Raw genomic sequence first — 72089 nt, forward strand, 5'->3', positions numbered from 1 at the left:
CCTACAGTTCAATGATTATTATCTTTATAGATGCATTTAAACACCTTAACAACAATTACTTGCTTGATTGCATTATAGTAAAAACAACACTTTTATCTGCATGTACATTCTAATTATTTGCCTATTACACTATACAAACATGAGCGATCCCAATATTTTTCACAGCATTTGAAAGGTAACTATAACCTATGTTCACACTAAACACAATGCACATTATACACATGCTATAAAGTATAGGATGAACAAATTTTAATGATCCAGTGTGCCTCTGTAGCTGAATTGATAGAGCGTCGTGCTAGTAATACGAAGGTCGCCAGTTCGAATCCGGCCAGATGCACTGTTTTTTGTTCAACGTTTATGCATTAGAGAATGAATTTGGAGAAAACCTTCTGATAATTCTCGCTATTCGCAATAAGGGCGCCGCCAGCGGTTTGCGATGTAATCGTGATGTATCATGGGAAAAGGTCGACATCAAGTCCGCGCAATACGAATATTACCATGCTATTACATAGGAACACGTGACAATATTTTTTAGTTTGTCAAAATAAAGGTGTTACACGCGAATCGATACTCAAAATACTTAATAATGTGATTTGAAATGTGCACAATTAATTTTTTCTCTATCGATTTGCGTGTAATACCGTTATATTGACAAACTAAAAATATTGTCACGTGTTTATGTAATAGCATGGTAATATTCGTATTGCGCGGACTTGATGTCGACCTTTTCCCATGATACATCACGATTTTCCCATGATACATCACGATTAGATCGCAAACCGCTGGCGGCGCCCTTATTGCGAATAGCGAGAATTAAAAACACTCGCTGAGCAGCAAGACCTTCCCTCTAAGCTTTTAATCCGATAAGCTGATTATCTATTTGTTTTCATGAATTGGAAGACATTCTTTGATGTATTACTGAGCTCAATCATCTGAAATTACTGGAGTGTGAGCCACCCAGGCTGGTGGCTCAGCATAGTATTTTATTAACAGAAGGTTTTCACCAAATTCGTTTCCTAATGGTGCGCTGGCTGCTCTGGGTAAAGATTAAAATCTGTTCATCCTATCAACCCAGAGAACTAAGTATATAATTTTCATCCCTATGTGACTTTGTATATTTCTTAAAAAATATGAAGTTCTGATGCCTTCCGTTAGGAATGTGACGAACACCATTCAAACCTAATACCTATCGATTAAAAATATTCCGCTCTTCTCCAGTGTGCCTATGTGACTCAATCGGCAGAGCGTCGTGCTAGTAATAATAAATTATTTTAACGGTTGATTTTTTACAAGCCGACGACGAATGTCGGCTTGTTCTGTCTCTTCTCAATTCTTTCTTTCTTTGCACAGCCGCCATCGGCGCTGTGCATTGTTTTTACCGCGTTCTTCTTAAGTGAGGCGTGCAGCCTAACTTATTTTTTTCTTGCTGTTTGTTTGTTTCTTTCTTTCTTTCTTTCTTTCTCACAATTGACTACTAGTGCTACATCCGTGATCGGATGTGGACCAAACGCATAGCCAAGCCGTATTGGGTAAGTGGCTACAAAAGTCTTAAAATGTTTTAATATCGGAGGTCATCCAGGGGGTCACAGGGTCAAAAATGGTCATTTTGCCTCATATGTGCCGCACCCCCATTATAATTAGGGGCAAAACATGGAGACATCTAGTCTAGTGTGTTGATAAACAAGAGATAACCACAGGCAATGGTTCTGCTGTCTGTGCTTCAAAACGTGTAAAATTTCGTCTGGATTCGTCTATTGCCAGGTGGTGAGTGCCGTGCATTCTCTAAATTCAGTAAATTTCCATCGTCAACCGTGTGGAAAATATCATACGGCCGGGCGGTTTCACAAGTTGCCGGCTCTATCATACCAGTCGCTGCCTGGCTATTGCAGCTGCAATCCATACATCAAAACGTGTAAATTTTGGCTATTCCAACTGCAATCCATACACCCTTCATGCAAGACATGACTGGAATCGTCACACAGGGAGTGAATATTACAAACGGAGTCACCCATTGAGGTAGGCCCATTCGAAATTCACACGCCCTGTGTGGGAGATTAAGATAATGTCTTCCGGAGAGGTTGTATGAATTTCAACGGGAACAGCCCAGTTGGGGTGTATGAAACCCCAAGTGGGCGATTCACACGAAACAAACTGAGGTATGTTCAGATGCCAATTTTGTTACATATCTTGAGTGTAACTTGTGATGTGATGCCTGTATGCTAGATATAAACAGCTACATCATTTCCACTGATGGCTATAGGGTGTGTGGGTGGGGGGGTGTGTGTGTGTGGGGGGGTGATATCTTGGCTAAAACTGCATCACGCCTTCCCATGATGCATTTATGAAAATCAATAATCCCACTATATAGTTTATACAGATGACGCAATAATGGTGAATAAGGGGGTGAGGGGTAAGTAAAATGTTGAAATATGACCGCATTAAACCACAAAGGTCATGTGAGGTCAAAGGTCAGGTCAAATTTGAAGTTGCTCCAATTAGGCTGTAAGTCGGGGAAAATGATCCCTGACACTTGGGGAGTATAAAACCACAAAGGTCATGTGAGGTCAAAGGTCAGGTCAAATTTAAAGTTGCTCCAATTGGGCTGTATGTCGGGGGAAATGATCCCTGACACTTTGGGAGTATAAAACCTCAAAGGTCAAGTGAGGTCAAAGGTCAGGTCAATTTTGAAGTTGCTCCAATTAGGCTGTAAGTCGGGGAAAATGATCCCTGGGAAGTATTAAACCGCAAAGGTCATTCGAGGTCAAAGGTCAGGTCAAATTTAAAGTTGCTCTGATTGGGCTGCAATTCGGGGAAAATGATCCCTGACACTTGGGGAGTATGAAACCGCAAAGGTCATGTGAGGTCAAAGGTCAGGTCACATTTGAAGTTGATCCAATTGGGCTGTAAGTCGGGGGAAATGATCCCTGACACTTGGGAAGCATTGAACCGCAAAGGTCATCCGAGGTCAAAGGTCAGGTCAAATTTAAAGTTGCTCTGATTGGGCTGCAATTCGGGGAAAATAATCCCTGACACTTGAGAAGTATGAAACTGGAAAGGTCATCCAAGTTCAAAGGTCAGGTCAAATTTAAAGTTGCTCAGATCAGGCTGCAACTTGCGGCAAATGATCCCTAACACTTGGGGAGTGTAAAACCGAAAAGGTCATCCGAGGTCAAATTTAACGTTGCTCAGAATATGAAACCAAAAAGGTCAACCGAAGACAAAGGTCGGGTCAAATTTAACGTTGCACAGTATTGCTGCGTGATGATGTCATCACAGTCTTACGCCTAACTTACCTCGTGCCCTTGCAAAGGGCACAGTTGCTCTAGTTACACAGCCGTGACGTTAGTCACGGCTGTGTCTTTTTTCTTACAGGTTCTTTCTTCTTTCTTTCTTCTTTCTTCTTTCTTTCTGCCGACCACTACATTTGCTCTAGCACTTACATGCTTGCACCGATTTTGACCTAACTTGGTCACAACCATCATTGACCATGCCCCTACATGTCACATGAAACTCGTGGGGTCAAAGGTCAAACAGGGGTCATAGGCGTCAAAAACGTGATTTCAACTCAAAATGCTTCTTCTCTCACAGATTACGTAGGAGAGTGACACCACTTGCACACATGCATTGTTATTAGCCAGTGTCTATGGGGTCCTCACAAATTTGGGGTCAAAGGTCATTAAGGGTCACTTCCGGTATAAAACGAAAAACCTTCAAAAATTTTTATTTGCTAAGAAAAACATAGGACAGTAACGGTATGTTCACAAATAAATTGTAGTTACTCTGTGCATTTGTGATATTTTTTCATTTAGGGTCAAAGGTCATTAAGGGCTACTTCCGGTATAAAACGAAATTCCTTTAAAATGCTTCTTCTTCCACAAATTACGTATGACAGTGACGCCACTTGCACACATGCATTGTTATTACCCAGTGTCTATGGGGTCCTCACAAATTTGTAATCAAAGGTCATTAAGGGGTCACTTCCGGTATAAAACGAAAAACCTTCAAAATTTTTTATTTGCTAAGAAAAACATTGGAGTGTGATGGTATATTCACACGTGAATTGTGTTTACCTATTGTACATGTGGTATTTTTTCATTTGGGGTCAAAGGTCATTAAGGGGTCACTTCCGGTCTGAGACGAAAAACCTTCAAAATGCCCCTTTCTGCCACAAATAACATAGCAAAGTGGTGCCACTTGCACCCATACATTGACATTAGCCAATGTCTATGGGCGTTTTATATATTTTGAGGTCAAAGGTCATTAAGGCGTCAAAACACGGCTGTGTTCGTGGTCTTAGACCACAGCTAAGTCTAGTTGCACAGCCGCCATCGGCGCTGTGCTTTCTTTTTACCGCGTTCTTCTTTCTTTCTTTCTTTCTTTCTTTCTTTCTTCTTCTGTCAACATCATAATCAGCCATCGTAGCCACATGCTTTCAGGCATGTTGACCATACTTGGTCAGTAGAACCGTTTGGTGGTGCCACAGATGTCACATGATCAACTTCCGGTCAAATGTCATCCACTTCCGGTCAATGGCCAAAACTTGGATTTTCACTAAAATGCTACTCCTCCCACATATTACATAGCACCGTGACGTCACTTACACACATGCATCATCTATAGCCAGTGTCTAAAAGTTCCTCACAGAATTGGGATCAAAGGTCATTAAGGGGTCACTTCCGGTAAAGTCTGAAAAATTTGTAAAAATATTCAAAAATCACTGTCTTTACAAATTACATAGCAGAGAGTCGCCATTAGCACACATGGATCGCTAATAGCTAGGGTCTTTAGGATGCCTACAGTTTTGGGGTCAAAGGTCATTAAGGGGTTACTTCCGGTCAAAAATCAAAATTATCAAAAAAGTTTAAAATTTTTTTATCTCAAAATGTAAACAGACCAGAGTAATATAATCATCATACCTGAATCAGTGTTACCTGATGTATGCATGGTATTTTTATTTTGGGGGTCAAAGGTCATTAAGGGGTCACTTCCTGTTTTTAGCTAAATAACTTCAATAATTTTTATCTCAACAACTAAATATAGGAGAATTTTTTAATTAAAATTGGAACAATGCATTTTGTCAGTGTACATAAGGTTTTTTTTTCATTGAGGTCAAAGGTCATTAAGGGGGTCAAAAGGGCGATCATAAATTTTTTTAAAAATCAAAATTCATGTATAAGTTCCGATTAAGATGAAATTCACCAGGAATATTCCTTATGACATCCTAAGCACTATGTAATATTTTTGCGGGGTCAAAAGTAATTAAGGGATCACTTCCGGTTCTCACAGATTCGGGGTCATAACTCATTTGTCACTGCTGGCTGTGCATACTCGCGGTCGCAGGCGAACGCAATCAGATCTCGTTTCTTCTTCTTTCTTCTTCTTCTTCTGTCAACATCATAATCAGCCATCGTAGCCACATGCTTTCAGGCATGATGACCATACTTGGTCAGTAGAACCGTTTGGTGGTGCCACAGATGTCACATGATCAACTTCCGGTCAAATGTCATCCACTTCCGGTCAATGGCCAAAACTTTGATTTTCACTAAAAATGCTACTCCTCCCACATATTACATAGCACCGTGACGTCACTTACACACATGCATCATCTATAACCAGTGTCTAAAAGTTGTTAACAGAATTGGGATCAAAGGTCATTAAGAGGTCACTTCCGGTAAAAGTCTGAAAAATTTGTAAAAAATATTCAAAAAATCACTGTCTTTACAAATTACATAGCAGAGAGTCGCCATTAGCACACATGCATCGCTACTATCTAGGGTCTTTAGGATGCCTACAGTTTTGGGGTCAAAGGTCATTAAGTGGTTACTTCCGGTCAAAAACCAAAATTATCAAAAATGTTTAAAAATTTTTATCTCAAAATGTAAACAGACCAGAGTAATATAATCATCATACATGAATCAGTGTTACCTGATGTATGCATGGTATTTTTATTTTTGGGGTCAAAGGTCATTAAGGGGTCACTTCCTGTTTTTAGCTAAATAACTTCAAGAATTTTTATCTTGACAACTAAACATGGTAGAATTTTTTAATTAAAATTGGAACAATGCATTTTGTCGGTGTACATAAGGTTTTTTTTTCATTGAGGTCAAAGGTCATTAAGAGTGTCAAAAATCAAAAATATAAAAAAATCAAAATCCATGTATAAGTTCCGATTAAGCTGAAATTCACCAGGAATATTCCTTATGACATCCTAAGCACTATGTAATATTTTTGCGGGGTCAAAGGTAATTAAGGGATCACTTCCGGTTCTCACAGATTCATTTGTCACTGCTGGCTGTGCATCCTCGCGGTCGCAGGCGAACGCAATCAGATCTCGTCTTCTTACAAGCCGACGACGGATGTCGGCTTGTTCTGTCTCTTCTCAATTCTTCTTTCTTTCTTTCTTTCTTCTTTCTTCTGGCAACCGCAATCAACTGCATGTAGCTCCGCCAGGGATTGACAGATTTCAACCAAAGTTGACCCAAATGACCATTGCGCTAGGCCAAACCTTCCATTTGACTTTGACCTCGCTGTGACCTTTGACCTAGCTATAATGGTCAAAATGTGATTTCACAAAAATGCTACTCCTTCCACAAATTTCATGCAATGATCATGTGACTCATGCATATGAATCAACATGTGGCAGTGCTTAAAACTTCCTAAAAAGAATTGAGGTCAAAGGTCATTAAGGGGTCATTTCCGGTCTGAAAGCTAAAAATATTCAAAAAATCACTGTCTTTACAAAATATATAGCAGAGAGTCGCCATTAGCACACATGCATTGCTACTAGCCAGGGTCTTTAGGATGTCTACAGGTTTGGGGTCAAAGGTCATTAAGGGGTTACTTCCGGTCAAAAACCAAAAATGTTCAAAAAATTTTTATCTCAAAATGTAAACAGACCAGAATAATATAACCAACATATATGAATTAGTGTTCCCTGATGTATGCATGGTATTTTTATTTTGGGGGTCAAAGGTCATTAAGGGGTCACTTCCTGTTTTTAGCTGAATAACTTCAAGAATTTTTATCTCAAGAACTGAACATGTTAGAATTTTTTAATTAAAATTGGAACAATGCATTTTGTCGGTGTACATAAGGTTTTTTTACATTGAGGTCAAAGGTCATTAAAGGGGTCAAAAGGTCAATCAAAAATTTTCAAAAAATCAAAATCCATGTATAAGTTCCGATTAAGCTGAAATTCACCAGGAATATTTCTTATGACATCCTAAGCACAGTGCAAGAGCAGTTGACCCCATCCGTAACCCAGGGGTCAAGTTATAGGGGTCAAATTGCGGCTTGTATTCAGCGTCTGTTGACTCTAGTTCCTTTCTTCTGGCAACCAATCAACTGCATCTAGCTTCGCAAAGGATTGACAGATTTCAACCAAAGTTGACCCAAATGACCACTGGGCTAGGCCAAACCTTCCATTTGACTTTGACCTCGCTGTGACCTTTGACCTAGCTATAATGGTCAAAATGTGATTTCACAAAAATGCTACTCCTTCCACAAATTTCATGCAATGATCATGTGACTCATGCATATGAATCAACATGTGATAGTGCTTAAAACTTCCTAAAAAGAATTGAGGTCAAAGGTCATTAAGGGGGTCATTTCCGGTCTGAAAGCTAAAAATATTCAAAAAATCACTGTCTTTACAAAATATATAGCAGAGAGTCGCCATTAGCACACATGCATTGCTACTAGCCAGGGTCTTTAGGATGCCTACAGGTTTGGGGTCAAAGGTCATTAAGGGGTTACTTCCGGTCAAAAACCAAAAATGTTCAAAAAATTTTATCTCAAAATGTAAACAGACCAGAATAATATAACCAACATACATGAATTAGTGTTCCCTGATGTATGCATGGTATTTTTATTTTGGGGGTCAAAGGTCATTAAGGGGTCACTTCCTGTTTTTAGCTGAATAACTTCAAGAATTTTTATCTCAAGAACTGAACATGTTAGAATTTTTTAATTAAAATTGGAACAATGCATTTTGTCGGTGTACATAAGGGTTTTTTTCATTGAGGTCAAAGGTCATTAAGGGGGTCAAAAGGTCAATCAAAAATTAAAAAAAATCAAAATCCATGTATAAGTTCCGATGAAGCTGAAATTCACCAGGAATATTTCTTATGACATCCTAAGCACAGTGCAAGAGCAGTTGACCCCATCCGTAACCCAGGGGTCAAGTTATAGGGGTCAAATTGCGGCTTGTATTCAGCGTCTGTTGACTCTAGTTTTAATATGCCCTTTTCTTAATGAAACATGTATAACATAATAATCACAAGAACAAAACACATCATTTCTTACAAGAAATTAAACAACATATTTTTAGACATCTTTATATTAGCTCAACATAAATAAATGTAATAATGGTGTGAATCGTCCTTTCCTCCATTTTCTTGATTCTTAATTACATTGTAATAATTATTAACTTTCAGAGCCATTTTATAGGGCATGGTCTATACATTTGATTTTAATCACGCCATCTTTTTTAAACATATGGAAACTTATTTTCACCCATTTGTGTATAACAATTCGGGCATTTTACTTTTTATAATATATTTTATAGCAAGGTCCATCATTTTGTTCCAGTATCATTATGAGTGGTTAAACCAGGACCTAGCAAACAGAAAATGGTTAATTGTATTGGGTTATATACCGGGTGTCCCAGAAAAAATTACCGGGCAAATAAATTTGGACGTAAGTCGAGAAATAGACATCATGATCCAAAAATCTAAACATCAGCGTGTAGCCCATCTTATTCTGCATCTTATACGCTAATTTTGCTGGAATCGGTTGTTTGATCCCGAAGAAATGAGCGATTACATAACGCATGTGTCAAATCACTTCATTCCAAGTTTGAAAGAAAGATCATTCAACACAATGCGCACTAGTGGTTAAACTGTCAATGGGCTTCATATTTTGTTCTATGAAATCCTTTTCATTTCTTTTTAAACAACATGTTTCTTGAAAAACATTTAATTAGGTTTTGTTCAAATTTGAAAAAACAAATGAAGGCTTGCATGTAAGATGATGCTCGGTATTTGTAAATATCTTTTTTCGTTAATGTTGATATAAATGTTGCATAAAGAATAACTACATAAAGAATTCCAACTGGCTTAAAAATTTCTCACACACATTAATGTTTTCGGAATATTTCCAAGAAATTGTAATGCAAATTTTAAATCTGTTAAAACTTCAACATTAATGTTGCATGGTATCAAAATCACACGTAAAGCTGTAATTACTTGATCATTGTCATTCTTGGCTCAAATGTTCTTTGTAAAGTTAAAATATAATATATCTGCACAACCTAAAGCTGGAGAGCTTCCAATTCCAGAAATCAAAGTTTTCTCAGACAAGCTGTTTTTCATCTTCATTGGAAGCATGAATGACATCCCAGCAAACACAAAAACGTTTTAAAAACGTTTTATATAAGTTATATTTTGGCTTTTGGTTTAGGTAAAAACGTTTTAATAACATTAAAATGTCGGGTTATATAAAGGTCATGATAACGTTTTAAAACGTTTTGTATGAAAACACACTACAATAATATTTTTAAATGTTTTCAAAAAATGTTATTGTAAACTATTTTTGCAAACTTTTTTGCCAAATATTGTGTCAATACTTAAATAACATTATGTTAAAATGTTTGAACCCAGCTAACACAGAAATGTTCTTAAAATGTGTTTTTCAAAACCTTTTAATAACATTTAAATGTCGGGTTATATAAAGGTCATGAAAACGTTTTTAAAACGTTATTGAAAATATTTTGGGCAAACATTTTTCGCAAAATATTTTTTCAACTCCCAAAATAACATTCTGTTTAGAATGTTTTGTATCAAGTTTTCAAGAATGTTTTTGGAATGTTATTAAAACGTTTTTATACCCTTTATATAACCCGACATTTAAACGTTTTCTGTAAAACATTTTGTTTGCTGAGCAGTAGATTATCAAAAAATGTTTTTTAAGGTTATGAAAACGATTTATACTCTTAATATACCCTTTATATAACCCGACATTTAAACGTTTTCTGACAACCTTTTATAACCTTTTACGAATGATGTCGAAAACGTTTTGTGTTTGCTGGGATAACACCGTCGGATTTTAATAGATAATGTGGACTAAATTAATGAGATACACAAACTTTAGGAAGCAGTGAGCGCGTATGAAAAAAGGCGCCTGTTAATCAAACTTGGACTGAACTGCATTGATGCACGCATTATACAATCGTTCATATCTTCAGAACCAGTCAACCGAATCAAATCAAATTTTCGTATGTGATGCACAATAAAAAAGGCTATGCGCTACATTTTAAACCTTTTGATTCGGATGTCTTATTTTATGACTTACGTTCAATTTTATCCACTCGGTATTTTTTTCTGGGACACCCTGTAGAGTGTATGAAACGTTTTAATAACATTCAGAAAACAATCTTGAAAACTTGATGCAAAAAATTCGAATATATTCGAATATAATATTATTAAGTGTTGACAAACTATTCTGCAAAATAGTTTGCTATAATTACAACAAAATATTTTGCATTACTATGTTTTGATGAATCCAATGTGTGAAAATATTGGATCCAAAACATAATGATAAAAATGGATGTTTCAAAATATTTTTAAAACTCATAGCTCGACCAATAAATATGGGCTCAATCGATCCAATTTTATATCAATAACATGTTGACAGCATTTTTATATTGTTGCAGTGCTTTTTTCATATAAAGTGTATTAAAAATGTTTTCATGACCTGTATTATAACCCGACATTTAAATGTTATTAAAATGTTAAAACGTTTTGACCAAAACCAAAACCCGTTTATAGTACGTTTATAACGTTATTAAAACATATTTGTGTTTGTTTGGGAATATTTGATCAAAGCTAATTTGTACACACTTCGGTGAATCCATGCAATCAATGTTGGATCAACGTAAGGCAAACATTAAGAATTTGATGTTGGACCAAAATTGGGCTACCGGCAAGAATGACGTTTGGCCAACGGGATATAACAACGTTGGTCCAATGTATGAAGGTCAGTTGGCCCAACGTTGAGTCAACGTAGTGTTGCTATCTGGGGAAGCTATAATATCAGTGAGTTTTATTGGCACATACACAAGTTCGGTAAGGGGTACATTAAGCTGATCTTTGGTTTTTGATCCCGATTTCAGCCCTTCGTCTGTCTACTGAATTTCACCCCATACCTGCAATAGTTCACAAAATGTTCACAGTTATTAGTAATGACGTTGTAAGTTGGCCATGTGTCCATGAAGTACTGGATTCGCTTTTTTACGTCGTCTTTACTTACTGGCTTCAGGTGCGTCTCGTCTTCTGAGTTGTTGATTCTTGCTTTTGACCAGAAGATTTTTTTGTACATTTCACTTGTTGCTATATGCGCTTTAGCCGGAGCACTTGACTGAAATACACTCGTATAAACTTTCCCACCGAGGCTGTCAGCATCTGTGAAATTTGTGACAATGTCATTTCCAGTATACAACGCCCAGTGCTGGTAGGCGCCTAGCAAACGATTCATTTCAATGCGATCTCCATACTCTGGGTAAAGAAGGTTGCCGCTTATGTTTGGGTATACCCATTCTGTTACTACACCTAATTTAGAAAAGAAAGAAAGCAAAAATGATAAGGAAGAGTGATAGAGAAGGGAAGGGAGAGAAGTGGAGAGTGAGGGAGAGGGAGAGGGAGACAGAGGGTGGAGGGAGAGAAGGGGCGATATGGAGAGAGGGGGAGGGAGGGGGAGAGAGAGGGGAGGGAGGGAAAGAGAGATGGAGGGGAGAGAGAGAAGAGGGGAGGGGAGGTGTAGAAGGGCAGAGATAACAGAGAAAGATATGGGAGACTGGGGCTAAAAGTTACAGTGGTAGGTAGGGCCCATACGTCATGATATGTGGGCCTCATTATGGATCATGGGGCCCAGTAGTTTTTGCGATAGCGTTGTAAATGTGTTGGGTTTGAGGAAGAATAATAAATAGTAACAAGTGGGCCTTGTATTTCCACATAAGTGCGACTATACCCCACCCGCATGTTTATCCGTGCACAAACTTATAATCCTGAAGTTGCTTTATTTGTTGAGAACGGCCGACCATTTGTTTTAACATTTGAAGCCCTGGGCCCATAATATTTGACATAATTTATCATCGGGTTCAGCACATAGTGACAAATGTGACATTATCGTGATTTGCACGGGCCGGCCCTTTTTTAGCGTTTGGGCTACTAGGGCCCATAATATGTGACATAGGGGACTCATCAACTTGATTAGAACACTCCCATAGACATGCAGGATTTGGTTACACATTATTGTATGCCGCTCATTTTTATGAGCATTTAAGTGCCTAAAATGGTGAAAATGCGGGTATAGCACCCTTTCCAGCCTTCTCTAATCTTCATCTCCATAGCCTTTACATGTAAAATGAAAAGGTCCATAAAAAGAAAGATCCCATTCAAGTTGTGAATACAATTTGCACAAAATGCTAATTGAGCAGTTTTCATTTTATGTATGCATTTAAACAAATGTTCATCTGAAACATGTGGCCAGGGCCGGATTTACCATTGGCCAGATGGGCCCCGGGCCAAAGCATTGTGTTAATGGTTCAGATAATCTGTACACGTAGATGCGATCTTAGTCTCCTACTTTGTCTTCTCCTGATTTGCCAAAGTACATCTTGTGGGTCATGGGCACTGAGGACTTCAAATTGTACACATGCAGTGTACGGTAGAACGAAATACCTTCAAAGTGCTACTTCTCGTACAAATTACGTAGGACAGTGACGCAACTTGTACGCATGCATTGCTATAACCCAGTGTCTATGAATCATACACAGGTTTGAGGTCAAAGGTCATTAAGGAGTCACTTCCAAATACCTTTAAAACATTTTATAAGCTAAGAAAAACATAGGGAGTGACGGTATGTTCGCACATGAATTGTGTTTACCCAATATATATGTGATATTTTTTATTTGGGGTCAAAGGTCATTAAGGGGTCAATTCCGGTATAAAACGAAATACATTCATAATGCTATTTCTCGTGGAGTCAAAGGTCACGTAGGGGTCACGTGTGTCAAAAACGTGATTTCAACTCAGAATGCTACTTCTCCCACAAATTACGTAGGACAGTAACGTCACTTGCACACATTATTAGAGGTCAAAGGTCATTAAGGGGTCATTTCCGGTGTAAAACAGAATACCTTCAACATTAATTGTGATTAGCCAATGTATATGTGGGTTTTTTTAAGAGTGCACACCAGTAAATACAAGTCTCCAACACCCTGGGAGGAAAAAATCAGTGTTTCAAACGAGGAAACGTCCCAGCAAACACAAAAACGGTTTTAAAACGTTTTAAATAAGTTATATTTTGGGTTTTGGTTCAGGTAAAAACGTTTTAATAACATTAAAATGTCGGGTTATATAAAGGTCATGAAATCGTTTTAAAACATTTTGTATGAAAACACACTACAACAATATTTTAAAAATGTTTTCCAAATGTCATTGTAAACTATTTTTGCAAACATTTCTGGCCAAATATTTTGTCAACACTTAAACAACATTATGTTAAAATATTTGCACCCAGCAAACACAGAAATGTTCTTAAATTTTTTTACAAAACGTTTTAATAACATTTAAATGTCGGGTTATATAAAGGTCGTGAAAACATTTTAGAAGCGTTATTGTAAATATTTTGGGCAAACATTTTTTGCAAAATATTTGTTCAACCCCAAAATAACATTCTGTTTAGAATGATTTGTACCAAGTTTTCCAAAATGTTTTTGGAATGTTATTAAAACGTTTTTATACCCTTTATATAACCGGACATTTAAATGTTTTCTATAAAACATTTGTGTTTGCTGTGCAGTAAATTACCAACAAATGTTATTTAATGTTATGAAAACGTTTTATACCATTAATGCACCCTTTATATAACCCGACATTTAAACGTTTTCTGACAACCTTTTATAATCTTTTGCGAATGATGTCGAAAACGTCTTGTGTTTGCTGGGGTGCAACACGACTTATTTTTTTAATTAAGGCTTAAAACCCAAGTATTAGGCCCTCGTTCATATTTAATCCTCATTTAGGCCTGGGAAATAGATTGTCTGTGAAAAATGAGCAGGATCTGACTTTTTATGACAATTTGGCTAAACTTTCCAAATGTGTTACATTTCAGAAACATTCGTTAGGTGGTGTAAGCGGTGTGGACTATAGGGTGATCTAGTCAGCATTTTTCTGCGAAAAAATGCTGGACTCCGTATATAATTTCTACAATGGATGTCTTCATCTGACCTTCGACTTGCAGAAAGGGTAAGTTTTGAAGAACTGAGTCGCTCTGGAGTCAAGAAAATGACGTTTTCCCAGACCCTGTTTGTACACAAAGTCAATGGGGGCTAAGGGGTCACTTCCTGTATAAAACGAAATACCTTCAAAATGCTACTTCTCCCACAGATTATGTAGGACAGTGACCCAAATTTCACTCATGCATTGCTATAACCCAGTGTATTTGAATCATACACAGATTTGAGGTCAAATGTCATTAAGGGGTCACTTCCAGTATAAACCAAATACCTTCACACATGAATTGTGTTTACCCAATGTATATGTGATATTTTTTTATTTGGGATCAAAGATCATTAAGGGGTCACTTTCAGTATAAAATAAAATGCATTCAAAATGCTACTTCTCCCACAAATTACGTAGGACAGTGACGCAACTTGCATACATGCATTGCCATAACCCGGTTTCTATTAATCATACAGAGACTTGGGGTCAAATGTCATTATGTGACCACATCCGGTATAAAACGAAATACATTTAAATAGCATGGCAAAGTGATGCCAAGTGCACGCATGCATTGGCATTTGCCAATGTCTATTGGGTCAAAGGTCATTAAGGGGTCCCAACACGGCTGTGTTCGTGGTCTTAGACCACAGCTATGTCTAGTTATATTTGTACTTGTTCAAGTAGCATTTGATGCAAATGTTGTTACACAATTGTATGCGGCTCATTTTTATGAGCATTTAAGTGCCTAAAATGGTTAAAAATGCTCGTCTCTCTCTAAATTTTAGACAGAGATTTTATAGTAATGTGAAAAAGGTGAATCCGGCCCTGCATGTGGCACCCATAATATTTGACCTCTGGGGTCCATGTGCCTAATTAAAGATATAATGCTCAAGTGCTATCAGTGTACCAACACAGAGCCCTTAAGGTGCTTCATTTACTGAGAAAGGTGCAGCTATTTGCTTTATTGTTATGGGCTCTAGGCCCATATTATTTGACTAAATGGGCACATGTACATACGTTAAGGAATACTGATCAAGTGCGATGAGAAATGGCCGGATCTTCGGGTCTCATGGCCCCTACTTCTAAAAATGTGCGGCCAAAATGGCAAAGGGCACAGCTTCGGGCCCGGGCCCATATATATGAGCCATAGGCATGTCACTCTGGTTCCATATATATGAGCCATAGGCATGTCACTCTGGTTCCACTTATTTTGTATAACATACATGTAAATGACACATGGCCGATATGGGGCTCATGTATACTGCGCCAATAAAGTATCCTTACAGTTGGAAAAATAATCACAATTCCCAATCTGAACAATTTTGGGGTAAATTTGTTTTTTTAATAGATGCACTAGCTAATCCTGCACATTATGACACCACATTGAATCCAATGTGACTTCAAGAAGCAAAGTTACAAGCATTTGATTAGACGAAGGTCCAGTTTTGAAAGTGACAAACTGGCCTATTCAAAACTCCACAGACTAGACATGTGGTTTGAGAGTGGTGAATGGCTAATTCATGCGTTTGGCTTTAATTTAAAACAAAAGGAACACAAGAAACTGAAACAAAATAACATGAAAGTTATGAAAAGTACAGAGAAGTAAAAACTGAAATAAAAACTGCTTTAAATAACGCTTCATTGAAGAAACTGTGTTGTCTCTTTGTTTTGCTTGTTGGAATCTTTTTGCGCCTTGTATAGGCCAGTTTGTCACTTTTAAAACTGGACCTTCGTCTATTCAATTGCTTGTAACTTTACTTCTTGAGGTCACATTGGATTCAATGTGGTGTCATAATGTGCAGGATTAGATAGTGCATCTATTAAAAAAACCAATTTAACCCAATATTGTCCAGTTTTGAAATTGTGATTATTTTTCAAACTGTAAGGATACTTTATTGGCGCAGTATATAATAGTTTTAAATGTAGTTTGTCCCTGAGGCTATCAGTGTACCAATTCAAGGCCGTGAGGCTGTTTTGTTTGATGAAAAACGGCATGTTTCGTAGTTTTACATTTGGACCCTTAGGGCCCGTAACCTTTAACCTCTGGGCACAAAAGGATAGCAATATACCATACATGCTCAGCAAAGAAGAACAATAAAAAGAATAACAAAATACCCTGCATTAAAAAGGATAACAATATATACTGCATGCTCTGCATTCGGGTATAATCATACTAATTGTACCTTCTATCTTATTTCAACAATCACCGTTATATATCAGTTCAGAATTTACTCTGCTCACCATAACTTACCGTAATGCCCCAATTCCCCCATCATCCAGTCCGTTGTCACTGCATAACTCGCCATAATTCTATAAATTACATAAAAGAGAGAAACAGAAAGAGAGACTCGCCATAATTCTATAAATTACATAAAAGAGCGAAACAGAAAGAGAGATATCATTGCAGCGATAATTTTAAAGGCCTTCTCGAAATGGCGTCTTGATGTCTCCAAGGTTTCCAAAATATAATTTATGACTTGGCTGAACTGTCATGTGCCCTGAGTAATTTAATTTGATTATTTATCTTTGTTTACAATTACAATCTATTTCATGAGACATTTTAGGATTCCCTCCCATGTATACATCAAGTTGGGCAACAACAAATTGAATCATTTCTACTTTTGGATAGCTGGGAATCCCCCTTTTCAGTGTGTTGCACAATTGGGAAAGTCCCTTAGATTGTGAAATGGATATGATGACATCATATAGGAATCCTCTCAGGAAGTGATGTAATGTGAAAGGTTAATGTTATAATTAGGGCTTGGGAATTTCCAAGATTGCATCATGTGTTGTAAAATAGCAATTGGCTATTAAAGTAATGGGATTTCCCAATGCTTGGTATATAGCAAAATGTAAACATAATTCTTCACAGTAGTCAATGTACTACTACCTGCCAGTAATGTCGGAGAAGATCTAGTTTACGTCAAAGTGCGTACCTCTTCGAAGAAAGGAAATTACATTCTTGTGTCGACTTGCTGAAGTCTGGTTTATGAAATAACACATCTGTCAATGTACGTGGAAACAAGGGGACTGTTTGCGACACAGGCCTGTTTCCTGAAGAAATTGTGTGAAAGGTGAAAGTAGCACCAGTTTGGAGATAGAGAATGGCGCAAAGAGTTAAGTGTTTGGAGAACTGCGCAAGGAGTTAAGAGTGGAGAAAGCAGCACCATTCCTGAGCGAGGATGTTATACGCAAAGGATTTATACATGGGATTATAACTGCAAGTGTACAGTGGACTTCGCTGAGCAGTGATTTTCGCAGGACACTGAATCGGGATTATATACATCAGCCTTCCAGAACATTGCAAGAACTCTATGATCACCTAAAAGAAAACTGCTGGTTAAGTACTAGTATACTGAGTAGTTAAAATTGTGATTGTGTGATTTTTTTGCATGTGTATTTTGTTGTTGTATACTGTACCAATCATATTTTACTTTCAATTAAAGACTTAGAAATTGTTAACTTAATTAATCAGTGTGTTTTGATGTGCATTCTGAAGTGAATTTGGGATAAAGGTGTTTTTGGCCTTGAGTCATTAAGCGACTCGTAACAAAGTAAAGACACAAAGTAAGATCACGAAGACACATCAAGTAATTCTCAATGAGACATATCTTGTAGCAAGTCATGTCATGACTAAGACACTGGTAATAATTAACATATCTTACAATTTAGACGCCTTGCATGCATGGTGACATTTCTTTATGTCTTAAATTTACATAACAGAGTGTTCCTGTAAGATTGGTACCAGAGCTGCAAGTGGTTCCTTTGCTAACTTGGGACTTACTGGCAGGATTGAAAAAAAAACGACGACGAGGAATCAAATCTAAAATGTACTAAGGTATGGTCGCAAATGTTTGTGACCTGAATGAATCTCTTTTTTGACCCATTTTAGCATTAAAATGCGATATTTCCTCGTGTCTCTGACGCATCTGAAGATAACTTCTATACAAAGTTGCAAAGGTGTATTGATACTCAGATACATCATCACTGTTTCGGAGAACAATCCTAGTTAATTTATATCTTTGTATATTTGGCATCATATTGACCTCGATCTTATAATGAGTAAGACATCGCTCATTTGGGAGATCAAATTAATGAAAGTTTTACCTGCTTTACGACATAAAAAAAAGTTGTTCCTTTTTTTCTGATTTGGCTGTGATCGGTGGGGGGGGGGGTCTGGTGCGATATTGCCATTTTTGACGTCACCATTGGATTAACACGTAACCACGAAATGATGTCAAACATTTTGTCCAACGTTGTGGAACTATACATCTCTACCAACTGATGGGAAAATTGTAACCAACAATGGGACAGTTTCATTATCCAACACATTGACATTATTTACCATATATTGGACATGTTTGTGAACCAACTGTTGGTCGATCTGTGGTCATTTACTCAGTTGTTGGGATACATTTATTCATTTGTTGGGGGTTGTCAGGGTCCTTTACTCAGTTGTTGGGATACATCTATTCATTTGTCGGGAGGTTGTCAGGGTCATTTACTCAGTTGTTGGGATACGTTTATTCATTTGTTGCTGGTTGTCAGGGTCATTTTAATACTCAGTTGTTGGGATACATTTATGCATTTGATGGGGGTTGTCAGGGTCATTTACTCAGTTGTTGGGATACGTTTATTCATTTGTTGGGCTGGGGCATGCCACCATATTTGATTGAATCGTTTGCTGGTATCAATCATTGTTATTCAAAATTACACCAGAGAGTATAGAATTCATGTAACACTATAAAATCTACAAGTGCATGTTTGTGTGCAAATGATTTCTTGCAGGTTCATTCGCTTGGTAAAAATACAAATACAAAATTACAATACGCGCATAACAGTGGCATATGGAGCAATGAAACAAACAATGAAAAGAGGATGTAAAAATCACGAAATACGACTTTAAGGGATGTGCCTATAGAGTACCGAAGTGTGACGTCATAAAATTTTCTTTTTTACATTTCAGCATTTTCATGACCATATTTTAGTAGAACATGATGAAAAACATACACAGTCCAAATTTGGTGGGAATCGGATCATGAGGGCCCGAGATATGGCCGCATGAATACCTAATTAGCCCCATTGAAATCAGTGTAAATTGGCCTGGTTCATAACTGTTTGGAACCAGGTCAATTTACACTGATTTCAATGGGGTTAATTAGGTATTCATGCGGCCATATCTCGGGCCCTCATGATCCGATTCCCACCAAATTTGGACTGTGGATGTTTTTCATCATGCTCCACCGCACAGTGTATTTTACCCATACGAAAAATCATTCCGTACGGACCGTACCGTGCATGCACAGATCACAGACAGTGACGCAATCAACCAATCAGCAGTTGGAAAATCGTTAACCCAATGACGACATCGCTGCATTTTCATTGATAAAAACACGAGTTTTTAATTGCAAATATTTAATTTTTGTAAGTATGAATGTCACTGTCTATCTCAAATTAACATTGTGTATTATCGTAGCGTTAAATGCGCTGAAGCTTGTGAGGCGGATCTGTTGCAAATTTGGCGGATCTTTTGTTTTTTGTGACATTAAAAATCCATCATTCGCATGGCCGCTGTGTGTGTGTGTGTGGGAACGGGGTTCAGCTATGCACGCGCTGCATGCATAAACACTAGTACTGCTGACTGCGTGTACCAACCATAGCAGGGTGTAAAATATACAACAAAGTCAATGTTTAATCTCAAATACGTTATTGGGTAAATATAAGCATTTGAAAAATTTAACAATAATTTGAATCTGAAAAATAAATGAACATGAAAGTTAATGAGTAATTTTACAACATATTTCACTGTTGGATAAATATGGGTGCTGCAGCTTTGGAGCTAAGGCAATATGGCGCATTACTTTGAAGTTGGTAATGGGTAAATTACACTGTGCACCGATACATGGTATTCAAAACGCTGAAATGCAAAAAAAGTTTTCTGTGACGTCATCACTTCGGTACTCTATAGGAATAAAGACCAAACAAACATATTCTTGTTTACGCCGTAATATTGTAGTATTTCAACCATTTCACAACTTCAGCCAAAAGTGGTTCTTTTAATTTTTAAAAATACATTAAAAATAGCATTGGACTTTTCGTACTGATCGTACTATAAATGACCACCAGCCTATAATGTTCTGATCACACTATAGACTGGGATTATATGTGACGTCATTGCCAGGCATTTGTCCCTATTGTTCCTTGTCTGGAAATATGCCCAACCATCATGATGTGTTCAGGGACCGTGCTTTTAAAAAAAACTCCAGATCACAATAAGGCCATTGAGCTGTGTAGTGGTCATACATGGTTCATTCATCCATAAAAGTATTCTAGTCCCTCAGCGACTCATTAATAATGCGTTGCATCAGGTCAGGGATTCTATTATAATAATTCTAATCCTTTCTTTTTGAGGTCAATAGATAAAAGAGAGGTCTTGAAAAACAGGTGTGAGGTTGTAGATAATATTTTATCATCAAAGTTGCTGGCATAGGAAATTTCGTGGAGGGGGTGCTTATTATTTCTTGTAAACACAATCTAATGTGGTACTCGCTACATGGAGTCTGTAGAAGGCCGGTCTGCAAATGTTCAGTGCATGAAGAATATAGTAGAGATATTATAGCTTCATGTCAGTGTAAATCAATTAAAATACTATATCTGGATATCAAAAAATCGTGATGCATTCCTTCTTGTTATGGACGACAAGTATTAATTTTGATATTTATGTGACAAAATCCATTCCCTTCGCAATTGATTGGGCTCCAGGATTAGGCTTTCTTTTCGAAAAATAAATCATAGGGCCTAGAGGCCATTAAATAGGCTAAACCCATATTCGGTATGCGGAACCCTTCACAGTCCCAGGCGGCGCTTGTACTCGCATTAAACAGGCAAAGTTCGCTAAACCGACGCCTGCTTCAATTGCCAACCTTTATCGGGGGACGAGTTTGAGTTTTCATAGTCATCTATTAATACTTATACCATTTTTCGCCCCGATGTGGCAGTGCGTCAACGCGTTGAAGCAGCTGTTTCGCTCGCGCATCTATGCGGCGCCTTTAAGCGCGTGCGTGTGTACACCAGCGCTTTGATCGAACGCTATAGCGAGTGTAATGAAATTCACACAGTACTGATGTCACTGCACTACGAACTTACACACTATACCGCTGTATCTAAATACTCGACATCTTTGTAAGGTCAAATTTTTCACTGTGAGGTTACCACGCTTGCGCGGAAGCTGTTTTGTGTGACCTTTATGCTAATTCAGTGACCCGTGTTCACTCACGCTGCCCTGCACTTCCCGCCGTGAATCAAATCATCCTCCAGACACGCTCCATAAGATATGCTAATGCATGGAGTACAAAGAATTACTATGATCAATACCAGTTAAACAGGTGATTGGTATTGTACTCCATGCATTTGCTTGTCTTCTGGAGCGTGTCTGGAGGATGATTTGGCCGAGTAAAAATAAAAACATGTTTCGCGTCCGGGATTAACAAAAGGAGCTTGAGGTCCTTTTTATTTTATTGTTCTGGTAGGTACGCCCCCGCTAGTGACCACAGAACCATCCAGAATTGTTTCTTGCATATTAGCAAGGCTATAGAAAACATCTCAACTTCCAAGACATCTTTGACTGAAGTTTTGACTGAATTAAAAAAAACTGAAAATAAATTTGAAGCGGCCTCAAAAAACGAAGCGGAAAGGGACGAGAAACATGTTTTATTTTATTCGGCCTTATAATCTTCCGTGCAGTAGAAACGGGAAAATCCGAAATATTACTCAAATTTGGTCCAACTTTGGCGTAAATGTAACACAAAACTCGAAAATGTAACACGTTAAAACTTGCACAGTGTTATACTGTGTAGTTTTCCGATGATGAAAAAAATCAAAGTATTCATCGGAAAAATCCAAGAAATTGTTAATCTTGCGATGAAATTTATACCTCAAAATGTTCCAGAAGTGTCAACTTGCCTAAAAATTCCGATGATCAAAAACATGTGCGCTGAAAAATGTCATTATCTTCCTTATCTCTTCACCGATTTTCAAGGTTTAAAAAACTTCGTGTAGATTGCCATTTTATCTAAATGTGAGTTGAAAGTTGTCAGATTCAAAACATCATTCACCCCTCAAAAACCTTTCTAAAATCCCCGTGCCGAACACACGAAAATTAAAAGTTCGGCTGGCCATTCGGCAAACATCGGCAGGATCTCGCTGAGTCGATTGTGATTGGTCCAGCGGCTGGAGCATGCGCGAGTAATTTAACAAGCATTTGGATACAGTAATATTTGTAGTGCACTGCCACATCAGGGTGAAAATGGTATATTCGCAAACCAGCCAAATTTGTCATATGTTTGAATAGCTAGTAGAAAACCCGTGAATATAGTGTCAGAAACTCTCACACATCTCAGGATAACCTTGTCAATAATGTGATACTGAAATCAGCGCCATTTTGGGAATATATTTGAACATTTCGTGGGAAAACATTGCGGTAAAAAGTAAGTTAATAATGAAAGTCGTTTAATTTTCATAATACCAACCAGTAACGGACATTGAGCCAAGACTATGTGAGAAGTTTGGGGTATGTAAAGCATTTTCTTGTTATAAAAAACAAGGAAAAAGCAGTCCAAAATTAAACTTTTTATCACAACGCGATATTTAAAAAAAAGTACATTTTGGTTCTTTTAATTCTACTTTAAAATCTGTTCATCACCTGCAGTCCGATTTGGTATCTGTGGTTTAATCCAAGTATTGGGATCTAATGTGGATGGTATTTTGGTTTTAAAAAAACGATACTGTTAAAAATATCGGTATTTATGCCAGCGACATTTCTAGTGTGTAAAATGCATTGAAAATTGTCGGCTAAAAAGTGCATAAATTAAAATCGCGAACAGTAATAGCAACAATAACTATCTACATTCCATGCGGAAACGCTTTTCAAAAACACACCAACTTTTTTGGGCAATCGCTGAAACCGAAATATGAAATTCCAGGCCATCTGTAAAAAAGTGCTTGAACAAATATGACCATGAACTTGGGTCACCGAAACCAATGTTTATATTGGTGTCAGGTCATTCGTAGTGATACAACAATTAGCCCCCAATAATGGCTTTCATTTGAACCGTTATTTGTTAAACTGCGATTTTTACTTTTTGAGAAATTAATGAACGTATCAAAAAACTTTTCGCAAAGCGATTTAAAATTGCCCAACCCGTTAACTAGAACAATTTAAAGAAAATCCTCCCACGCAGCAAAAAGATACGAACAGCAAATAACTAGCTTCGGCTGTCAATCCTCACGTAATGGGCGTGAGTCTCACGCATTCGGTCACTTTCTCACGGTCTCAAACCAAGGTAGTATAATCTCACGTTTAGGTAATAAATCTCACGAAAAGAGCTGTCAAATTAGTAAAATCTCACGCATTATAAAAAATAATTTGGTGTCTCTACCCCCTACCCCACACTTTTTACATTCTCGAGCGCGGTGGCTCAAATAATCATGTGATGGTTAATAATGAACATTGAAGTCGGCCAAAAAAATGAAATGATTCCGCCCCGATACGCCTCGTTTGACCATCGACCATGAAGCTAGTAGCGACAGTGTCTCACAGGCGCGAATTAAGGGGCGCCCTCCTCCTCAAAAAGTAGGAAAGGAGAGAAGGGAAGAGAAAGAGTGGAAAAAGGAGAAAAAAAAAAGAAAAAAGGAGAAGAGAAAAAGTTAAATTGCACGTAATTGAGTAGGTCCATGCCTAAAAAAAGCACAGCCGGGTCGATCGGAATTTAAAGGCCCTATAATATAGACATCGAGATAAAAAAAAATAGATGTTATTCGATGAAATAGGACTGTGACTTTAGGCATTGCTTGAAGGCGGGTCCTCGGCCCAAAAGCATGTGACAATTATTAATGCGGGCCCGCCGATATACAGGGCCCGTCACATGTTGTTACCAAAGTCAGTATTAAGACGGACTTCAACATCGATCCATGAATGCTTTAGTAATTGCGAGTCTCAAGTCTTGTAAAGGTTTCAGTTGACCAGTTTGTAGGTCCTGTGATTCTTGAGTTATGTTGTAATAAAGAGGGCTGAAACAAAAACACTTTTGAAAAACGTGCATGACTCATTAACAATGTAGAATGAACTTTTGCAAAACATCAAAGTGTTATTTTTCAATAATATATTGATTTAGACAATGAAAATCGATTTTTTGGTTCCTTCGACCAACAAAAGATCGCGTCGCATTAAGCACGATTCACTCAAATTTGGTACCCGCGAAATCCCCCACCCTATATTTTACCAGGGAGGATGTCCATTCAATCATTCCCCCAATGTTGGCGCCTGCATGTGGGTTCTGACCTAGACTTCTCCGTAGTCCACTTGCCCATTTTGCATACTCTGGCTATTACATTTAAGCATAACACTATGATTTATATTGATTTGTCATTTGTGTGCAACTGATAGATTTTCACATCTGTATCTGATCTTTTCAGTCACCGCACTCCCTCTGTTTGTTAGCTTCCCAAGTGGACTACTGACTTTGCCTTGCGGTTAAGATTTTTTAACACGGGACTCTATGGAGAGTTAGGCCAATTTCTGGCCTAACTAAAATTGGCTATGATGTAATGCATCTTTATGGATCTGCCTTGTGATATCTCGCTATGGTTTAAATCTGCCGGGCCCGCGTCATTACAATTAACTACACCGTACACATAGTATCTGTGGTATTTGCGGCGCTTTTGTGTTGACGCGAAAGATAATCTCTCATCAACATGATCAAACATCAAGCGCGTCTTGTACTATAGCATGCAGCTGCATGCTTAGTATATACTTGTGGTTAATGGACTGATAAACAAGTATGCTTGACAGTGTGTTTTTAGAGAGCAAAGTCCAGGGGGTAGAGTTCTGCTTAAAATTCAGAGTCCATAGACGGATTTTCGGGGTTCGCTATCAATAAACTGGTAGATTCCAAAATCAGAATTGTTCAGTATTAAAGTGAGCCATTATAATTATGCAAGATAATGTTGCATTCAATTACTTTTATTGTCACTAATCATCTGATATTTTTAACTCTTTATAACCATTTTACTATTGAATACTTTAATTTTAATAAACATCAGTATAATTTTGAGTTCAACGAAATGGGTTCATACATATTTTTAATAAAATTCGGCTATGGCATAGTCTAATTCTGACCAAATTAACCTCATATTTGGCCATTTTAGCCAGGGTCCCAATTTTTCATGCTTCGTGCGAATTTATTCCACTATGGCACCATATTTCAACATTTTAGCTTCAATATGGCAAAAATTTGTTTGTACCATAAATTTATTTTGTCGCTGGATTTCCCATACCCCCCCCCCTCCATGTCAAAAAGAAATCTATGCCATGGGATTTAGTGTTGTGCCGTGTCCCTTAAAACAAGAACTGTCTTTAAAAAAGTATTAGTGCTGTGGGATATCTAGAGCAAATATTGATATACAAAAATAATTTAAAAAACTTTGTTGGTACAATTTTTTCAATCGACATCTTTGAGATGTTTAATATATATATATATATGTACTTCATAAATTAAAAGTGAAAAACAAAATAAAAAGTTAAGTGGAATTTTCACCCTTCGTAATCTTAAACTTCATTTTCCTTGCTGTTTCTAAATATTCATATCGTTTTCAGTATAATTGATTAAATAAAAAGTTACTAAATAACACGTTCAGATTCGTTCCGATTCTTCATTCTTGTCTTCTTTACCAATGCAGTCACTCGTAAGAAATAAATACTCCTAAAACAATTCTTAAGAATTAAATATGCAAAGCTATATTCTGAATAGAAAATCACCCCCCCCAAAAAAAAAAAGAAACCATGATATACCTTGATTGCCTAACAAGAATAACCAAAATGGTAACCTGAGCTTTATAGCTCTTTATTCTTTTTCCGATCCTTTTGCATCCCATGCAGTACCATTTTACACCTCTCCCACTGCAATATATATTCCTTACATTTCATAATCTTTCTTTGTTTACTATGCTAATGTTACAATTGTTTTAAAGAAGTAAATGTTATCCAAACGGTTATATTTCAAGCTATTTAAGAAAATAATATCAAAGCTTCCATTAGGCCCCGCATTCCTTTTTAAAAATTAGATTGTAGGGTGGAGAGACTTAAATTGTACTTACTGCTGTATTATTTAGGTGTTGAATGCAGATGTTCGGATGCAAAAACCGCCCGAAGAGTATAATATACAACTTCTACTAATGACGCCTGAACCAAATTTGAAACCAGTTTAGTGCAAAGCCTCGTTACAAGTTTAATGTATGTAACGGGGGACACACACTATTCGAAGAACTGATACCGTAAAGGCTTAGGTGGATATGACACCAGTTTCCATCAGGAATTGCAGTCGACGTGTATTACTTTGGAAAATGTCCACAAAAAAAATGACAAAAATTGATAAAATGTAATAATGATGCGGAAAGTTACCTCAAGTTGACATGACAAATGCCCGGGGGCAAATGTATGCAATTTTAGGCAAGTTTGTGATCAGTACTAGTGTTATTATGTGAGTCCTTCCCCTCCATGTTTGCAAATTTCGAATAATCTTGGTCTTGTTCAAATAATAATATCATAGGAGTGGTTTCCGGAGATGTTATTTTTTATGTATTAATCTATGTAGAAAAAATATCAAATGTTTACTGAATTTGCCGGCCACGCCAGGATTCCAAAGTCCGTACAAACATCAATACATTAATATAGGATATTAACATTTTATCAGTACCACAAAAAAGTAGAATATTTGTTCAATTTATTTATTCAAATAAACGTATAATAAAACTGATACTATGATAAAACTAGAGCGATTATCGTGCTATAGCTGCACTATGGCTATTGCGCAATATAGCAAAAACCCACCAAAATGTTGAATACGACAGGGTAAATTAGCAAACAAATAGCTGCCCCATATAACCCACTACAAATTTCTATGGTAGACTTGTTGTAAGCTATTGCACTAGAAAGCAAACTATTGCAAAAGGTGAGCCAAAATATGAAGATTGACGTGGATTTCGAGATATTTAACTTGCAAAAATATATCAAATATGAATATTGAGTTGACCTAGGTCTTGTGAGGAGTGTCACCCCCGGGTAGAGAAATATTTTTATTATATTTTTTCAATGTTTACTCCTCCATTTGACACCACTCGGGGAGTCATACCTTCGTGACATTTCAAGATATGTTCATTTAAGACCAAAAGCTAGTAAGTCTGTAAGTAAGCAAGTAAGTAAGTAAGATTCATTCCAATTGGCTGCACTCCATAGTGCAGCAAAAAGATAAGATGGTCAAAGGTAACAGACACGTGATACAGACAATGGTTTATGATTGCTGATTAAACATTATAACAATTATTCTTTTGAAAATAATGAAATTATTCATAACGAGATATTAACTCACATTTACACAGTAAACCTATAGTCAATAGATGGAAAATGTTGTTCTGCGTATTTCGATACCCCATTCGGCACGATGCGTCTTTACTTCCCCAACTTTTGCGCATTTTGAAATAAATAAATGAGTTTTGTCTATTTATACTGTACAATTGGGTAAAAAGCTATTTTTGATTGTTAATGATGTGAAATTTTGGGCGCTCCCATACAAAATCACCGAATGAGTCGCAATGACCCTCTTTTTTCTGAAAATTTCTACTCTGATATACCCCTAGTTTCGTGCACTGGTGGGCACAGGTACGTCACTTTCATATTCGAGTGACCCCCCCAGTACCCCCTGGGAGTGCCCCCCCCGAGAACAAGTCCATCTATTGATTACTTTGTATGGCATTTTCGGTTTAGTGTATTTAAGATGTTGTTTTTGTGCGCAGTATGCGAAAGAAAATTATGCCTCAACATAGATAATTAACCATGGGTTCCGAACCGAACACCCTCACCCCTCTAGAGATTTTTGGAGACCAAATCTGCAAATATTTTCGCGCTTTGACGGCATTTTAAAAAAATGTAAAATTGTAGGGCCAATTTTAGGTTAAAAATGGCAAATGTTACATATTTTCGCTCACAATGTTAGTTTTTACTGAGCGGTTCCACTCTAAATGGCCCACATTTTCTTGGAGCCCACACTGAATGACCCCCTTTTTTGGAAAAAAAATTACACCAATAGGCCCCTTAAAAGTCGTACTTCGGTAAGCACAGGTACTTCACTTTCATATTCGATGACCACCTACCCTTATGGCACAGACTTGAAATTCCCTGGGACACTGACAATTAAAACCTGTAGGACAACTAAATAAGAATGACCATAATTATATACAGAACTATTGCATTGTCGAGCATATTTTATTCCAGCATTAAGTTTATTTCACACTTTCCATGTTACTAATTTTCTACAATATGTGTTTACAAAAATAAAGATATCAACTGTTATGCATGTAATTTACATAATAACAAAATGCCAAAGATAGCCAAATATTATAGAGCAAATCAACAATAATGTTGATTCAGTATTGTCTTGCTAAACGCCTTAAATTACAATGCAGTGGGACCTTTTTAGTATTCTTGTCTCAGGTCGTGTTAGTGCAAAATTTTGATGAATTTGAAAATATTGGATAAGGCACAGGTGAGCCCAAAGTGACGTTTTTTCCGAGAGTGCATGTTTTACTACATTATATTCATTACATTACATTGAATTACATTACACTACATTACATTACATTACATTACATTACATTACATTACATTACATTACATTACCCATTACATTACATTACATTACATTATATTATATTACATTGTATTTGTATTACATTACATTACATTACATTACATTACATTACATTACATTACATTACATTACATTACTTTGCATTAGATTATATTACAACAATTCTTATCATTTGATTGGTCAATTACTATCGATTATTTTTGACATTTTTTGAAAAAGACTATTGCACTCCGCGCCCGTGCAATAGTCCAATTTTCCATTGCACTCACGCGAGGCTATCATAACAACACTTACACTTACATTATGGTGTTTCAAGAGGACCAAGTAATGCCTTTGGAAGAAGTATGCCTTTCAATAACCATCAAAACTTTTTTGGTACCACTCAATTTGCTACAGCCCGTACTGCTATCCCAATACCTGAAATAGTTTGCTATGCATATTGTTTCATATGAGTATCGTCATCGTGTTGTTTCTTTGTTTCTACTGCCTGTGATTGGTCATCTTTCTTTGATTCTCGCTTCTTTTCTGCATACCATCGCCAAAGAGCACCGCACTTCTGTACCGCGTAAGCTAATACTTCTGAAACTGTTATAACGCTGCCTCCTAAAAATAACCCAAGATTTCCTCCAATATCACCTGTACAATATTATTGGGAAAAATATTACAAAATCAGGATTAGAAACACGGGCAAATATAGGTCTAAATTGTTAATGACATGCGCGTTTTCATTGTTCTAGGAATATCATAATAAAATACCACTACTGTTTAACATAACTTTATTTCATGCGAATTATTAATGTAAATTATATTATGTCTTCAGTTCAGTTTCAGGAAGAACAATTTTAAGCCGATAACAAGGTAAAGTGACCCACTGGCTATTTTGGCCATTTAACTTGCTTAACGTAGAATTCTATGGGGCTTTATTGAACTGACCAACACAACGAATGTGATTGATTCCATTTAGGTGTAAGTTGGGACATGTGTAAACATTACAAATATACCAGCAAATTCGGTTTGAAAAACATTAGCCAATGTTATATTTATATTATAAGATTCGTTTTAAAAACAAATAGTATTTGAAATATGAATATTTGATAGAAATTAATTAATCTGCAATAATGCATACTTATCAAGCCTGCAACAGTCACTGCTTTGTTCTCTGTATAGGACTCGAAATTCATCTCTTTATAGTAAATGTCTACTATAACGTTGTTCATTCTGAAAGAGAAGAAAATGAGACGACAGTTTTAACTTTTTATTACATAAGACTAGGTCTGCACTATTCACCGTAGAAGGAGTACCGTAGCAGGATTGATTAACATAGCAATTGGTTTCCACTATTTTGAATGTATTGCCCTGCACTAGACGTTACACTGTTCCTCTGCATTGCTCATAAATCATCAAAAACCTGGAATGTAATTCTATAGAATGTTTTCACATCATGCTGATCACTCGCACCTGCACACATACACACGTGAAGAGTGCGTCCCGCTTATAGTGCAGGGCAATATATTTAAAAAATAGTGTAAACCCATTGCTATGGCCATTAGACTTAGAGGCCAGAAGAATTCAGCCTAACAAGGCAACGTGAAGGAATGTGGGTAAAAAAGGCGCCGCCATTAGAGGCCAGAAGGATTCAGGCTAACAACCCAGCAAACACAAAAACGTTTTAAATAAGTTATATTTTGGCTTTTGGTTTAGGTAAAAACGTTTTAATAACATTAAAATGTCGGGTTATATAAAGGTCATGAAAACGTTTTAATACGTTTTGTATGAAAACACACTATGTACAACAATATTTTTTAAATGTTTTCAAAATGTTATTGTAAACTATTTTTGCAAACATTTTTGCCAAATATTTTGTCAACACTTAAATAACATCATGTTAAAATATTTCCACCCAGCAAACACAGAAATGTTCTTAAAATGTTTTTTTTTTCCAAAACGTTTTAATAACATTAAAATGTCGGGTTATATAAAGGTCATGAAAACGTTTTAAAACGTTTTGTGTGAAAACACACTGGAACAATATTGTTTAAATGTGTTCAAAATGTTATTGTAAACAACTTTTGCAAACATTTATTGCCAACTATTTTGTCAACACTTAAATTACATTATGTAAAAATATTTGCACCCAGCAAACACAGAAATGTTCTTAAAATATTTTTTTACAAAACGTTTTAATAACGTTTAAATGTCGGGTTATATAAAGGTCATGAAAACGTTTTTAAAACGTTATTGCAAATATTTTGGGCAAACATATTTTTTCAACCCCCAAAATAACATTCTGTATAGAATGTTTTGTATCGAGTTTTCAAAAATGTTTTTGTAATGTTATTAAAACGTTTTTATACCCTTTATATAACCCGACATTTAAGCGGTTTCTGTCAAACATTTTGTGTGTGTTGCGCAGTAGATTATCAGAAAATGTTTTTAATGTTATGAAAACGTTTTATACCCTTTATATAACCCGACATTTAAACGTTTTCTGACAACCTTTTATAACCTTTTGCGAATGATGTCGAAAACGTTTTGTGTTTGCTGGGAAGGCAACGTGAAGGATTGTGGGTAAAAAAGGCGCCGCCATTAGAGGCCAGAAGGATTCAGGCTACCTTTATGCTGCAAACTTACCGAGTGTATTCCGCACTTCGATTGAACCAATCTGTCTCTTTTACAACGCTTAGATTAGGCACAGCTCCATAGGATATCCAGGTCGAATACTCGGTGTAATTGCATGAAACTGGACACGAGCACGTCCCCAAAGAACCGGCTTTGAACTTATCTATAAATGATAATAACCATCATCATTAATTGGTTGTGGCAAAGAAGTCACTCAAAATGGAAATTAAAATGCGTAAGGAAAGTGAAGGACTATGCGTATAAACTATATCGTTCTTTTTTAAATGATACTATAGTCTACAACATGCAATTTCTATTGTCAATGATTTTGTTCCTTTTGTTAAAACGCCATTTCTTGTATTTAGATTAGCGAACCTCAAAACTTCTTTATTCATATTTGTTATGTAACATCCTTTAATTATTGATATTCATAATGCTTTTCACAAGATATTACCCGCTTGAGGATCTCCCGCCTCAGAAGGGGTGCCGGCCGCGTAATTTTTTTCTGCAACCATAATGGGACGCAAAATTCTATTAAATCCTTACCCTAATCCTAACCCTAACACTAACCCTAACACTTACTCTAACCCTAACACTTACCCTAACCCTAACTCTAACCCTCACCCTCACCCTAACCCTCACCATCACCCTAGCCCTAACCCTTTCCTATGTGTTCCTATGGGTTATACAATTTTTGCGTCCCGTTATGGTTGCCGGGTCACCAGGAAACCCCAGTTACGCACCTGATCTTTTTCTCTAGCGACAAGGAACTCCGTCCAGCAGGAAAGTCGAATTCGTAAACCTTGCTATATACGCCAGAGGGCGCGCGCTAATATTGACTAATGGACAACGAAATGAGTATAAAGTCACAAGTTGGCAGTGTCGAGACATCCTGGCTGCTGAGTTGATGTACTTTGTTTGCCGGGCATCTATACAAGCCAGTAGTATATCCTTCGCGGATAGCCCATTCTGCCCCCATTCACAAAGGATACACAGACATACTTTTGAAATTACCAACTTGCGACTATACGCTCATTTCGTGGTAACAGGTTATATGAGCTTACTGATCAATTCATGGAGCAACAAAATCTGAATGTGGCTTTAAGGACACTTACCAATTACACCCTTTACACAGTCTGTCATTTCCAATGGGGTACAAACTTCTGCATTACCTGGATAGCTGTTATAATAAAGTTCGTGTAAATGATATAAATAGTATGGATAATACTAGCAGCTTCATGATATTCATTTCAACATGTTCAAACAAAAGTGAGGACTTTCTTTTTGCGTTGTGTTCAGTATACTACGCTGAATTATGTATGGAAACTGCCGAAAAATACACACAGGGGTCACTAAAAGAGTAAGTTGAACAGAGAGAGAATAAATAGATTTATTTGTGGAGTAGGGTTTTGAATAAATACTAAAACATAGCTTAAAGCCATATTATAACATTTGCTGAGGAGGACGCCCTCAAAAAATTTTAAATTCAGGTTTTTACACGATTGTAATGTACTTTAGTAAACAAAGATTCTCTGCAAAAATCAATACTTTAGGTGCTGTAGTTTTGTCTAAATCCGAGATTTTGAATAAACCGCCGGAACAGGCGTTTTATTATTACGATGGAAATATTAGTCGAATGCGTATTCGATGTCAACACACCCCTACGTACACGGCGTGCGGAACACACACACACACACACACACCCACGCCAGAGGATCGTACCATATTACAACCGCCGGAGTAACATGCATTGGCGCTAGTAGTAAATTCCAACTTTCTTTACTTTACCTCACTTGTTCGGCTCAAAATTAAAAGGTGACATCTGACAGTAAATGCTAACATTTTATTGAAAATGAATACTATTATCTATTTTTAAAGAAATCATGGCTTTAAGTAATCATGATTAAATTAATCTTACACCAAAACGGTCGGTAAGATAAATCCACGTACCTATAAGGTCTACAGTGACATTCGTTGAGTATATGGGTCAGCCTGCACTCAGTAAAGCATCCGCTTATTGTGTACTTATTGTAGTATTGTAGTTTTTTACTTCGGTCACATTTGCCCCATGGAGGCTCCAAGTTAAGGAACTAAATTATAAACACATTATATATAATTGAAGACTGTAGTTTGTTTGTTTGAACGATCGCTCCGCGTGTGGAAGAAGGACAAAATACAAAAAAAACACCCGAGTTTTGAGAAAACTGGACTGAACGTTTTGAAATTTATCTGTAGCTCACTAAGTTTACTAGTTTAGACTAAAACTTGCAGAAATGATGTGTTAGCATGCAATATTCTTCTTTTTACCATGTTTACAGCTATAAATTAATAACACTTATATGTGACACCAGTATACTTCCAACAAGCTCTTATTTTCAACTGTAAGTATTTTACAGTTACTCTTCGAATGCGAAAATTTTTAAAATGTCAGAATTATATATTTTAACCCAAATTTGGAATCAGCATGAAAAATACATAAATATGAGTACAACCCTAGCATTGGTTCACCAGTTCTTTAGATAACTCTAGATATTTTGAGAAAATATCTCAAAACTTGAACTTAAAATCCTATGGCTAGCACTCATAGCATTATTAAAGGTGTGTCTTCTATACATGTACATACCTCTTCTTTCCTTATCGCCATGAATGCATAATATCCCGGCGGCACAGCTGACCCTAGTGAATCCATAAGGGGTGGATCTGCCTGATCATGGACAAGAATCTTGAGACCTGCCTGCATGTGACCACTCATTGACATTTTCTCCGTATATTCTTCCTGCAAAGATGAAAACCGGTTCAGTTATAGGAACTCAAACATGCTCATTTTTCTAGACACAGTTCTTTAACCCCAATATACCTGTACAGTCATAGAATGACCTTTAGATGTGATGGGTACTAAAACTCGTACTTTATCAGTTAAGGTCATATTGGCAGCTCTCAGTGTTGAATGGGGTGAATGAACTGTGCCATCTACAACGAGACCATATAAAGATGCTCATCAGTGTACACTACAAGATTCACATTTGTGTCACCTGCCTAGATACACCATCGCCAATGTACCTGACTTGTACATAAGATGATAAGAGTACCTACACAGTATCACTGCTGCTACTGAACAGGACCCACCAGCAGTGGTGTACTGCATTGGTACTACACCGGTATTACACTGGTACTCCCCTAGTACTACACAGTACCAGCCAATTACCTTGGTGACGCGACGGTATATATGTGCAAGCGGTTAGCGGTACGAAATTGTACGAAATTTGACGACGATTTTTGTCATTAGTTCGCCTTAAAGGTAACACAATACTGAAAAACATTTTGTGATAGAAAAAAAAATAGAAATCTTTAAGGTTGAGCGTTGCTGTAAATAAAAAAAAATACGTTACTCTTAACATGTATTGCGTTACAATAAAAGCACCTTCATAAAGTAATATGTATCTTTAATAAGTCCAGCATTATCTGTAACCACTCACCCGACATTGCCCTTATGAACTCTCACCCTCCTGGGCGAATTAACAAATAATTATATGTGACCTGCTACCACGAAATGAGCGTTAAGTCGCAAGTTGGTAGTTTCGAAACGCCCTGGCTACTACGTTGGTGTTCTTTGTTTCACACGCACCTGTTCAAGCCAGTAGTAAGCCTGTATGTCCGTTGTGAATGGAGCACAATGGGCCTTTCACGAAGGACATACTATAAGCTTGTACAGGTGCGCGGCAAACAAAGAGCATCAGTTCAGTCAACCAAGGTGTCTAGACACTACCAACTTGCAACTTTATACTCATTTCGTTGTAGTAGGTCACATATGATAAACCATTCCTACCTGTTGGATGTCTATAACCAATTTCAAGCCATTTTCAGAGCCAGGATGATCGTTTGTTAAGATGGGCAATTCGTTGCCACGGTTGTCTTTTCCACTATTGAACGTCCAACAGTTCCCATAAGACGTAAATATATGGGTGAAATTCTGCCATGAAGGGAAATGTAAATTAAGTATCTTAATTAGAATATGTTATAAACAATGTCTTTATTAGTTCAATAATCGTATTAAAGCCACAATGTACGATCTTTTTTAACAAATCTGCCATAACCGGCCACATCCCAATAGAAAATCATGTCATTAAAGGCCCATATAAAAATAACAGATGTGGAAATAGGAGTATAAACTGACCAGTAGATACCAGTTGTAGTCCACCTAATTCATGGCATATTAGACGGCCTAGGGGAAAGTTAGCCCATATTTGCAAGACTATCATTGCCTTCAAGGTGAAACAAATCTACTCATGTTACCCTCTGGCCATGGGCTGGCCTGGTGTCATATCTTACCCAGGGAAAGATGACATTCCAATATTGGCCTGAACTGGGAGGAGCCTAAGCTACTTGTAAAAGATGGAAACCAGCAAACAAGATCCATTAGGGAAGCAATTTGAATTAGAAGGTGAGGTGACAAAATAGTCAATCTGGAAATCGTTAGCTACTCTGTTGATCATGTATACGAGTAGTTGTGTCCAATTCCGCAGGAAAAGTGGACCCCAATGGTCATTCTAAAGAAGCCATCAGCCAAGATGCAAAAGTCTAAAGGGAGTCTAAAACAGTGAGTAATTTTGGGAATGGAAAATAACAAAGCAAGCCACATCCACGTATGCAACATAGACAAGGCTATACAAAATAATAGAGTACTGAAGTGTGACGTCATCAAATTTTGTTTTTGCATTTCAGCATTTTCATGACCATATTTCAGAAAAACATGATGAAAAACATCCACAGTCCAAATTTGGGGGGAATCGGATCATGAGGGCCCAAGATATGGCCGCATGAATACCTAATTAGCCCAATTGAAATCAGTGTAAATTGGCCTAGCACACATGAAGCTATGACAAATAATCACAAAGGGTACATGAGGTATGTAAGCGCACCCCAGTAAAAAGTCTGGTTTTCACTCTTTTTCGCAAACGGCTACGATATTTGTACCAATTTTTACCCTCATGTGGCATTGTCGTCAACGCGTTAGAGTAGATGTTTCAGCGCGTGCATGTGTACGCCAGCGCATTGAGTGAACTCTGGCGATTTGAGGCTGCCAATGAAATGTGCACTGACGTCACTGCCACATCATGGTGAAAAATGGTATATATGATATGAACTTAAAATTTCAAGGACGTGCAAGATAGTGTTATGAACATTTTTTATCCTTTCATCCGGGAATCGTGGGTTCGAATCCTGGAGAAAACTGTCAACGTCTTACCTCCTTATCACAGTCTCTGCCACGCCATTTACACTCAAGTAGCGTCTTGTCATCCAAGACAAAGCCAGTGCGTTTCACAAACTCCGGGTAATTGAATGTATGGTTAGGAGAGGACATGTAGTCTTGGTAGTCAAATGTTTCATCATCAAACATGGGGAACATGGCGCTATCCATGGTATTGTGATTGTACATGTAGTATTCCGCAAAGGTTGCATAGCGAACCATTGGCATATCTTTATCTTGCAACTGTGATGCTCGATACCTGGGAAAATATAGTTGAAACTTGATGACTTTAGTTCATATTGAGTGTACTTGTATAAAATGCAATAATACTGATTTTAACATCTGATCAATGACCGTACTCCCTCTATTTGCTAGTTCCCGATATTTAATTTAAATTTTCAGAATTCTCCGGGTCAAAATCTTCTCAAATTATTTATCTTGAAACGAAGTATCAAAAAGTATAGTTTGACTTATTAACAAAGTGGTATTAAAGGTCAAAGGTCAACCACTATAATGATTCTATGTAACCTTGACACTATGTACCAGGTGCAGCAATACTCAATTTTGAGGGATGCACTGTATCGAATGAAGATGAAGATGAAGAAATTTGCTTTTAACAAACATTCTGCGCGGATTTTGTTTTATTGACGTCGTACCACCCTACACTAGTACAAGTTATTACCTTTGCCAGACAGATTTCAACGATTTGCATATTTGCGGGTGGCATAGTCCATAAAAACTTCGAAATATATTATGTAAGTAGACAAACGTAATGCTACATGCATTTGGGAAGACCTGTTTTTAATGAATTGCATTAAATTGTTAAAATAATTACCTGTTAAAATTACATATAGTAACTGCCGGAAAATCGAGCTCACTTTTGTACACACGAGAAACTATTGTGTTGATATCGTATAATTCCGTGCACCGTTCGTGGATTTGCCAAAAACATAAACCTGTGCAAGTAACAAAGGCAAAAAACCAAACAGTACGGAGCCATGTTGACAGCTTTCGGTCTCCGATGTGTCCGATAGCGTGCCAACTTGTTGATTCGGCAAATTGTAGCTCTAAAGTGTCATTTGCATCATCGCCCATGATTAGATGCAATCACTTCAAACCATTTAAGATGAATTTTTATTCCGGAGCAACCCTTTCCCGTCCTGAACAGGTGGTAGGCCCTACCTGAATAGTGACTGGGTTCACTAGAGTCCAGAACCAGAGTTGAGTTCCTCTCAACTACATGTATACAATTTTTGGCCGAAAATAAGATGGACACCGCCTACGACTAGAATTGGTTTTGAGCTGAAGTCTTGTTTTAATTTTATGTGCTTAGAAAATCTCTGGTACAACTCACAAGTTTACAAATGTCAGACGCCACCAACGTCCAGAATTGGTTTGGTGATAAAACCTCTTTTTAAACTTTATTCCCATAGACTATAGGTCCGTTCATACTACGCCGCTATGCGATGCGGTGCGTTGCCGATATATCGATTACTTGTTGCCGCAACTCAACGCAATTCGTCGCATTTCCAAGTTAAAATGTATTTAACTTTATTTCGATACCGCAATGCAGTATTTTGCAGTACGATGCAGTGCGGCAACGCAAATCAATTGCGGCGTAGTATGAACGGACCTTATATCTAGTACAATTCACAATCTGTCAGAAATAACTTGTTAAAATAATTCTATAGGAGCCAAAGGGAGTACTTTTCTATAGTCCGATGCTGCTTTAATTCGATTGTTCTTTAGTCCAAAGGTTCCCTAGTCCGGATTTGAAAAAAGATTCTCTAATCCGACACAAATGAAAACAGAGTTTCTTTATTCCGACGGTTCTTTATTCCGAAATTATCGAGTAAAACTCGTTATTCCTAGAACCTGTGCTTGTACTATACGCTTTCATGTTTTTGAGGAAGCGGCTTAACATTGCCGTTTTATTCTGCATATTTATTGCTGATATCAACAGAGAAATCAACTTAACCATGTTAACCTTATTAATCTTCTTGTAATGTTGAGTAGCAATGACTAAGTGACAATGCTCATGCAATAATCATATGAATTGGACGATCTTTAGCTTGTTTTCGTTATGTTACACAGTGATTTCATCTGAAATTAACAATTCTGCGTCCAACGCTCGGGCAGTTAAAGCTACCCTCGCGGACCCGCGGATGTGGATGAACCACAGTGTAACATAATTGTTTTAACTTGTAACTTTAAGTAAGTCGTGAAAATGAGGACGTTTAAGGGCTGGGGTATGAACGTTTGGACAGTATTTATTTTGGGACATTAGAGCACATCAGACATATCGAATTGCATTCTGAATACGAAGAATGTCATTCTGATATCAAATAATTTTGGTTTTTGAAATTCGCAATTTAATACACATTTGATGGCAAATCATTAAAAATTTATATTTTTGATATTTAACAGTACTCGAAGTAAACTTTATAAATCTGATGATTTATACTTAACGTATATGTAGGTGGGATGACATGCCGACGATCAATTGAAAATTTTGACCTTTCGTATTGAAGATATGGATTTTTTTTCCCAAAACACCAAAAAATTAGCTCCTTTTGGGAAAAAATCTATATCTTCAATATGAAAGGTCAAAATTTTCAATTGACGTCGGCTTTTCCTCCCTGCTACATACACTTTAAGAATATATCATTAGATTTATATAATTTACTTCGAGGACTGTTATATATCAAAAATGTGAAAATATCAAATTTTATAATTTGTCATAAAATTTGTATTATATTGTGATTTTCAAAAATGAAAATTATTTGATATCAGAAAGACATGCTTCGTATTCAGAATGCAATTCGATAGGTCTGAGGTGCTCTCATGTCCACAAAATATACTGTCGAAACGCAATAAACGCTCATTTTAGATCCCTTAACCATATTACTATTTACCATATGTCTTCCTATTTACTATTTCTTTCCCTTTACCACATCAAGCGAATTGGAAAAGGGTTTTATTACATTTTCTGGGAGGTTTAATATGTATAGTCTGTCTCGTCTCAAGTTGAGAGTAACGCCATACTGGATTTAGCAGTGGCAGGCTCAAATCAGTGGGTTATACGCGGTTGCGTCGCCAGCGAACGGATAAATCGCCCTTCTTCGTATGTGTTTTGGGTCAGTGGGCGTGCCACTGCAAAATTCAAAATGGCGTTACTCCAAACTTGAGACAAGAAATATGTACATTGCGAGTAGGGCAAACTCTTTGTATCAAAACGTTTGCCACCCCCCCTAAAAAAAAAACCGAAGAAGCAAAAACGTGTCTGACATGCCGATCATATGATACAATACTGTAATATCATCCGCATATGTTACAATAATTCTGAAGGGGAAATTGTATGCTTTTATTGTCTTATTTTACAGGCATAAACTTCAATAGATAATATAAATAATAGTGCTGAAAGTGGATAGCCTTGACGTACATCTTCTCTAAAGGAAATAATATTATACGAAACCATATTGAACAATGCAACTTTCTCTTCATTTTCTTTCTTTTATTCTTTTTTTTTTTCACACTTCTTTCAATATCTATTCATTGCTTTTAATTATGAAATTAAAATTTCTAAACTCTTCTTCTTTCTTTAACTTCCTCGTTATATGTCTTGTCTTTCTCTCTTTCAGTTTTCTTTTATTCTGTATTATTTACCTCTTTCTTTGAACTTTATTATTTGTATCTTTCTTACTTGTTTCCCTTGTTTCTGCCATTTCTTTTCTTTCTCTCTTGTCCTAATTATTGGTTTTGTATCGTATCTTTATTCTCAGTGTATTTTCTTCCTTGTCTCTATACATTGCTACATTAATCTCCTCTAATTTGAGTGCGTATTATAACAGTTACATTTTCTTGTTATCATAAATAACAAAATAAAAATACATATAACAAAGCCAAAAACAAGTTTGTTTAAACACAGAACTACGAAGGGAGGGGGTGTACCAAACCCCAAAGTTTTTTCATCCGTCATAAAACAAACGCGTGTCTTTACGCCCAAACGACTTAAGCTAATTGTAGATCCATCCTTTGCGCTTGTTATAGTGATACAATTTTTACCCCAGCAACTTACCCGTGGTAGAAACTACCATCAAAAATGTATAAAGGGGGTTTGGTGATGCTCAACATAGGTTTCTACAGTAAAAACCATGATTTTCATTTCACTCTTGTAAAATTATTCCAAGAGACTTGACTTTTTACTTGTTAGTTAGTTTGAAATATGCATTTCCTTTCATATTTAGGAGAAAATTTGGTGAAAATCGCAAGTTCGTAGAAATTTTAACCGAAACTCAATTTTGCCTATACTTTTGAATGTAGCCAGAATTTCCCAATTTTGTAAGGGTGCGCTCTCATTATGACGTCATAGTGACATTATGTGACGAATGTACTTATTTTGGTATCACTGGATAGAGGAGACCCAAAGCTATACATTAGTACCAAACACAGCCATCTAGTTCATTATTGTGCTTAGACCTTTCGTTTTGCTATTAAACGTTGCTCCTCTTGGGTCACACTTCGGTTCAACGTTTATACATAGTAATATTCCTAATCACAGTATTCTAGTTAATACATCTGCTCTGTTTCGTTGTTCCAATAGTGCCCACTATTAAGCATTATCAGAATACAAACAGTAATTTATAAGTAAGTATAGTTTATATCCATACGTATACACCCCTATGGAATACATGACCTACACAGGGCGGTATGAATTTCAAATAGGGCTACCTGAACGTGTTATTCCATTTAAAATTCACACTCCCTGTGTGGGAGATTATGGTCATGTCTTCCATAGGGGGTGTATGGATATCAAAAGCAGTAGCCCATTCTGACGCAAACTTAGACAAAGAGGAGGAAGTATTGTGCAAATAGACACTTATTTCACCAATCAAATCAAACGTTGATTTTTCTTCACTTTATATGGCCATATTTGGTCAATAGTGGAGGTACTAGAGATCACATGTTAAAGGTGTAAATACCATCATGGGATGATTTTCTAATTTGATATAGTTAATTCCATTTAAACAAGTTGCTATTCTGTTCAAACCTTTGTTTTGATTAGAATAAAAACAACTTCATTTGTTCAGCACTTTTGTTTTACATTTTATGTAGTTTGAATCCAATAAAAGTTGCTATTGTATTCTATTGTAGCACTTTGAGGAAACTATGAAGATTTTAGTCTCGATACAATATAAAAGACAAAGTTGTTATGGTTTGCTTGGAAGCGAAATCTGATATACTTGGAAGATTAGGAGGTATGAACAGCAAGTTCAAGTATTGGACAGCAAGTTTTTGCGGAACATGAGAGCACATCAGATATATCTAATTGCAATCTGAATTCGAAGAATGTCCTTTTGATATCAAATCATTTTGATTTCTTTCTTTAATTCACAATATAATACACATTCTATGGCAAATGATTAAAAATTGATATTTAACAGTCCACGAAGTAAACTTCAAATCTAATGATATGCACTTATCAATTGATAATTTTGACCTTTCGTATTGAAGATATGGATCCCCCAAAAAAAACACACCAAAAAAGTATATAAGTCTTTTTGGAAGAAAATGTATATCTTCAATATAAAAGGTCAAAATTTTCAATTGATCGTCATGTCCCACAAAAAATGCTGTCGAAATATTTATGCCACATCCCTTAAGGGCTGGGGTATGAACGTTTGGACAGTATTTATTTTGGGACATTAGAACACATCAGACATATCGAATTGCATTCTGAATACGAAGATTGTCATTTTGATATCAAATAATTTTGATTTTTTGAAATTCACAATTTAATACACATTTTATGGCAAATCATTAAAAATTGATATTTTTGACATTTAACAGTACTTGAAGTAAACTTTATAATTCTGATGATTTATACTTAAAGTGTATGTAGGTGGGATAAAAAGCCTACGATCAATTGAAAATTTTGACCTTTCGTATTGAAGATATGGATTTTTTTTCCCAAAACACTAAAAAAATTAGGTCTTTTTGGGGAAAAAATCCATATCTTGAATATGAAAGGTCAAAATTTTCAATTGACCGTCGGCTTTTCCTCCCTGCTACATACACTTTAAGAAATATATCATTAGATTTATATAATTTACTTCGAGGACTGTTATATATCAAAAATTGAAAATATCAATTTTTATAATTTGTCATAAAATTTGTATTATATTGTGATTTAAAAAATGAAAATTATTTGATATCAGAAAAGACATGCTTCGTATTCAGAATGCAATTCGATAGGTCTGAGGTGCTCTCATATCCCACAAAAAATACTGTCGAAACGCAATAAACGCTCATTTTGGATCCCTTAAGACAGGATTTGAGATCTTGTCGCCATTTGACTGCCAAATAAGGTTGAAATTAAAAAAAATGACTTTTGAATGAAGGGAAAAGTGGAAAGAAAATTGGTTGTATAATGTCCTAAGTTACTGAAATTAGTAAATAATAATGGGTAACGGTAACATATAACACGGTAATGGGTAACGAGATGTCATCATATTTTCGAGTCAATATTGTGGTTGTACAAAAGCATGACAAGCACGTTATAATTAACATGGAGAGGAAATTAATTATTTGGCGACAGAGTAGGCTATATCAAAAAAGTGGACAAAAAGTCTTTGGCCATTAAAATGGTTACTAACAGGCGACTGTCAATATTAAGTGAAGTCATGGGTAAGCTCGCTACTTGAGAAAGTGATAGTATTGTTCTTTACGTATCCCAAGAAACGTGCGTTTGTCAGTGGCGTAGATTTCTTTTTGACATTGGGGGATGGGGTTGGAAAAATGTATTGAAGTATAGTAAATCAAGCACCTTTTGGTGACAGAATAAATTAATGGTACAATTTTGCCATATTGAAGCTAAATTGATGAAATATGGTGCAAAAGTGGGATAAAATAGCCAAATATAAGGTTAATTTGGTCAGAAACCCACATACAGGCGTCAACATTGCGGGGGGAGGGGGGGTGAAATGATTGTATGGACCACCCCTGACAATGTATTGGGGATTTAGCCCCCCCCCCCCACCCCACCCACCCACCCACACACCCACCCGGATCTACGACTATGGCGTTTGTACGTAGATGAACGTAGAATTCTCCCGTCGGCAGTCATTTTGTTTTTGTTTTTTTGTTTTTAAGCCCTTTCCTTAACATGTTTGTGAAGGTTGTCATTCTTTAGTAAATATATTTTTTTTTTAAGAGGAAAAAAAACATTTATTCAAGTTAAACTTTAAACAGAGGTAAACATTAATCATACACATGATATGCAATGATATTACATGATACACATGATGAAATATAATTTCATACACACAGAGAGGCTCTCACACAACGCTATGTAAGTACAGAACCTCACATTACAAGGTTCTGCCACTACACATCGCCATGCAAAAACCTCTCCGCGTGTATGAGGGTCTAAATCTTATTCTCTACAGAGTGAATTGAAAATACCCCATCTTTTATAAAATATACCAATATTATTATTACATATGTAAATATATTTTTCTAATTTATAATGATTTTGCAGTTCTTTCTTGAAAATGTGGATCGAAGGGTTATTTTCTTTCATTTTCATTTTATATATATGGAATCTGCATAAAATTAGAATCAAATCCAGAACAATATAGCTAGGTCCAACGCCAAAAAGAAGATTATCTTTTTTCCAAGAGAGGTTTATATTAACTTTGTTTTCGATCCACCTTTTCACATCATCCCAAAATTTCTTAACCACATGACAATCACAAAACATATGAATCATAGTTTCATTCTCCTCCAGACAGAAGGTACACAGACTGGAATCTTTTATCCCTATTTTAAATAAAAATGCGTTTGTACCAAGGATTCTGTGAATTATTCTGAATTGAAACCACCTGAGTTTAGTACTTATTGTACATTTGAAGGGTGTATTAAAAATAACATTCCATCTTGAATGATCAAATGTAGCTTCAAGCTTTTCTTCCCATTTTTGTACATATTTACGAACAATTGGTTTTCTCGAAACCAGAATATTATATATTCTTCTGGAACCCTTTCTATCTTTAAAGAGGACATCAAAGTGAAATGGAATAGTAGGGTAAACAAGAGTATCACCAGGTTTGTCAAAGAATTTTGGAAATGACTTTTTGATCGCCAATATCACACCACCGCACTCAACAAAATTTGTGCGAACATGAAAAGTACTCGTAAAATCCTCCAGCGAGAGGAATTCCCCTCTCTCATTTAAAAGATCATTTACAAGATCAACACCATTACGAACCCAATGCTGGTAATACAAACTTTGTTTACCCACTTTAATGTTTTCATTGTACCAAAGTGAACTTTCCAGTATCTCCTGTCTGGTAGTTGGTTGATGACAGTTAGAAAAACTAAACCATGCCAAAAAAACATCTTTCCAAAATTGATTCGGTTTATCATTGTTGTTATTCATGAAATTCATAATATTAATAGATCCACCCTCAATGTCCTGGATACGATTTATACCTGTTGTCTTAAGAAAGAGTTTTGCCCACTCTGTCTCCGTATTTTTAATGATTCTACGGATCCAGGTTATTTTTAGCGCATCTATATATGACTGGACATCAACCATTCTCACACCTCCTTGACCGTAATCTTGTATCATTTGATTTCTTGCAACCTTATCAATACCTTTCCATATAAATTTATATATTATTTGATTTAAATCTTTTATTAACTCGTATTGTGGATTAGGCAAAGTTAAAATCAGAAAGGTAAGCTTCGATAAAATAAGTGATTTAACTATTGTTACACGGCCCAGAACTGTAAGGTTGCGTCTTGACCATTGGTGAATTAATTCATGAATTGACTCCATTGTTTTTGCATAATTAATCTGCACAATTCTTTCAAGTGACACAGTGAAGTCAATACCAAGTGCTCTGAAACAATTATTATTATGGATCCATTGAACGTTCAAATGATCACAAATCGTTTCATTGCTACCACTTTTTGACCCAATCCACACAACATTAGTTTTGTCTATATTTACCCGTAAACCACACATGTTTTCAAACGAATCGAGGATTTTAAAAGCTTCATTCATTGACTTCTCTGTGCCATCAAGCCAAAGAACAGTATCATCAGCATATTGAGATATGCGATATTCTGCATCCCCTATTCTAATACCTTTAATATTCTGATTTTTTCGAACCATCATACCTAGAACTTCCGCACAAAGGATAAATAAATAAGGACTTAGTCCGTCGCCTTGTCTGCATCCTCTACCCACTTTAAAAGATTCCGAAAGAAATCCATTTACTAGGACTGATGATGAAGCTTGATTATAAAAAACACGAATCCATTTTTTAATAGAATTGCCAAAATTGAATTTATCTAATATTTTCATTATAAATGTGTGTGACACCGAATCGAAGGCCTTTTCGAAATCAATCATGAGAAAAAGGCCAGGAATATTTTTATTCTCTGCCAAACTCATCAGGTCGTACATTAAACGTATATTTTCTCCAATATATCGACCTGTGACAAAACCTTTTGGTGTTCGTGTATAATATCGGACAAACAGGATTTTAATCTGGTTGCGATGCACGACGAGGCGAGTTTATAAGATACATTTAGGAGGGAAATAGGCCGCCAATTCTTCAAAAATTGACGTGGTTTATCTCCTTTGGGTAATAAAGTGATTATACCATATTTTTGAGTCACAGAAAGTTGTCCATTTTCATACGCATGATTTAACGAACGAAGCAAATACCATACAAGATCATTGAAAAATACTTTATAAAATTCTGAACTAAATCCATCAGATCCAGGTGATTTATCATTTTTGCTGTTTTTAAGCGCATATAAAAGTTCTTTATATGTTATAGGGCCTTCAAGACTATCGCGCTGGGCGTTTGACAGGATTGGAGTATTTGAATTTGCAAAAACAGAGTCAATATCAGCATTATCATCAATTTCAGATTCCGAATATAAATCTTTATAAAAAATTCTTGCCTCCGAAAGAATATCCTTTGAGTTGGTTAAAACAGAACCATCTGTACGAACTATTCTATTTATTGTTTTGTTAACTAAATTACGTTTTTCCATGTTCAAAAATATTTAGACGGTTTTTCACCAAGCTCAAACCAGCGAGTTTTAGATCTTATCAAGACCCCTTCATTTTATCTTTACGCAGATTCTCGAGATCGTTCTGCTTCATATTCAATTGTACATTTAAAGTATGGTCGCCTGAGGCGACCTTTGAAAATAATTGTGTTATCTCAGATTCAAGTTCTCTCTCCAATCTTCCCAAATCTTTCTTTTTTGAAAGATGAGTAAGATATAGTTTTAGCACGAATTTCTAATAAAATCATTTCAAAAAACAGTTGATCATTGATTATAAACTGGATATCGCTAGGATGGATTGTGTTTAAATTTGACAAAAGATATGGAGGTGCCGCATACTTTTCTACTACTTCTTTTATAGTTTTCTTCACCAGATTAACATATTCTGTATCCTTTAAAAGAGAGTTATTAAACTTCCAATAACCTTTGCCACGCTCAATATCATTGAAATCTAGACGTATATCGACTAATGAATGGTCCGTACGATAACCTGGTTTAATATCACATTTAGTTAGTTTGGAATTTAATTCTGACGATATTAAAAAGAAATCAAGACGGGCTTGTTTCAGTGTATCATGTTGCCGCCATGTATATTTGCGTAGATCTGGATTATTTATGCGCCATACGTCCGTCAAATTCAATGAATTACAAAGTTCTACAACTCTCTTTTTTGCATTTGGATTGTTAACTCTAACATAATTGTAAGTATCAATTGCCTCATTCATTACCAAATTCCAATCACCGCATATAATTATATGTTCGTTATCAAACTCATTAGTTACATTGTATAAATTATCATAAAACTCAGGTTCATCAGTATTGGGACCATATATATTAATCAATGTTATATTGCAACCATTTATTACAATGTCAATTACAAGCATGTTTCCTTTTGTATCGCACTTAAACTGATTAACTTTATATTCAAAATTATTATTGAATAGTATTGCCACGCCCCTTGCGTTGCTTTTATATGAACATAAAATAGCAGTCAAAACCCCATTCAGAACGAACTATATTTTCTACATCTTTTACAAAATGAGTGTCCTGCAAACAATATAAAGAATGATTTTTCTTTCTTAAAAAGTGAAGTACATCTCTACGTTTTTTTACATCAGCTAAGCCGCGACAATTCATGGAAGCTATTGAAAAATGTTTGTTCATTTCACTAGTCATGGGAATGTGGGAATCCTTTTTGTAACCTTGCTTGTATGCCTACACAAAATACACTAATCGTGATCACCTTAAAACTCATGCAAGATGACCAGCATACGTTTACATCTCTTTCTTCTATGTTTACACCTATTGAGTCAAAAAGTATGAATAATCGATCACCCTCTCCGCCTTTCCTTACGTAACTGATTTTGAACATAATTAGACATTTGTATCCCATCACAATAATATTTTTCACAGTTTACATCATGAACCTCTTGATTGATTCTACTTTGTTTTCCTCTGTGTTTTTTACATTGAAAATACAACAGACAGACAACATACAAAACTGAAAAAAAATTAATACCAAAAAAGAAAAGAACAAAATATATTATAAAAAATTGCTGATAATGTGGGTCCTTTCCGAGCCAAAAAATAAAAGTACAAACATACATTCTGAAACAATGCATTAGCGAGTTTGATATTTCTGCATGTATTTATCAAACATACCTGCGACTGGACATATCTCTAATATAATATCGTATAGGCCTGTAATCTAGTGCAATTTTTTGTTGTTGATATTTTTGTCCTAACAAACAGCATTACAAAAACATTACACTGGTAAAAATGTTTTATAAACATGACGGACCGATCCTTGCAATACCATTTGTGGCCCATCACATCAAAACCAACCACCCCGCGGCAGAAATGAAAAAAGATATTTAAGCACTAGGATAACTGCTGGTTTTTTAGCTTTCAAGTGGCACCCTATTTGCTGAAATCAGATACAGTAAATATTATTTATGGGGCAAAACAAGCTCAAGTTTCTTTTTATTTTCTTTATATTTTCTCATCTTCTTTCATTGTTATCTGCCAAAGAAGTGGTCAGTCCCGACGTGACGGGTCACATTTTTGCCGCCATGTTTTGTACATCTTTAACATATTGATAAAGTATAATATTACATTTACTATGTTCTTAGATATATTGCAAGGCCAATATTTTGTTTAGCTGACTGTCCATCCCCAAGCATGTTTGTACTGAACAATTACCAAACAAATGCATCACTTTAGTAAATATATATTAGAGTATAATAATTTACCTAAAGCTCAAAACATTTTTAATGACAAAGTTTGGTTTTTATATATTTTTTTTTGAAAACATAAACTTTATTTATACATGAGCAACAATAATCAGATCCTGATGTATGGTGGCGCTATTGTCCCCTTTTGCGATCCCATGATGCATTGGATAAACCATTATGTACAGACAATCCCTAATGTGACCCACTGCAACGAAATGAGTATAAAGTCGCACGTTGGTAGACATCTGACTGAGTTGATGTTCTTCGTGAATGGCCCATTGTGCCCCCATTCACAAAGGACATACAGACATACTTCTGGGTTGAACAGGTGCATGTGAAACAAATAAAACCAACGCAGTCGCCAGGGCGTATAGAAACGACCAATTTGCGACTTTACGCTCATTTCGTGGTAGCAGGTCACAGATACTAAATCCATATGATTTGGAAGGTTCCATTTTAGCAAAGGGATATAGTAATATTGTTTCAAACTACAAAATTGATTGGCTACAATCATGACAAGTAGAATGTTCCTCAGCATGCATATGATGTCATCGTGTGACAAAAATGTATTTAAAATGCTGAAATGACAATTGCAATCACTTATATGCGCATCCATTCGATAGGAGGTACTTCTTGAACAGGTATGTTTATGATTTTTGTTTTAAGTTGCAGACACTAAAACTGTGCCAAGTTTGCTACGAAATGAATGATGGCAATTTTCACTATGCTATTTGCTATGCTATTTGCCTCATAAAAATGTATGAATTTGTAATAAAAAGTATTAGATCGCATAATATAAAAATAATATTAACATAGTTAAGAATATTAATTCAGATTTCACCCAAAATAAGACTAATGACTTTTTCAATAAATTCATTCGGTATATGTGAGGAACTGAAGAGGGAAGGAGAGGGCATGGCAGATGGGGGAGGACAGTGTACGAAAGGAGAGCAGAAAAAGAGAAAAAGGAATAAATAAATAATTGGAATAATAATTATTATAGAAACTAAACTAAAGCACAAGGCAGCCATTCGATGAATCCAAATTCTTTATGCGTTACGTAAATAAAACGCCCAGTCAGGTATATTTTACACCTGCCCAAGTCACCCGCCCAATTATTGAAAATGGGACATAGTACAAATTTATGAATATTTCCAAAAATTTCCAATACGTCAGCGATAATGGTCGCCCCTATTATGTGAAAGATTGCAGATTATGATCGCTCTTTTTTTATCCATGTTGAACAGAATCTAGTTGCTGATTTTCTGGCTGAAAACGTACATGATGGCTTCGGTGAGTACTAATTATTTTTAGAGATTGTTACAGGGTTTCAGGATTCCAATACTATTCCGTATATAAACTACAAGAATATATAGACAGGCCTTTTTATTTGAGGCGAGCGATATCGCTCTCGCTTGCCACCGCGCGCCGAAGTTCGATGCAATTCTAGTGCAAGTTTAATTTTTATTGCGCTACAAAATAGCAAGTTTACATTATAGTACAGGACGCTATGGGTTTGGGATTGTTTTATTCCTACATTAGTGGAACCAATGTTTTTTTGGCAACCTTATACCTGATATGATAAAAATTTGATTGGTTCTATGGCTATGAAAAAGGCCTATGGCCGAAAGCTCGCCCAATTTTATATACTTCACGGTAGTTTCCTACTTTTTACTTTTGTATCCATTTTTTCTATGCCCCCTGTGGTTAAAAATAGTCCCTCATGTTGTCCCTCAATACACTAGAGGAAGTTTTGGATGAGAAAACGGACATTTTGATGAGAAACGGCCAAAATGGTGAGAATTTAAATTTTCTCATTATTTTGGATGAGAAACTTCCTGGTGTGTGTGTCAATCATTATTGTCTTATTAAAACTGGTGAGAATTGTTAATCCCCGCTGACCTCAAAATAATCATTATTATTTTCTCATCCAAAAGAATGAGAAAATTTAATTCTTTCCATTTTGGCCGTTTGTCACCAAAATGTCCGTTTTCTCATCCAAAACTTCATCTAGTGATAGTCCCTCCTTTCCCTAGTTACGCGACACGGACCAATCACGGACCTGCCGGCCTAGAGAAGATTGATTGTCAGGATCATGAGACGCGAACCAGTTTTTAATTTCTCATTTTTATTATTATAAGATTGATTGATTACAATTCAATGTACATTAAAGTTAACATTGTGCTTCAGTATATAATACAACGTCTTAGTGCAGCTACGGTTTTCTGCTATGGCCAAAATGTGGTGCTAGCCATAGGCTTCAACATAAAAAAGTTCAGTTTTGAGATATTTTCTCAAAAATATCAAAACTATCTTACGAACCACTGAACCAATACTAGGCTTGTTTGTACTCATTTTGATGCATTTTTCATGCTGATTCCAAATATGGTCATGAAAATGAACAATTCTGATTTTTTTTAATTTTTAATTTTTTTATGAAACTTGTCGTCTGCAGTCGACACCCGCGTGGAGAGTGTTATAACCGAAGAAGCAACCGTCTGTATAAACGACGAGCTAAAATCATTTATATACTAGTCCTAGACCATAAAACTGACAAATCAAAAGGTGTTTACAGGCATAAGATTATTCACGTTATTAATCGTGTATTGTTTTGTTTTGTTTTTTCACTCAGGCTGACGCTGACGATGTACCGGTATGATTATCGCTTTTTTGTCATTATACATGTATAAATATATTGATGATAGTGATAAAGATGTTGTTGCTGTTATTGTTGTTGATGATGATGATAATGATGATGATGATGATGATGATAGTGATGATGATGATGATGATGATCGATGATGGTGATGATGATGAGAATGATGAAGATGATGATGATGATGATGATGATGATGATAATATAATGATATAATGTTCAATTCTAGACCTGAATAATACCAACAGCTATCACACTAATAAATTGTATATGCGCGTTTATTTTCAGCAATTTTTAACATAGATTTTCGTTCCTATATCAAATAATTCATCTTTTTCTGCTATTTTATTGTAAATTTAATTCTATAAACTGTACATTTGTGTGCAAATTGAGGGCGCTAATTACACCTAACATTTCATGATAAAAAAAATCACCTGTCATTTGTTAGTCTGCTTGCTGATGTTCTAATACCATTTTACAAGTGCCTTCCTCTTGTAAAGATGCAAACAAAGTTTTAGATAAATAGCGCCATCATTGTTCAACTTTTCTTTAAAATGACTCAGTTTTACATGCCATCAAACAACTGTGTTTACCAGAGGTCCTGGGTTCAATTCCTGGGTTCAATTCCCGGGCGGGATCACTTTTTCTATTTCCTCATTTAATCATTGCTCGACGGCGAAACTGAAAAAATTGCATCATAATTCTAATAATTATTTGTTTGGTTAATCAATACTTATTCTTTTGTATTTGTATAGATATGTTTCAGCGAGCTTGACCAGGCTATACGAGATATCGTTCAACAAGTTGAGGAACGCGGCAGTCCCGAACAACAAAATAAACGGATGAAAGCCGGAACCGCTAAGTTGTTGATGATCGCTGATTTCCTTGACAAGGTCGCAAGAGACACTGGTACCGGGAAGATAGTCGGTGGTTCGGTGGGTATTGCTAGTGGTATTTTGGCAGTCGTCGCCCTGGCGGCAGCGCCATTTACAGGAGGAGCATCAATAGTAGCAGCGGCTGCAACAATAGGAGGACTTGCGGGTGGAGTAACATCCTTGACGTCATCCTTGATTCAATCGGGGTGGGACGAAACAAAAACTAAAGAAGTCCAGGAAACCGTGGATGATATTACAGAAATAAGTAAAGAAGTCCAAATGCTCTTGAAGAAATTTAACGACGCAACTCAGAAGGTCAAACGTTTCCTTGATACCAAAGCTGGGGAGAAATGCCTAAAATATTGGTTTGGTAGGTGGGGTAAAGCGGTAGGTAAAGGGGTCAGTAAAACTGGATCGGCTTTAAATGCAGCAGCAAAAGCACTGAAGCTTACTGGCAGGATGTCTGTGTTAAGAGCAATACAATTGGCTCATCTAGCTAGTCCAGCGTGCGTTCAAAGATTCACTCAAAGTGCGGCAGTGAGTAAGGTATGGGGTAAAATTGCCATACCTAAATTCTCTAAATTTCTTGGTAGCATGCAGCTGGCAAAGTTTGGTTCTAAATCACTAGGGGCCCTGGTTGGGGTGCTTGGGATAGGTTGTGGTATTTGGGATATTATGGAGGGGGCAGAAAATATCCAAAACGGTAGTCAGAACGCAAGAAAAATAAGGGATGACGTGAAAAAAGTGAACAAAGACATTGACACACTCTATACTGCTTTCGATGCAGTGTCTGATTATGTCAGTAAAATTGAAAACTAGATGTCAGAAAACGCACAAAATAGTAGAAAACGGGAATAGAATAGGCTAAAGAAGGAAAGAAAGAAGCTAATCAGGAAATGTAAGCCAAAAAAAAGCTATAATAAGATCAGATAATTTAAATAAAAAGCTATTAAACTGAGGACAAAATTAAATAAATAACATGAAAACGGGAAATCACAAGCTAAGCAGCAAATAAAAAAAAGAAGCCAACAGGGAAATGTAAGAAAGGACAGATTTAGACAACAACGGGAACGGGATTGAATAAATGAAAAAAAAACATGGTAACGGAAAATCGCAAGCTTAAAAATTAAAAAAAAAATGGAACAAAATTGGTCTATGTCGAAGAAACTAAAAAGAAAGAAAGAAACGTAGACTTAAGGAGGGTCAGGCTCAAATAAATAAAATTTACCTTTTCAATGATTATACCTGTTCAGCATGATGCAGTCATGTCTACAGTATAATTCATCTCGACCTTTGCAGGACTTAAACCCCATTAAAAGCTATTAAACCAAGATAACACTCATTGAAACAGCTCAACTGATTAAATCGGATCTTCTCTGGTTGTGCACATGTGTCTGTTTTCAATGTGCGATATCGCAATAAAGCTGGTATTATAGCTTCAGTTGGGTAACCGATTATAAAGGAAACGGAAGGAAACAATGGTATGTGCACCTTTGTTCACGAAATGAGACAATGCCCTGCTTTTTGTTAACCAGCATTCTTGAAAATGAGCAACATAATGATTGTTGACTTAACACGGTTTGGAAATAATTTCTTCATATTTTTGGTGTTATCTGTCGTTTACATATCCTTCCTAAAACACAAAAGTGCGACCCTCTCCAAACACCTAAATTATCTAAAAATTTAGGACATGTTACAAAACTATATTTTCTAGAATTTCATAGAATAGTTTAAATGTAGCTTGTACCGTTTTTTTGTGGCATCCTTCAGAACGGAGCGGTCCGTTACCATTATAGCTCAATATTTTCGGTCAAATCTCCAGTAACAGTAAGTGCAGTATGGTAATTCCTCCCGTTTTAGTGAACGCTCCATTTACTTACCTAGTAATAATAATAGACCTATTGTACTCAGATCCAAAATGTGTAGATTCAAAGTAAATCATTATCACACCACCATGGGCCAAACATAAATTCGGCAGCCCGATTTCCCTTAACATGCTTAAGATGGCGTAGTGCTTCAGCTAGCGGTGTTTGTGCTCAAATATTAAGATAAATAAAACCCGCACTCACACAAGTATGGGTTTCATACGTGAGGTCCCAATGCTCATTGTAATTGGTTTTACTTCCCCCCCATGTGCATGATGTTACTGTTTTGGGGAAGGGAGAAATAGTGAAATCTTTCGCTTTGACCTATTATTTAACTGTCGTTTAACTTCATTAACTGTCGCACATATGGATATATAAATATCTTAATAAACTGTATTATCTAAACAAAATAACAAAAACTGGAAAAATCCGAAAGAAGAAAGTGAAGAAGAAAAACCATGGTACTCTGTGTTCCACTGAGTGAAAAAGTCAATCCTCCTCGGAGTGACTCTTCGGGTCAATCGAAAAGATTGACATTTTAATCTACCAAGAGTGAAAATCACATATTTTCCTCCATACGAGTAAAATTTTCACTCTGCAAAGAGTGAAATTTCAATCTTTTAGAGTGAATTTCAATCTTTTCACAGACTGTTCCCCCAGCACAATCTCTCTCGATTGAAGTGTGTTTAAATTAAATAAACATAAATAAACTTCAATCGAGAGAGATTGTGCTGAGGGAACACTCTGTGAAAAGATTGAAAATTTCACTCTTTACAGAGTGAAAATGTTACTCGTATGGAGGAAAATGTGTGATGTTCACTCTTGGTAGATTGAAATGTCAATCTTTTCGATTGACCCGAAGAGTCACTCCGAGGATCGAGGATTGACTTTTTCACTCTTTAGAATTTAGAGAGTACTTTGTACGATGAGACTCGAACCCACAGCTTGTTTATAGGTCCTGATTTAACACTTAAACTTGCCAGCCTTTTCATATAAGTTTTCACTTCTTTCACATAATCCATGAGTATGTTTTAAACAAATTAATTCTCGCTATTCACAATAAGGGCGCCGCCAGCGGTTTGCGATGTACTCGTGATGTATCATGGGAAAAGGTCGACATCCAAGTCCGCGCAATACGAATATTACCATGCTATTACATAGGAACACGTGACAATATTTTTTAGTTTGTCAAAATAAAGGTGTTACACGCGAATCGATACTCAATAATACTTAATAATGTGATTTGAAATGTGCACAATTAATTTTTTCTCTATCGATTTGCGTTTAATACCGTTATATTGACAAACTAAAAAATATTGTCACGTGTTCCTATGTAATAGCATTGTGAATAGCGAGAATTGAGTAGGGCAAAACATAACTGGTACCTTCTTTTACTGTCTGTATTATGGTCTTATGTATCTTTTTTGTTTTTAATCGTTGAATGTATTAATATTAAGAAGTACACTGTCGTTTTTTAGTTAAATGGCTCAAATATGGGTCCTGCCAGCCGATCTTGAAATGTATGATACGGCAGTGCAGTAGTAGTAGACATAATAGTTTTAAACATAAGTATATTTGACAAACGCGTATTGCGAAACTATTAAGAAATATTAATTTTTGCAAGAATAATTGTATGTCATTATCTAAACACTGGTTTCATCTATATGTTCGTCAACCAAGTTTAAGTATTACTTACTATACCTCTTTTATAAATAAAACAAATGCAGTGCCAATGAGAAAGCCCCCTAAAGTCAAGAGTTACAGGTGGAAAACCAAAAGATTCAAGGAAAGCCCAGTTCCATACATGGCTGAACTCCTGAATCATGCTTAGTGTTCTCCTATCCATCTAGTGATTTGGTTTGAATCATTTTTTGTGCAAATGGATGGATGGGAGGGGCTGGTGTGATTTGGTAGTCCAAGCCCTTAAGTGCAATTCCCTCTCCTGTCATATTGTCATATTATCATATCTTTTTATTATGCCGTCACATTGATATTCTATTAGGATGTGTTTTTGTGCAATGGTAAGTGTGGGTGTGCATCAGTGGATGTTGGTGGGTGTGTATGGGTATGGGAGGGTGTGGGGGGGTGTGCAGAGGTGTGTTTGAGATATGGTGTTGGGGTGAGTTCGGTTGAGTATGAGCTACAGCTATTTATTAATTCTTTGATTGTTCCTTTTAACATTTTCATTGAGTATGTATTGTGCAATAATTCAAGGTTTTTTTTATGTATTTTATTATTATTTGCATTTCTTTATATAAATTTGATTGTAATTATTGTAATTCACCATGCAATTCAGCCATTTTGGCTGCTATTTGAGTGTTTTAATAAATATACCTGAATATATATATATATATATATTTCCATATCAAGCTTACGGTGCAAAAAACAAATGCAGTGCCAATGAGGCATTTCAATGTTGAGCTCTCCATGTTCTAGTATACATAAAAGTAAATTGAAAACCACATGGTCATTATGCAAATATAAATGCACACTATGACGCAGTGTAGAATGTTTTTTAATAAGTTAGGGATCGTTCACAAAGACTTGTAGCAGGGGGGCCTGATGCAAAAAGAAAAATTCACATATTGAGCGTCAACCCCATAGAAAATAGTGTAAACTCATGTTCTAAGACTAGAGACAAATTTAAGGTGATACTTTTATAGGCCTCCCTTCATCAGAGGGATAAAAATTTCAGAGCACTTTTGCATTACCCCTCCCAATTTACAAGTATTCATGAACAGTCCCTTATGGTGACAAAGTATTACAAATGTGTAAGATGACATTGACTTGGTTTATCAATTTAGAACTCTTTAATACGGACTGGTCAATATTTATGCCAGTGAGAGTTTTAAGGAGGAATCCAATTTTTAGGGGTCTTGAGCTCGGGGGTGTTAAGTTTTAAATGGAGAAAAAAATGGAGAAAAGGGGGAAATCAAAGGGGTATCCGGAAACTTTTTGTCAAAAATCCCACTCCCCAATGGCGTAAATATTGAACGGTCCCTTAAAGAGCAGTTTAAATGTTACAACCGTAAACTCTATGGAATCTAAATCGTATTGTTATGACCCTAATAAAATATGACACCTTTAGTTATAATTTTACCAAGCCTTTAAGCTTATCGTTGTTTCATTTGGTGTTTTGATTGAATTGAACTCTACATACTTAGCGATTCAATCATGATTCAACAACTGTTCCTATACAGGAGCCAAGCGTTGTTAATCGGTGATGAATCCACTGTCCAGTAGCGTACGCGAACGCAAGGTTACGCGTACGCGTTACGCATGAGCGCGTAAAATTCGTCATGCCTGGAACGTATGCGTAAACATGAACTCTCTCATGTTGGCGGTAGCATAAATATTATCGCTTTATTCTTTAGTTTTATTGCTGATATCAAAAGAAAAATACCGCGATCTTCTTGTAAGGTTGAGTGGCAATGACAAACGGACATCATTGTTGTTAATCGGTGATGAACAACGGTGAAACATGATTGAATCCCTAATTCACTCGCGTCCGGTGCATCTTCGTGGTTCGCTCGGGCGAAGTAAACCACGCAAATGACGCGGACGCATCGTTGTTAAACGGTGATAAACAACGGTGAAACATGATTGAATCCCTTTCCTCGTGCAATTTTTGTTCAGAAAATATAAAATGTATGGTTAGGGTATAGCTACAGTGATAAGGCGACGAAAAAAAAAAAAGAAACCCTGTTCTACGGGCGGACGGACCTTTCAAGTAGGGTCGGTCGGTCGGCCTTCTTTTTTTCTTTTCTTTTTTTTTGAAATGACCCAAAAAATCACCATAATCGGTAAATAATTTGCAATTTTAGGAAATACGAAAAAAAAATTTTGTTCCTGAAATTACCGAAATTTGGGTCGGCATTCATTTGTACAGAAAAATTTGTTCCCCCAATTTGTTCAAAATCTGGGTCGGTCGGGCCTGTAGAACAGGGTTTTCTTTTTTCGTCGCCTAATCGGTAAATAATTTGCAAGTTTAGAAAATACGAAAAAAAAAAATTTTTGTTCATGAAATTTCCGAAATTTGGGTCGGCATTCATTTGTACAGGAAAAAATTTTCCCCAATTTGTTCAAAATCTGTGTCGGTCGGGCCCGTAGAACAGGGTTTTCTTTTTTCGTCGCCTAATGCTAATTTAAAGCTCGCAGGGCGTAAAATGCAAACATTTGGGTACGCAACGCGAAGGGTAGCGAGTTCAAACCACATGGCCTGTAGACAGACCTGAATGTCAAAGCCTTCATGCGTTACGTAATTAAAACGCACAGTCAGATGTATTTCACATCTGCCAAACACAAGTCCCCCAATTTTAAAAACTGGATGTTGAATGTACCAGGCCGTCGTTGCTTTACATTCGATACATTTATAAGCTCTATAAAAGGTGAAGGCAAAGCCGCTTGCAAACGTTCAAAAGGCGCTTCTTCTATATAAAAGTTGTATTAAGCTATTCCAGTTGAAATCCATACAACCCCGGTACACCCCCGTGGAAACCATGACCATAATTAAGGTCATGTCTTCCATTGGGGGTGTATGGGTTTCAACTTGAGTAACCCAATGTGACCAGATTTGTTTACCTTGTGTCCCCCGTGTCCACGTGCTGGCCTGTGTTCATAGTCGTCTGGTGAGTTGATGCCATAACGTGCTTCTGAGGTGTCGGCTGTTTTGTACCGGTTTCTTGCTGGCGTGTGCTCATGTTCATAGTCGTCTGAGTCGTTGCCTCGGTCGTTGTTTTCGTTGCCCCGGCGTTTGTTTCCTTCGCCCTGATCGTTGTTTCCTTCGCCCTGATCGTTATTTTCTTTGCCACTGTCATTGTTTTCTTTGCCCCGGCGTTTGTTTGCTTTGTCGTGATCGTTATTTTCTTTGCCTCGGCCGTTGTCTCCCTTTGCCTCGGCCTTTGTTTCCTTTTCTCCGGCCTTTGTTTCCTCTGTCTCCGCTGTTGTTTTCTTTGCATCGGCCTTTGTTTCCTTTGCTTCGGCCGGTGTTTTCTTTGCCTCGGCCGTTGTCTTCTTTGTCCCAGCCTTTGCTTTCTTTGACTCGTCCGCTGTTTTCTTTGCCCCGGCCGTTGTCTTCTTTGCCCCGGCCTTTGTTTCCTTTGTCCCGGTCTTTGTTTTCTTTGCCTTGGCCGTTGTCTTCTTTGCCCCGGCCTTCCTTTCCTTTGTCCCGGCCGTTGATTTCTTTACCTCGGCCGTTGTCTTCTTTGTCCCGGCCGTTGTTTTCTTTGCCTCGGTCGTTGGCTTCTTGGTCCCGGCCGTTGTTTTCCTTTCTTTACCCTTTGTTTGCTTTGCTGCGGCCGTTGTTTTCTTTGCCTCAACCTTTGTTTTCACTGCTCCTTTGTTTTTCTTTTTCGCCATAATTCTATATATAGCATAAAAGAGAGAAAGAAAGAAAATAATCATTCCATCTTTAACAGATTATGACATTTTATGTTATGGTGGGATCATTCGTACAATTTTTAAAATGCAAACCGTGGCATGATCGACGGGAATTATATATAATAAACATAATTTTCTACCAAGTTCGACGTCGCAAATAATAGAGGAGACAAGTAGAAAAAGTGATCCCGCCGGGTGATGGAACCCAGGACCTCAGGTTTACAGGACCTGTGTCTTAAGCACTTGTCCACGGGAACTTTGTGACTAGGTTGGTTGCAATTCGAACTTCAACCTATAAGGGGTCACTTATACTTCCCGCAAGTAGCCCATAGTAGTTAGGGGCTGGAAATACGAGAAATAAATTGCTATACTCCCTGAAAAGGACGCGAATTATATATACAATATGTAATAAACATTATTTTTCATCACATTTCATCACTGTACACTCATAGAAATTGTTCGTTGGCATTACTCAGTAAGTTGATGTAAGTCGTTGCGTCAACTTTCCGAGTAATGCCAACGCATACAATTTTGAGTAACGCTGACTCGATATCATTATGTTGGTCGCACTCATTTGCACTTACTTTATTGAGTTGTTACAACTCAGAAAATGAAACTAGCCTAGGTTAGCATAATTTTCTAGAGGTGTGCTATACAAAATTTTGCACTGATTACAAAAATAAATATTTGAATACTGCTAATTGTGCAGAAAATGATCCAATTACGTGAATTAAGTAACAAAGTACCAAATTGGAATAACTCAAAACAATAAGTACCAGTAACTTAATATGAACGAGTTACATCAACTTACATGTTGAGTTACAATAACTCAACTAATTGGTTCTTTGAACCTTGTTTATTTTTCTAAGTTCCCTGAACTTGAATTCAGAAGTTGGCATTACTTAAAAAGTTGACGCAACGACTTACATCATAAGTTCGGATAACTAAAATGAATTTTGTTTTGGCAACTTTTACACTATTTTTGAGTTGTCCAAACTTACTCCTTTTGAATTGCGCCAACAAGGCGAACAAGTCATTTCTATGAGTGTATTATTTGTGACAGCGATGCTGGTGAAAAATTATATTTATTACATATAATTCCCACATAATGCTACTGTTTTCCATGATATATAATTCCTCTACAGGGAGGATGGCAATTTATTTCTCGCATTTATGGGCTACTTGCGGGGAGGAGACAAGTTTAATTGACCGCTTATAGGTTCGAATTGCAAGGTTCTAATCACGTTCGCGTGGCCAAGTGCTTAAGGCACAGGTCTTGTAAACCCGAGGTCCTGGGTTCGATTTCCAGGCGTAATTATTATTTCTACTTGTCTCCTTTTTTTCCTTACGACGGCGAACCTGGTGAAAAATTATGGGTACAATTATCGAATCAGGTGCAACTTGCTAGACTTGAGTCCAGTCCTCATTTACGGATTTTAGGGTTGGGGTTTATGGTTGGCCTAGGGAAGTCTTGTAATATGACTAATATAGTTAACACTTTATTGCTCCTTGGATTACAGACTACTATAATTGTTTGTTTCTAGAAACACTAAATCAGTTGGATAGTTTTTTGAAAATAAAAGCCCAATCTAGGGGTCATTGCCAATCCCCCCGCCCCCACTTGTAGTTCTGGTTCTGTAAAGTAACATAAAATTTCAAGATTCTGAAAAACCATGGATGACAACAACCCAGCAAACAAAATATGTTTTTAAAACGTTTTAAACATGTTACATTTTGGCTTTTGGTTTAGATAAAAACGTTTTAATAATATTAAATGTCGGGTTATATAAAGGTCATGGAAACGTTATAAAACGTTTTGAATGAAAACACACTTCAACAATATTTAAAAAATGTTTTCAAAATGTTGTTGTAAAATGTTTTTTACAATCATTTTGACAAGTAGAATATTTGCAGTATGAAAACGTTGTATACCACCCTTCATATCGAGGGTTGACAAACAGAAGGCCTTAACTCACTTTTGGCCATTTTGAGATTTTGGTACCAAAATAATCTGTAATACCCATAGATTCTTAAAATCATGAACCCTTAACTCAATCAACTTCCTATTGCATCTATAGCACAATAATACTTGGTCACATTTCAATGCAAAATATTATTTTTACTAATTTTTCTCAAAAAGGCATTTTTTGAGTTAAGGCCGTCTGATTGTCAACCCTCGAAATGTCCTTTATATAACCCAGCATTTAAACGTTACCTGGCAACCTTTTCTAACCTTTTGCGAATGATGTCGAAAACGTTTTGTATTTGCTGGGTTACGGACATTCCCCAGACCATGATATAAAATGGTATTTTCTTACCTGCTTTTGTTTCAGCAAATTAGGATGACTATCCTCCGCAAAAGGTGAGCTTCTTTCACAGTAGTATGTTTACAGTGGTATGTTTACAGCTACCGACTCTATACTTTGAAGTGCTAGATAAATTGTCTTGAAGAGTAAAATCAGTTCCAGTTTTGAAGTACCGGGGTAATATCAATTCCACTTTTGGAAAATATTTTGCTATAAATGTCTATGTTAAGATATTATATATACACCATACAAATGGAGAGGCAAACCAAGGGGTATGGTGGTTGGGTAAGTTATATCAATAATACCGTAAACGTTCGCCTAATGGCGCTTTTGGATTCTTAGAAATGTGAGAGCGCCATCCTTGTAAAATCTCAACAGCATTAAGGATACGTGTATGTTAAATTGAGCAACCTGGACATAATGCCTCATAAAAAAAATATCGTGACATGGCCCAATACTTTAGGTCACTAGGTTAGTTGCTAGAGCAGCAAATGTTTTTGGGTTTCTTCAGGTATTCTTTCTCAAAGTGCCATTGGACTTAATTGTAAATCGATTCATACGTTATACCTAACTCATTTTGGTAAATCTTTTTATAACATTGTAATTTCTTCATATTTTTTAAATATTCTTCAGTTCAAAATTACACCCTTCTATTGTCTGACCCGTTAGCTCAGTCGGTAGAGGGTGCGCCTTGAATGGTGAATGGTACTTGTTCGAATCTTGATTTCTGCCCCCACTTTTATGTGAAGAAGGGTCAAGAAATGTTTTTGGATTTTGTTCCCATTTTACGAACGAATATTGTGAATTTTTTTTAATTTAATTTTAATTTTCTTATTTTTTTATAGATAAATAGGCACTGCGAACAAACGGCAACAAAAACCGCTGACAAAATTTGCTCCACCTGCTACCTATCAATGCGTGATATATTCCACTACATTTAACAGTTAAATGACCTTTGAAAAATAGAACGGCCTCAATGTTTCAAATTGTGTAACTACATTACTTTATTCATTTATGCATTATAAATGATCAGCTATTTTTCTTTTCTTAAAAGGATCGAACCCAAGTAGATCAGACCATTGATCATATAACTATCAGACCACGAAGTAGTTACGTAACTCCGTGATGGTATCGGAACCAAGCACTGTTTGTATGGCGATCATTACGATCACGCTATTTTGGTATGCCTTTTTTTGTGTACTGATTGTTTCGATCGTGGTTCATTACTTAAGCGAGTGATCCCGTTGACATAGTAACATTACGTAACTTCGATACCGGGCTTCGATACTGAATAGTTGTTGAGTGCACATAATATGGAAAGCCATTGGGGTATTGTGTGCTTTCCAAAGCGCCTTATAACATGTTCTCATTGTGTTGTGGAATCCTAGCCAGTATTCAATGATAGCTATAGAGGCCTTGCGTTTATCGATTGGCTCCAAACAAAGGATTTGAACCGGTTTCTTCCCCGTAATCATGGCGCAGTGCAGTCCATTCAATCAAATGTTGTCATCAACCTATTTGATCGTAGTGCATTTTGTTATGTGTGTGAGATGAACTGTCGCGGTAGATGCAATCATGCTTTTGTTGAATGCATTTGAGTAGTCCGCCATATTTACGGGATGATACGTCATATGCACAGCCTCTATTCAGTTGGTCGTTGTATGATTTTGTTCGTTCACTCATTCAAATTTTATTTATATCATTTGAAGACTGAGCCTATTATGATACATCCTCCGTGGAACAGTTTTAAACAAATATAGCTAGGGATTATTGGGGCAGAGGTTATCTTTTGAATCCTCTTAGAGGGCTATCATTTTTTTTTTTTCGGAAGGGGGTCCCAAATTTACAAAAAGTCTGCGTCAATAAAATTGCGCACCCCCTATTTCGGCAAAAAAAAATTTATGATCCCAAACCCCAAAATTGTATTGAAATCAGTCTTTTTGAATAAAATAACACACTTTCTGTGGTCATCGTGTGACTCCCTACTTTTTGGTCATAAAACATTTTATGACCCCCTCCTATTATTCTTTCCAAAACTTAATGACCCCCGTATATTTGGGACCCCCCTCTTTCGAATAAAATGATATACCTCTTATGACCACTGATGCATAGGCAAGGACACTCGCGCGAATTGAAGACTTGTCGCACGCGACAGTTCGTCTCACACACATAACAAATGCCTATACAATCAAATAGGTTCATTACAACATTTGATTGAATGGATTGAGTTACTCTAAATTGAAACGATAAAAACAAAGAATCATGAAAAAAGACATATACAAGATAAAATAATAAAATTATATAAACAATGTTAAAGACAAAATCAAGAAAATAGAGAATAAAATTTCCTCAAATCAAAAAAAAAACATTGACAGACATCATAATCTGTCAGAAATTACTGCATGAGATTCGAACCATCAATCTTCTCCACAAGTTCTCTTTATCCTCGCACTATAGAGCGTGTTTATAGTGAGCCAGATTATGCGGTATTTAGCTGGACTGCCACGCAGTCTATATTTGTTTATGTTTTACTAACCATTGCAAATCTAGACTACGCGGTAGTTTAGCTAAATAACGGAAAGATTGTCTCACTATAAACACGCTCATAGTCTAATGCTCTGCTCACTGGGCCACAACGTATCAGGTGAATGATTACCGCATTATCATGAACAAGTTTGTTCGATGTTGTTCATAATTGTATGTGTCGATAGGTTTCACCCTTTAACTACACGTACCCTTAATGATCAGTGATAATAGTCGGCTTTTACAGGGATGGCGCTCTCTCATTTCCATGAACTCCATAGCGCCATTAGGCGAACGTTTACGGTATAGTCGTATCCAGATGGAGGCCGACAATTTTTATTGGGACAGGCGTACACTCAAAGTTGTAAAATGCAAATGTCAATATGCGCAAAGAGACACTTCAATTCACCAATCAATTCATTTTTTTCACTTTATGTGATCATATTTTGTTCAATAGTTGTGACAGAATATCAGTTGAGCATCACATGCTAAAAATAGATTTTTCTTCATTTTATGTGGCCATATTTGGTCAATAGTTGCGACAGAATATCAGCTGGGCATCATAATGCAAGAGGGGAATCCCCCAGTCCCAGGGTGTCTTTTTGTAAAATTATATTGCTTTATTCCAAGTAAAAGTTGCTATTCTGTTCGCCAATGAAAAGAAATTACACTTTCCTGGTTCTTTAATTGTTCTTGGTTCTTTTGATATTTAGTTTTTATTGGAATAAAAACAACTTGGTTTGTTGGTTTAACAATTGAGTTTTGTCTTTCTTTATATGCCATTTGAATCCAATCAAAAGTTACTACTATTGTATTCTGTTTGGAAACGAAATCTGATGCACCTAAAAAACTAGGAAAGTTTTAGCTTCGATTAGAATAAAATAGAATTTTATTTTATTTCCACAAAATGTTACTTTTCACCATCAGATAGGGTCTATGTCCCGAGCCGAAGAAATCGTCGAGTTTGTCACATAGTGAAGTATCGTAAGAGATACAGTAAAGTGCATTTCGGAGAAAACTAAACTGGCCTCAAAAAGAAACTTAAAATTTTTCACAAGGTCATATCTTAAAATCCTGTCCATAAAAATGAACCAAAATTGCACACAGGATTACTTCAATACTCTACTCTAAACACCGGTCAGTAACCGAACAGTTGTCCAACTGACACAACAGCAAAATGCACTGACATGGAATTTTCTACCTGGAATTTTTTTCTGTGTATATTGATGCCTCATTTGGCACGGAGGGATTTTATTTTCCCAACTTATACCGATTTGAATGAAAAAAGAGAGCGTTTCAAATAGTTTATAGACTTTTGTCTCAAAACAGGCTAATTGATGAGTACGGCAAGTAACACTTGTTGACATAACGTGCTTCTGAGGTATGGGTTGTTTTGTACCGGTTACTTTCTGGTGTGTGTTCATGTTCATAGTCGTCTGAGTCGTTGCCATCGTCTGAGTCGTTGCCAAATGTTGATCTGTCGCGCTGGAATGATCCAGTTATAAGAGGGATGACATTTTCTTCGGCAGGATGGGGCATGGGGGTCATGAATATGTCGCTGACTGGAGTAAATTTTTTACGACCCCCTATCGCAGGTCAAAAATTTTATAACCCCCCCCCCCCTTCCGCCTATACAGACTGAAGACAAATGTATTCATTGCTGGAAGTAAGGCGCCGAGCGCGGCAAATTTTAAGAGCAAAAATCTTGCATTGTATAACTAAAGATTGTGCGCACATTTTGTTAAAAAGTGTAAAAAAGTTTAAAATGCGTTCGCAGCGAGCAAAATTTTTGAGTCACCAGCCCTTAATAACTCCCCTATTTTGGTTGTTAAAAAATTATAACCCCCTATTTTCGGTCTCAAAATTCTATGACCCCCCCCCCTCTCTCTCTCTTCCGAAGAAAATGACAGCCCTAAAGCCAATGGGATTCGCCATGAAGGACAAGCATCCCAATTTTGTCACTTTTGAAATGCTCTCCTTTTCCATTTAAATTTGTATAACTTGGGGGGATAAAGTTGCATCGCACTGAACGAGGATTCACAACACGCAGCCTAAAGTCACCGATCTATTGATTAATATTTTAGTTGCAAATTAGGTTTAGATTCTTTAAGATATTAACAAACCAGAAAATGGTGTCATTGGGATACGTGGTAAAATAATCATCCATAATTATAACAGGAACATATGTCCCAAAGCAAAAGGGTCATCAGCAGGGCCGGATTTACCATAGGGCCAGATGGGCCCGGGCCCAGGGCCCCCAAATTTTTGGGCCCCCAAAATTGCCCTATGCAGTGTGCATCTTCCATTTTAGCCGAAAAACATCATGTTTTGGGCCAAAATAGTGTACAAAATTGCTATTATATAGCAAAATTCAGCTTCAATTTGGGCTAAAGTGGTTTATAATTGAAATGTCCTAGTTGAATCTAAAAACTTGGCCACTTGAGTGCACATGCTTTTTTCACGTTACGTTTGGGGCCTCCAAATGTTGGTCTGGCCCAGAGCCATCAAAAAGGTAAATCCGGCCCTGGTCATCAGGGGCCAAACAGTATCGCTATATGCTGCTGGTTCTCTCGCAGCTACAGGTGCACTCACATAGCTACAGGTCCCTGGTCTATACTAATGTAATAATGAAATCTGTCTGTGTGTCTGTCGGGGGGGGCGTCACTCAAAAGACCCGTTATTCAGAAAACCCGTCTGAATTTTGAATAGCGGGCTTGTTTTAATTTAAAATGACCCGCTAACCAGAAAACCCGCTAATCAGAAAACCCGTTAATCAGAAGTAGTGGGCCTTCTGATTAACGGGCCCTTTGCAGAATCACACCCTCTATTCAGAAAACCCAGTTCGCGAGGTTATGGTTAGGGCTAGGGTTATGGTTAGGGCCAGGGTTAGGGTTAGGTTAGGGTTAGGGTTAGGGCTAGGGTTAGGGCTAGGGCTAGGGTTAGGGTTAGGGCTATGGTTAGGGTTATGGTTAGGGCCAGGGCTAGTGTCAGGGCTAGGGCTAGGGTTAGGGCTAGGGATGGGGCTAGGGTTAGGGTTATGGTTATAGGGTCAGGGGTAGGGTTAGGGTTAGGTCTAGGGTTAGGGCTAGGTTAGGGTTAGGGTTAGGGTTAGGGCTAGTGTTATAGGGCTAGGGTTAGATTTAGGGTTAGGGCTAACTCAGTTCTTTCGAATGATTAAAACAGTCCACTTGTCAGAATTCTGAATAGTGGGCATTCTGCGAAGCGAGTCTTCTGGGTAACGGATATAGCCCGCTAGTCAGAAAACTCGTTAGTCAGAAAAAAATTCTGAGTAGCGGGACTTTTACATAAAATGCAACAAAAAGCCCACTATTAGATTCCGTCAGATTGGACTTAAACTTGGTGAAAGTAATTCTCCATATCGCGGAAGCATGAGAAAAATAAACCCAGGTTATCCGGAGTCAAAGGTCATATGGGGTCACACATTCAAGTATGCCCAATTGGGCTCAAACGTGGAAAAGAATCTTCGATACGACGGGAACATGTCTAAAATTCAAAAGGGTCATCAGGGTTCAAACACTATCGCTATATCGTAACATCAAAAACCTCAGGCAACGCCAGTGGTCAATATAGTATAAAACCTACTAGAATGGTTCTATTTTGGAAACATATTTTGGAAGCAATATTTTGAGACCGTGACCCACAAAAAGAATCTCAAATGAATCATAGGATCGCATAGGGGGCAAAAATTTATTTTATTCCAATAACACTTTCAAATATGTCAAATTACGCGTCTGGCCCCATGGATCCCAGAAATGTAATGTTTGTACGTGTACGACCTATCATCAAGAAGTTATTGGGCACAAAAGGTCACAGGTCGATTTGCTTATTGTGTATAGGTCAAAAGTCAAAGATGCTCAAATTTTCGTAAAAGTTGTGGTAAATTCTTCGCCTAGTTAAGAGGTTCAGAAAAGAATAGTTTGCACTATCTGTGATGTCTAGTTAGCATGTTACACAGCAAAGAGTCAAAAAAATAGTAGGATTCCATAGGATTCAATGGAATTTGTATTTATTTATCATCTATCTTCTGAACTTGACATCGCATATAGTAAAAACTATTCTTTTCCTGAATCCCTTGAACTTGAGAAACAGTTTGCATCCATTTTTACGAAAGCAGCTTTAATTTTTCACCCCTGTATTGACCTTGGACCTGCTGAGCCTCATAACTTGGTAATTACATGTCCTACGCGCAAATATATCACATTTTTGTGATCTTAAGACCCAGACGAATAATTCAACACGTTTTTTTTTGTGAATTTGGAGCATTTTTATTTTTTGCCGAACATAGGGGCTGGGGGTCATTTTTTAGGGTCACGGGTTCCAATATACCTTAGCAGACAAAACATTTAAATTCAGCATACCCGAATTAACCAAAAAAATTTGGTTGCCAAATTTCACGCGAACTTGCCGCTTGATGCTTAAATAAGCACATATTTCCAAAGTATATAGAAACCTGATCAAGTTGGTCCTTAGCCGTTTCCAAGAAAACATCAGAGCTAACAACATCGGCTGATGACGAGGAAGTTCCTCGAAAGCGCTCCCGGTAAGCGAAATAAACAAGTAGTGTTGAAGTTTAAATTAATAATTTTCATTGTTATTACCACTACGTATGAATCTGCAATTCTATATATAGAAACTGTCTATCATGTAACAATATGGCGAGACACATGAATTTGTTTTCAGTTAAGGGCTGGGGTATGAACGTTTGGACAGTATTTATTTTGGGACATCAGAGCACATCAGACATATCGAATTGTATTCTGAATACGAAGAATGTCATTCTGATATCAAATAATTTTGATTTTTTGAAATTCGCAATTTAATACACATTTTATGGCAAATCATTAAAAATTGACATTTTTGATATTTAATAGTACTTGAAGTAAACTTTATAAATCTGATGATTTATACTTAAAGTGTATGTAGGTAGGATGAAAAGCCGACGATCAATTGAAAATTTTGACCTTTCGTATTGAAGATATGGATTTTTTTCCCCAAAACACACAAAAAAAATTAGGTCTTTTGGGAAAAAAATCCATATCTTCAATATGAAAGGTCAAAATTTTCAATTGACCGTCGGCTTTTCCTCCCTGCTACATACACTTTAAGAATATATCATTAGATTTATATAATTTACTTCGAGGACTGTGTTATATATCAAAATTTGAAAAATATCAAATTTTTATAATTTGTCATAAAATTTGTATTATATTGTGATTTTCAAAAATGAAAATTATTTGATATCAGAAAGACATGCTTCGTATTCAGAATGCAATTCGATAGGTCCGAGGTGCTCTCATGTCCCACAAAAAATACTGTCGAAACGCAATAAACGCTCATTTTAGATCCCTTAAACATGAGTTTAATGTTGTCTTTTTACATCACGCCCCCTTCCTTTTATTCCTTTTATCAATACATGGTATTTCATGGGCTCTTTTAATTGACAACATATAACCCACATAATCATTACATCTTCCAAATAATTTTAGCTAAGAAAGGTGCAGGGTCTTATGGTCTTTCACCTTCTTTCCTAAAATCAAAAGCTACACTGCATTTTTATATGGTAGTTATCTTTACACATGTTTTACGTAATTGTTTGTTTATTCATAGAATATACTTTTACTTCTACATTAAGGACTCGGATAGCAGGAGTTTGCACAGTATTTTTGTGAGACATATCAAATTGCATTTTGAATACGAGGAATGTTTTTCTGATATTAATTTTTTATTTTTTTAATTCGTGATAAATATACATTTACGGCAAATTATTAAAAACGTCAAAAATGTCAATTTTTAAATGATTTGCCATAAAAAATATTTTGTATCATATCACAAATTTAAAAAAAATCTTAAATTATTTGATATCAATAGGAAATTCCTCGTATTCAAAATGCAATTTGGTGTGTCTGATGTGCTCTCAGATCGCAGTAAAAGTACGTGAAAATGTCGCCATTCGAGCCGTTAAAAATATTTCACTTTTAAATTAGTTATTTCTATTTACTGATTGATTAACATATTATGTGTGTTATTATTTTTTGAGAAAAAATAAAAAATAGTGACAAATTTATCAAGGGGTGTTGTACCACCTTAACGAGTGAAAAAACCTAAATTCAAGTATATTCCAGCCAAATAAAAGTATGGCTGAGATATGTCTTTTAAAAATCGAAAATCTCACAACAACATGTTTCATGTTGTACGCATAAAGTATAGGACATTTTATGAAAAGCCCCACAAAAGTAAGTAATGGACGGTCACTTTGCCTTATTTAGATGATTTATTAAAAATAAAAAAAAAATTTCAAAGTAAGTTGTTGAGATTTATAAATAATTAGCACGATTAAAATTAATACCGGTATTTGTTTAAATAATGAATAAATAGCTTCAAATTATGTTTTTGGCCCATTTCTCAAATTGTCCATTACTTCTTAAAGCCATATTATAACATTTGCTGAGGAAGACGCCCTCAAAATTTTTCAAAATTCTGTTTTTTGCATAATTATAATGTACTTTATTAAACTAACATGCTCTGCAAAAATCAAGACTCTAGATGCTGTAGTTAAGTCACAATCCGAGATTTTGAATAAAACGCAGGAACCGTCGTTTTATTATTACGATGGAAATATTAGTCGAACACGTATTCGATGTTCATAACACAGTATGTACATGCACATATATCGTGTCGTAGCACATCCGAATGGGGTGACACGCATTGACGACATCGGCGCTGGTAGTAAATTCAATTTTCTTTACTTTACCTCAGGTGTTCAGCTTAAAATTAAAAGGGGACACTGATATCTGACAGTAAAAGCTAACATTTTATGAAAAAGAAAATAATACTAATCTATTTTTATGGAATATTATAGCATGGCTTTAACAAGAAACCCAAAGGCCTCTACAGCCTTTTGATTGCTCACATGCTTTTCATACCGACAATAGTTCGTGAAATGCTCACAGTTATTCGTAATTGGTCGGGTATCCATGAATTTCTCGATTCGTTTCATCACGGTGTCCCTAGTTGCCGGCGTGAAGTCGTCCTGGACGTCGTCTTCATTGTTGATTCTTGCTTTTGACTTGCCAATAATGAGGCTCATTTCACTAAAAAATACCTGCATATTATTTAAAGGATCAGTGAGTTTATCAGACTCAATTTCGCCCGTGGGCTTGTCAACATCGGCGAAATTGCAGAGATTATTCTTGCCGAAGTATATCCCCCAATGCTGGTACCCCAGTGCTCCATGTATCTCAATTCGATCGCCAAAACCGGGGCGATTGTTTTATTTCGAACTTAAAA

At 36.5% G+C, this 72089-nt stretch overlaps 1 protein-coding gene across 1 annotated transcript; it reads right to left on the reverse strand.

Annotated features, from left to right (window-relative positions):
* Positions 1–29414: 29414 nt before the first annotated feature.
* Positions 29415–34361, reverse strand: LOC140139224 (acid-sensing ion channel 1A-like). The gene is made up of 6 exons (XM_072161004.1): positions 34227–34361; positions 33554–33693; positions 32719–32783; positions 31616–31766; positions 30111–30202; positions 29415–29620 (listed from the first exon to the last, which is right to left on the reverse strand). The coding sequence occupies exons 1-6, from the start codon at positions 34359–34361 to the stop codon at positions 29415–29417; spliced, it is 789 nt and encodes a 262-aa protein (XP_072017105.1).
* Positions 34362–72089: the final 37728 nt, after the last annotated feature.

Source organism: Amphiura filiformis, chromosome 18, assembly GCF_039555335.1.
Source record: "Amphiura filiformis chromosome 18, Afil_fr2py, whole genome shotgun sequence".
Classification (NCBI taxonomy): domain Eukaryota; kingdom Metazoa; phylum Echinodermata; class Ophiuroidea; order Amphilepidida; family Amphiuridae; genus Amphiura; species Amphiura filiformis.

What these genes read in the sequence shown, in the direction of transcription:
- LOC140139224 (XM_072161004.1), bottom strand. Translation starts at nt 34,361, where the DNA reads ATGTCAATGAGTGGTCACATGCAGGCAGGTCTCAAGATTCTTGTCCAT. An exon ending in TGTCACTGTAGACCTTATAG is followed by an intron (nt 32,784 to 33,553) that starts GTACGTGGATTT and finishes TTATTATAACAG; the next exon opens with CTATCCAGGTAATGCAGAAG. An exon ending in CGAAGTGCGGAATACACTCG is followed by an intron (nt 30,203 to 31,615) that starts GTAAGTTTGCAG and finishes CTTCTCTTTCAG; the next exon opens with AATGAACAACGTTATAGTAG.